The 63,964-nt window shown below is 34.8% G+C and overlaps 4 protein-coding genes across 6 annotated transcripts; 2 read left to right on the forward strand and 2 right to left on the reverse strand.

The window, feature by feature from the left end:
* Positions 1-11,104: 11,104 nt before the first annotated feature.
* Positions 11,105-31,018, forward strand: LOC123545141 (uncharacterized). Its single transcript, XM_045331453.2, has 5 exons — positions 11,105-11,342; positions 13,178-13,298; positions 19,635-19,732; positions 20,062-20,581; positions 30,234-31,018. The coding sequence occupies exons 1-5, from the start codon at positions 11,217-11,219 to the stop codon at positions 30,587-30,589; spliced, it is 1,221 nt and encodes a 406-aa protein (XP_045187388.2). The 5' UTR covers positions 11,105-11,216; the 3' UTR covers positions 30,590-31,018.
* LOC123529836 (uncharacterized) lies at positions 26,023-29,908 on the reverse strand. The gene is made up of 2 exons (XM_053538261.1): positions 29,468-29,908; positions 26,023-28,756 (listed from the first exon to the last, which is right to left on the reverse strand). The coding sequence occupies exon 2, from the start codon at positions 28,701-28,703 to the stop codon at positions 27,660-27,662; it is 1,044 nt and encodes a 347-aa protein (XP_053394236.1). The 5' UTR covers positions 28,704-28,756; positions 29,468-29,908; the 3' UTR covers positions 26,023-27,659.
* Positions 31,019-35,326: 4,308 nt separating the features above from the next.
* LOC123545140 (uncharacterized) lies at positions 35,327-56,825 on the reverse strand. Of its 3 annotated transcripts, none has more exons than XM_045331449.2 (4): positions 56,447-56,825; positions 43,409-43,565; positions 37,058-37,254; positions 35,327-36,394 (listed from the first exon to the last, which is right to left on the reverse strand). In XM_045331449.2, the coding sequence occupies exons 3-4, from the start codon at positions 37,197-37,199 to the stop codon at positions 35,688-35,690; spliced, it is 849 nt and encodes a 282-aa protein (XP_045187384.2). In that variant the 5' UTR covers positions 37,200-37,254; positions 43,409-43,565; positions 56,447-56,825; the 3' UTR covers positions 35,327-35,687. The 3 variants fall into 3 exon arrangements, with proteins under 3 accessions (XP_045187384.2, XP_045187385.2, XP_045187386.2); XM_045331450.2 differs by lacking the exon at positions 56,447-56,825 and adding an exon at positions 44,241-44,505; XM_045331451.2 differs by lacking the exons at positions 43,409-43,565; positions 56,447-56,825 and adding an exon at positions 42,300-42,454.
* Positions 38,025-40,159, forward strand: LOC123524734 (acetylcholine receptor subunit alpha-type unc-38-like). The gene has a single exon (XM_045303181.2). The coding sequence runs from the start codon at positions 38,360-38,362 to the stop codon at positions 39,644-39,646; it is 1,287 nt and encodes a 428-aa protein (XP_045159116.2). The 5' UTR covers positions 38,025-38,359; the 3' UTR covers positions 39,647-40,159.
* Positions 56,826-63,964: the final 7,139 nt, after the last annotated feature.

Below are 63,964 nucleotides of genomic sequence, written 5' to 3' on the forward strand. Positions count from 1 at the left end.
TTTTTAACTTAGCATGCCAGTGGTCAAGTCCACAATTACCTTTAGATAACTACAGAAAGAGTGGGCCTTTGAATGCCAAAAGTTTTCATATGGTTGCATGTGGTCAATTAATTTATGTTGACATTGAAAGTGAATGCTTTTTTTTATGAATAGCGGCCTGTATCCATCACTAGATAAACCCTATTTTTTAGGTGAGAGTCATAGTAGCCTTGAGACTGAAAGCAGTGTCTATAACCAGTATTCTAATATGCTTGTATCTGTTAAAACACGCCTACGCTAGAATGACGTCACGTTAACGTGCGGTGACGTCAAAGTTTTTGTTGCGACTATTTATACACTCGGGCGGTAAAACGTCATACAGATAATTTCACTCGGGCTGCACCCTTGTGAAATTATTATGCCCGATGTATAACTGCCCATTGTGCATAAATAGTGTTAAAGTACTCTTTTGCTATAAATTATTTCTTAAATAAGATATAGTCAAGGTTTATAGCATGATATTCTATCGTCAGTAGATGACCTGCTTTATTCTAGGGTCATTAGTTTCACAGTGTATTTATGACTTAAATTTATATACTAAGACACCTCTTCCATGCCATCGTGGAAGTCTGTTTATGCAAAAACCAGTAATTAATTGTATATGCCCAATGTAAACATTCACAAAGTTATTGTGGCTTCAGACTTTTGTTGATGTATTTGTATGAATTATTTGCTATGAATTTATATTGTAGATATAAAAATACAGGACAGTAGGTCTGGTTTGTGTATAACTGGCATGCAAATTTGCTTTTTTTTCATTGTTGTTTTTTTTATGTGTCCACTGTTCTCATTTCTGTGATATTTTCTGACTGTCTAATTCAAAGATGTTTTCTTCCATACCTATATGATGATCTTATAATAGCTTTGAATTATCTTTGCATTTATTTTGGTGTCAATATTTATTAGACTAAATAATCCCATGGAAAATCAAAATTGAATCATTTGAAAAAGTGATATAAAGTTCATTAATTATGTCTCCCACCACACAGTGGTGTGGGAGACATATTGATTTACTCCAGTCTGTGTGTCTGTCACAAAGCTTGTCCGCTCTCTAAGTCGAACATTTCTCATCCGATTTTCACCAAACTTGAACAAAATGTGTTTGACCATAAGACCTCGGCCAAGTTCGATAACTAGCCAAATCCGCCCAGGCACTTTTGATTTATGGCCCTTGAATTACTGATTGGATCCACTCATCCAGACCATCTAATTGGATCCACTCGTCTTAAACATCTAGAGCAACTAACATTTTTCAGAGGGGCAGTTGTGGGAGACATGGGCTTTTCTCAAAAGCATCTCTAGTTTAGACTTGTTTGTGAAATATGTACTACTAAGTTCTATTTTAAGCCACCTTGTGACAACAGCTATAAAATGTTTGTAATTTATATAAGTTTGTATATATTCACCTTGGCAATTTATGTTTCCCTTTTCAGCTCACCTGAGCACACAATACATGTGGTGAGCTTTTAGGATGGTTGGAAGTCTGTCATTTACATTTTAGCTCTACTATTCGAAGAGTAGGTAGAGCTTCTGGACTCACCTGTGTGTCGGCTTCCATGTTGGCATCCCAATTTGGTTAAGTTTTTGTATGTAAGCTGGTATTTCAGTAACCACATGTTGGATGGTTTAAAACTTCATACACTTATTCACTGTGATAAGTTGAGTTTCATTGCACAGGTTCCATAATTCTATTTTGCTTTATAACAAAGCAAAGTTTTCTTATGTAAGCTGGTATCTCCCTACCTACTAATGGGAATGGATTGAAACATTACACACTTGTCCACTTTGATGACCCCTGACATGCATTTTACAAGTTCCCTAACTCTGATTTACAGTTTTACAAAATAGTGTCCCTTTTTCAGGTTATAGCCATTCATTTGACAATATCGACAAGGCTGTTGAATAGATGAATGTTGCTGTCCTTGAGAGCTTCTGTTAAAAAACGTGGCCCACAGAGGGCATAGTCACTTTTTTCTATATAGCAGTTGCTGCATGCATAACTGAATGTTTTAAAATCTTCTAGTCAGACTTTGCTGCCTATTTTTAAAAATAGAATTTACTTGACCCTGTATCAGCATTGTTCAAGCCATGTGTGAAACTCAGGCGAGTAATCTAGGGCTTGTATAGCCCCTTGTTTATTTAATTAAACGATTTAATTATTGTACCATGGCATCATTATTTGTAAATAATGGATTTAGAGTTGTCACCATAAAAATACAAATATATGTAAGGTGAAATGACAAAAGTGCCATGACTTAGGCTAGGAACTGCTGCTATGCCAGATAGTTCATAATTATGTTTTTTATTCCTTATCAATGTTTTGCATTTTATATCATCTGCATATAGTTCATCGACATTCATTTAACAAACATTCCAGTATTCATACAGTTGGTTAACGGTTTGTTGTTTGTAGAATCATGAATGTAATTGCTTTATATATAAATTAGTTCTGTTCAAACCAGTGTTCACTTACCATGGGATTTTATACATGTACAGGATTTTTTCTAGAATTTTTGACTATAGTGCCACCTTTAAAAAAGTGGAGAATGTTAAGTTTTTATGTCTTCTCTAGTATTGTGTTCAGATAACACAAATGTATAAGTCTGAAATATTTATTGCTATGGATACATCAGCTCAGTTTCATGTGTCTGATGTCTGATAGACCTGATCCTGAGGGTCAGTTAGACATGATCCTGAGGGTCAGTTTGACATGATCCTGAGGGTCAGTTAGACATGACATGATCCTGTGGGGGTTAGTTAGACATGATCCTGGGGGGTCAGTTGATCCTCGGGGTATGTTTGACATGATCCTGGGGGTCAGTTTGACATGATCCTGGGGGTCAGTTAGACATGATCCTGGAGGTCAGTTAGACATGATCCTGGGGGTCAGTTTGAAGAATAGATCTGTATAAACATATCAATTTGTAGTTAAAAGAAAAAGGTTTGGAATGAATAGAATGTAAAACAGTACATGTGGCATATGTGTAGAGGTTCTTTCACCCTTTTAACAAAATGATTCTTTGCATGTCTAATTTGTTGCTTTGGAATGGAGAAAATGAATATAGGTATGATTTTATAGATTGTATTTTTGTTGGAAAAAAATTTAGAAGACATGTCTTTTTAGACTTCTTTAAAATTGTTGTAAAAGTTTTGTTTCTAGACCATAATAATATTTTTAAATTAAGAACCTTTCAATGACAAGAAAATGAAAAGGAAGTCCAAAAGCTCATTATACATGTAGTTATATTCTTACTTGCCTAGCAACTGAAAACTTACATAGTGAATATTTCAAATCATATATATTTTAAATCATTTGCTTTTCATAAACAAAATGAAAATGCATCGTTATAATCTATTTATAGACTACACAGCCTTGTGGTCTCACATATTGTATGTATTTGATGCCTAGCATTTCTTTTAAGTTCTATATTAATTAATTGCTCCGAAAGTAATTAATGTGTCTATCATTGATAACAAATTTTAAAAACTGATTGTACCAAATAATATATTCTATATTTGCAATCCCAGCATGTAATGTTATAAATGACTTTGCTTACTGTCAGATTAATAGATAGCAAAGAATCCCGATGATTTTGGAATGTGGGCTGTTAAATAACAGGGTGTTTATCCTAAAATAATTCTAACATCAGTGTACCCCTAGACTGTCATTTTTGTATTCATGTGCATATTTGCCGAAAATGATTGCAATATTTCTTTTTTAAGATAATAGCAGTAACTCTCTTGTTTCTGAACGAAATGTATAAGTATGAGCACTAATTTTCATACATCATTTTCTATCCAATGATTTTTTTTGTTTGAAATTTTAAGTTTTCAATTTTTTATGCAAAGAACAAAATATTAACGAAAAAAAAAAAATAATGAAAAATTGCTTCAGAAACATGTTTACTTGGAATTTAAAGAATTGAATTCATTTTTTCTGGTGTTCATGCATGTGTAAACCTGAAGTGTTTACAATAATATTGTGGTTTGTGTTAAAAGTGTGTGTTTACATTCAGGGCTTTATGTTAAATATGTGCTCTAAAGGCAGGGTTTATGTTTTGGGGCTTTATGTTAAATTTGTATCTTAAAGTTAGGGTTTACAGATGAATGAACACCAGAAAAAAAAACATTTTATTGTAGAATGAATATTTAATCTAGTCATAGGTAGAGCTGGAAATGATGATAATATATTGAATAAATAACAAATATAAGTGTACAGTATGTAGTATTATGAGATAATGATTACTTGTATGTGCAAGATATAAGCATAGTTTGTGCCAAAATGCAAAAAACATTTCTGTCTAAATAAATTAATTTTTATTTGCAAATTTCTCCGAGTCATAATATACAAAAAAAAGTACATTAATAATAGAGAATGCAGGAGCCAAGGAATTCTGTCCTACGTTTGAAAGAAAATTATTACACAATTGTAATATCTTTTTGTTTATGAAAATATGTTTGCTGGAAATCTTTCCATCACACAGGACTTGTGAATAGGTCGTTGTCTGCATACACAAGTATGTATTGTAGGTGTGTATTTAACATCCATTTTCAGATATGTATAATATTATAATGATATTACGAATGTAAGATTGATTAAAATGGTTTGAGAATAAAATTACACAAAATGAATATGTTTTTATCCTCTTTTACGTTATATATATGTGTAAACAATATGTTGGCGTAAAATTTAGCTCATGAGCCTTCTTGGCTAAGTGGTTAAGGTAGCTGACTCCAAATCACTTGCCCCTCTCCAATCTGGGTTCGAGCCTCACTTGGGGCATTAAATTCTTCATGTGAGGAAGCCATCCAGCTGGCTTATGGAAGGTCGGTGGTTTTACCCAGGTGCCCCTCCATGATGAAATAATGGACGGAGGGGCACCCCAGGGGTCTTCCTCCACCATCAAAGCTGGAGTTTTAGTCCCCAATATAACCTATAATTGTATTGTTGCGATGTTAAACCCAACAAAACAAAAAAAAAACAAAATTAGCTCAGCAGCCATCGGGTATTCTGGCATCATTTTGAAAAATAAACGTAACATTTGAAAGATCATTTCACAAAATGCTATTTATGGGAGAAACACTTTTAAGTAAATTAACATTTAGTATATTTTGTGGGAACTGCTATTATTTACTTTCAAAGTTACCGTATACCTTACTATAAACCGTAACAGTAAAGCCATTATGACTCAATCGCCATTGCAGTGGCTGTTCATGGAATCCATAATTCACGGTGCTGCCTCATGCTCCATACCATATTGACTGTTGGTAACCAGAATATTAAGATTGAAGTCATATGGCCATTGAAAGGGTACAGAATCCTTTTCAGAGCTATTCTGAAATTTTGATGGCATTGTTGATGAAAATGCAATACAACGTACTGATGCTTATAACTAAGTGGGAAAAAATGAAAAATTGAAATAACAGAATAGAGACGAAGAGAAGGTATACAATAACGGGTCAAAGAATGGCTGGTATGTACCTTGTTTCATAATGGCCCTTGGGTCCTTCAAAACCAGGGCACATATCAATCTGGGTCATTAAGGCAAGAAGGCACAACCAAGCTGATTAATTATTAATCTCTTGGTAAAGTTCATATATTTCAGAAACTTCTACCTGCATGACCGGGCATTTTGTGGCAACAGATGGATTGCTTATTTATGGTCCAAATTATGGAAAGTCAATTTGAAAGTCAAACTTGATACTCAAGGGGGGTATTCGATCTACTCCTTACCACCGAAACAAAATGGCGGGCAAAACTGAAAATGTGAGTTTTTCTTACTTTTTATCTTTTTTAAGGATTTCTAGACCGTTACACATGGCTATCAACCTGCTCCACTATTTTTTCTATCTGTCGTTACCTTTCACTTGGAAACAGTGCTGTAATTTGTCTGGAATGCTGGTCATGGGATTTGAATCGATGGAAAATCCTCCGTTAAACACGGGATAAGGAATAGTGCGATTAGCAAAAATGGTCTTTTTTCCTAATTATTCAAACAGATGTGAGCTTTTTTTTTATTAGAAGTAAAATTTCAGTATATATTTCCTTCATGGTTAGTCTGGAGCCGATTAAAAGTTGTAATTTAAAATTACACAGTTTTTTGTCTGATGGTAAGGAACAGTGTACGAAAATAAGAGGATAAGGCGCAGTTCACTTCTTCAAGCGATTTTTTTCTTCGCTCTTTTCAGAGACAATCAAGTAAAATTCTGTTAAAATAATATTTTGGTGATCATTTATAACTATCTCTTGCTCAATGTAGTAAGATTTAAAAGGTATCCACCTGTCTATCAGACACGTGATGTACTGAAAGCCAAAGGTTTAGCAGCAAGTATTTAATATAGTATCCCTTGCTCACATTTAACTATCTGTAAATTTCTTTTTGGTATAGGAGGGTTTGCACTATGTGCTTTTACATTTGTGTTTTGACAAGTGGTGCTTATGCTTCTAACGTTTCTGGAGTTCCCACTATGTATTAAAGCATACTTGTTAATTTTAGGGGTGAAAGCAGTATCATAAAATATGTTTATCAACACATCTAGTTCCATGGTATATAATAATTCAAACATTTTAAAAGCTTTTTTGGAGAAGTAATACAGGTAAAAATCTGAAGAAAAAAAATTTTGAGGTATATAAGTGAGGGGCTCTATTTCCAAAATAAAATTTACCTACTAGAGATTAAACACAAAAAAAATCAACCATGAAAATGAACATTTCTCTGAAGAAAGTTATGATACATTAAAAACATCACCACCTTTTCCTTGAGGGTTTCCAAAATACATACGTGACTACACCAGTGTTTAAAAAACAAACTGTTTTCGGGAAGAGTTGCGCGGTTGACTGTGTCGTATGTTTAGCAGAATAGCTGAAAATATACCAGCATTTTAGCTACATACTGATTATACAAACTGCATTTATTTTTCCGGCTTCGCATATCAAACTAACAATATAAAACCCATCCTTTACGAATGAATTGAAGCATTAGGATTGGTGTAAATGAATTACAGATCAAATGGAACTTGAATTACCTTGTCAAATCAACTTTAGAGATAAATAATGGCACCCGTTCAAAATTAAACATAATGCGAAAATACTTTTCTATGATCTATCTATTCATATCCTGTATATTCCGAACATGATATTCAAATTATTTTATTACTACATTAGGAATGCCACAAAAAATGATATGTTTTTTTTTTATTTGAAATTATACATACGTTACTATTGGTTACGTATGTATCACACGTACACACTGTATCTTTACTTTTATATACATTAATATATAAATTATGTAATGATTTCATTTGAAAATAATAAGCATAATCTATATTTAAAAAATATTGGATATAAAACTTTATTACGGTGTGATATTCTCTTATCATATCTATAGCATACAATTCTCAAAACTGAATTTGTTTACAATATGTACGTGATAAAAGGTTATCAAAATTAAAAGTTGGCGGCCTAAAAAGCTTGTAAACATGAGACCCTGCGTCACTGTTGACGTATGCTGATGCAGGAGTTAGTTTTAAATATTTCAGTAACGTATGTATCGATCACGTATGTACCATTTCCTTCTTTGATGCTCATAAAGAATATTCATAGATAGATATTTGTTACCTAAAGGGTAATCAGCTATCAGATATGACAATGAACTTCGTTTTTAAGAGCATTCCAAAAAAAAAATTGAATTAAATTGTGAGATTTATACAGTACGGTGACGGATGTATCAATCTGTTATATACGCTTTTGGGTAAGGTTTTCCACGCTGATCTGGTATAAAATGTAACCCGAATTAACAGAATGAATGAGCAAGCATAATAGTTATATAATTTACGAACAGACATGTGTGAATGTTTATTCTACCCAGAAATGACAGAAACATTATCATATTCTTTGGCATAACGTATGTATCATTATGGTTGAGACATCATTTTAAATGATGACTGATACCAAAGGAGTCCGGAAAAATTTGTATCTATGTTTGATTATAAAATAACTTCCTATGTTACTTTATAAAAATATTAGATTCCGTTGACTACTGATGAATTTTAACTACAAGAACGTTCATTAAACATAAAAATGAGCTGGCGACAGTAACGTATGTATTGTTTACGGTAGTTTGAAGCTTCATAAATTACTAACAGACAAAGGTAACAGTCAAAGATTCGGTATAAAAATCAAATAAGCTTAGTGCTATATGACATGGAGACGAATTACTCATCTATTGATTTGTGAATAAGATAGTAAACAGTAACATACACATGAGCCTCACTAGTGATTTTGGGTGAATAATTCCTTATGCATTTTTAAATGAAGACTGAATCCGAGTCCCCATAATTATAGCCATGTTTATGAAAATGTTTACATTTTTCACTTTTTTCATGCAGGCTGATAACGAGACATCCTACTTGGAAGTATTTCAAGTGAGATTGGATTACCGTATGTTTTAGCATACAGAATAGAGCATTATCCTGTTTCGAATGCCTGCCTGGTTTATATATTTCAAAAGCACGACAACCAAATACTTATGCGGAAATATCATTCATTTTACACATGGAAATGCACAGCAACTGAAAATTGCTACTAGTATTATACTACACGAATTACAGTAAGATGATCAGTGTTTCACTTTAAATATGCAAATGAGGTTGTGAAATATAAAAACCAACGGTTCTTGGCCGTCATGAATAATCATAAAAGTCTACCAAGAGACCTAACCGATTTGTAATTTCCAGAAGAATCGTTCGTTGTCGTTTATATTTCGTGAAAAGCTTCTGAAGTGGAAAACAAACTTTTGTAGTATATCTTCTGAAGAAGAAATTGGTTGCTTTATGTATTTAAGCAATGGAAAAATCGGTTACATTTGCTCCCTACCTATTTAGCATTTGAATGGACAAATATAAATTCCTATAAAATGTTTGATTGGCCAAATATCTAGGTCAAAAGTGATATAAGACACCACGTAGAACAGAGAACAACAGCTTTGTTTAATCGACAATCACTGAAAAAATTAAATGTGTGCTTACCTACTGACAAATCTTGTTCATTCGGGGATTATGTTACTGTTCTACTCCTCAGTCCGACCCCTTTCAATTACTGCATGGTAGAGAAATGTCAACTGGTTATCTCAGAAACGATGAAAGAAAACTGTAAAATCGTTTTAAAAAATTGCACTGCACTTTATCCTCTAATTTTTACACACTGTTCCTTACCATCGGACAAAAATTGTGTTTTTTTGAAAATACGAACTGTGATCTGCACAAAACGAACAGTATTAGGTAAGTATGTGAAAATATTCCTTCCAATCAGAAAAATAGCTTACAACCTGCAGTATATTAGGTAAAAAAGACCATTTTTGCATGTCGCACTATTCCTTATCCCGTGTTTAACGGAGGATTTTTCATCGATTCGAATCTCATGACTAGCATTCTAGACAAATTAAGTACTGTTTCCAAAGTGAAAGGTACTGGTTGATAGAGAAAACAGTGGAGCAGGTTGATAGACATGTGTTATTGTCTAGATATCCTTGAAAAAGAAAAAAAGTAAGAAAAACTCACATTTTCAGTTTGGCCGCCATTTTGTTTCGGTGGTAAGGAGTAGATCGAATACCCCCCTTGATACTGCTTCATATTTTGTGGAGGGGTCCAACAATTTGCGAGTGGTTATAATGTCGCTGACATAGAATCAATTGCCACGCACCACTGTAGATTCAAAGCCTCACATGGGTATTAAATTATTTCATGCGGGGAAGCCATCTAGCATGCTTCTAGAAATTGGTGATTCTGCCCAGGCCTGAAATACCAATGGAGTCTCCCTTCACTATATATATCTATAGTATGACATACATCTTTTGCCAGTGGTAACACTGAAATTAGATGGAGTCTGTTGAGGCATTAATGGCTAGGAAGTGCTGTTAACTGATCATTCATCATCATTCATCATTCATCATTTACAGTAATGGCAAATGTTCCAATATTGATACATTATGGACATGCATTGGGGTTATAATAGAGAAAGTAGAAGACTGGTGTAAACATTAATGTACGTTTTAATTATGTTTGTTTGACTTGTAGCAGCTTTTAAAAGCCGTGAAATACAGATATTGGTATATATTGTAGTTATTATATAGGTATATATGGCCACGTCCAACAGCCTCCGTTTGGGCTTGCTGTTGGGTTAAGCCTTTACAATTGCTTTAGCAACGTGGTTATAGTGTGTCTGCCTATTAATCATGAGGTCCGGGTTCGATCCTCGGTAGAAACTGGGGTATTTTACTACAATATGTTGGGGTTTTTTTGCAAAATAAAGGCTGGTCTAGCCCAATCTAGCATTTATAAGATTAAATTTGCTCATCAGGCCATATATCAAACCAGGCCAGACTATAGAGATCAGAACATGCCTTTTAAAACAATCTTTAGCATTTGTGCCATTTTATTGAATTAGTCTCTAGATTACAACTTTGAAGTAACGTAATTCTGTGTTAAAGTACATGTACTTAACAGTCAGTTCATTCTCAAAGTAAGCAAGTCTCAACGTAAGCGTTGACCGGTGGCATAATTACGTGCGAGCAGGGCGCTTTTGCGGTAGTTTTCACTAGTCAAGGTAATGTTTTCCTTCGCAGTTTGTTCATTATTAAAGCTGTGTTATTGGGAATTGGCCGAGGATGACCTACAATGATAAATGAGCCTAAGCTGCCTTACTCATCTATCTCTGGATACTGCCAACCCCTCTCGCAAGTGTTAGAGGCAGGAAATAAGTGCACGTCGGATTGTTAATAAATAGGTGAGAGAGAGATAAAACCTGACAGTGAAAACATGTCAGGATAAGTAAGACTGGAATAATGTTCTAGTCATGATTAAAATGTTAGTGAGAAAAAAGTCAAAAGATTATCGGGATGACTTATTTTATGATCTGATATTTTATAGTTGTAGTAAAGCGACAGTCAAAAGTTACCCGAAACGTCCTATATTTGAACAAGAAAATAAAATTGGGCCTTTCCAGGGCCTCTGTATGTTGACGACAACGACTGGTTAGTAAGAACGTATTTTACCAAACCATTGTTCGGCATTCCTCGGACTGTCAAAGATGTTGCGAAAACACAAAATACTTCCGTGTTGACGAAGAAAGAAAGAAAAAAAACAGATACGGTTTAACAATTTTATGTTACAGACCAGTAATGTGCAATGTCTTTAACGGTTATGAGCTTCTCCTCTTCAAGCGCTTTAATCAGCACCCAGAAGAATGGCAAGAATGGAGGGAGAAGCTGAAAGAAAGGGAGGAACATGGGGTTGATAGTTTCGGGGTAAACAATTACTGTTAGCTATTGTTTACGTTGCCAGCACGCAGTAATATAATGTAGTGATTTTAAGTTTATAGGCCACTTCCAAATGTTCAGCCTTGCTGTTGGTTTAAACACATCGTTAAAGGTTCTGCAAAGTCCGGTATTCGGTTCCATGGATTTGATGTAGTCTCACTCTCAGTTTTTCGACTGCAAGGCAGACCAATTTTACAGATTGACATTTACTGATGTCTGCGTCTCAAGTAGTTAGGATCAAAACTGTTGTGGAAATGAACATGATTAAACTTTATTATTTATAGTTTTACGTATGTAATTTAAAAACGCCATAATTAAAGTAATAATCAGGTCGGAGACTTTCCCTGGATTGAGAGACTGTCTCTAGATCTAAACATTGTCTCTCGTTTGAAAGACAAAATGTCTTTCGATTTAAAGACTGTATTTAGCTTAAGTGTTGAAAAAACATGAAATCATTATTAAAACAATCATTTCATTACAGTCGCATTATTTATTCATTGAAACAACTTGTTATTTCAAGTAAACTTTACAAGAAACACATTGTCATAGAAGTTTGCTTAAGCATTACAATGCTTAAACAAAATTCCCAAAATAATTTTGATTTTGAAAATTTGATAAAAGAAAGATAATTTTCTATATTTGAAATAAATTTGCGCATTCTAAAAAGAGAGTTTTAATTACTCTTTCAATGATTTTCATTGCTTAAGCTAATTTGAGTCTTTCGATTGAAAGACATTTTGTCTTTCGAATGAGAGACAATGTTTAGATCGAGAGAATGTCTCTCAATCCAGGGGATGTCTCTGACCTGATAATAGTTAAAAAAATTGCATGTTAATTTAAATCTACCATACCACCTTCCATATACATATTGAAAATTTGAATTGTATAAATGTATAACCAATGAAATGTGCAGAACGTATAACAGGGTTTAAAAATAAACCGATCTATACACAATTTTACATGACTGAGGTAGAAATTTAATGGTGTAAGTGAAAAACACACTGACATACATGGAGTTTCAAAGTGTTTGCCTACAAAACAGAGGTTTTCTCATTAGTAAGGACATTATTGTATTTGGAATGAGCTTTCCAGACATGTAATTTTTAGTGTGAAAAATTTGGTTTAAATATGTATTTGAAGCCTTCAAAGTTAGCAACGCGATTTGTGTCACTGGTTATATACACATAAAAGGAAAACATTCCGCATTGTTTTGAATCTTAAGTAAGTTGTACGTGGAGAAGACGTATTGACCAGCATACAATTAGTTGGTCTAGGATTTGATTCAGACTTAAAATAGTTGTTCCACATCATTTGACACAAGGGTCATAACTCTGGCACCTATGTTTGATGAATTATCTCCCATTTTACTTAAAATATAGGGTTAAAGTTTTGATACACATTCACTGTATCTCTGATCTGAAATTAGGCGCTGCCTAGATCTGACGGGAAAATCTAGTCATGTGCGATTATATTGAATCTTTCTGCATAGATTTTTTTTCTGATATTTTCAGTAAGCCTGAGGGTTTTGCTCTTGTCATGAAAACTATGAAAAATGCATATCTTTTAATATGTCTATCTGAATGAACATAATCATTTCTTCAAATACTATTGAAATGCTCTAAAGTACTGAAAATAAGGTCTCTAGATTTCATTGTTTATATGAAATAAAGGAGGAACTGAATTGGTATAGTGTAACCTATATACAGCTAACAGGATTAAATGTTCTGGTCAAGAAACATTAGTTTCAATGTCTCGAAAATTTGCTGCTGATTAGTGATTACCAGCCTGGATATTTAATGACATAACTTATTTGTTACTTGCAGGATATTCCGAGGGAGTTATGGTACCTGTCTGTAGCCTTGCATCAGCGTCCACGCTACCTGTTGCAACTAGTCAGAGATGAGATTGAAAAGGAAAAGAAACACTATCTCAGGAGAACTGGAGGTTTTTATGAGTTTTTCTTTTTTTAGCTGTTTACTGTTTACTTCACTATAGTGTCCAAGTTAGTAACTAAGTAAGCTCCTTATGAAGAACAAAATACTTGCAACTTATTGAATTATTTAAATCCACGGCCAGTGTTCTCCATGATGGTCCACTGGATACATGTTCTTCATAAGTCAGTTATCCTGTATGGTACTGTACCCCTGATTCATGTGGGGAAGTTGTCAGTAACTTGAGGAGGACTGGCTAATACATGAGCCGCGCCATGAGAAAACCAACATAGTGGCTTTGCGACCAGCATGGATCCAGACCAATCTGCGCAGTCTGGTCAGGATCCATGCTGTTCGCTTTCAAAGCCTATTGCAATTAGAGAAACCATTAGCGAACAGCATGGATCCTAACCAGACTGCGCGGATGCGCAGGCTGGTCTGGATCCATGCTGGTCGCAAAGCCACTATAGCAACCCCAGATAATCCAATAATCTTGTAGTCAATCAAGTAAAACCAGGTAAAATCGATAGGGTCATTAGATTTAACATATTATATTTCTTATTATTTCCCAAAATACCATAATAAAACTTACATATAATTATTCAGAAATGAATTATCTTTCAAATGGTATAATTCTTAATAAAATCTGAAAAAAATAAAGATGATCGATAATTAGTTAAAAATCAATTATTGGTAATTATCGATCAATCTTCACACCTCGGCGCGGGTCAATAGACAAGGACAATGGTTTATGACAGTGTGTGTTTTCACATCCAATTGCGACAGGCTAATAATTCATGAATATTCATGAAGTGATATTATCCAATCACAGAAAAGAAAGGGCTACGTAATGGCGTTTTGTTTGAGAAAAATCGGCCGGAAGCTATTTGTTCAAAAAATCGTCAAAGTTCACCTATTCTTACAGAAAAACTACAAGGTTTGTATTATCATAACGAATATCAAAATAAAGTGCATTTTCTCAGCTTTAAAATGATGCTAAATATATTGAAATCAGTTTAGATTTGACCCGTCGCAATTACGTTAGAAGTTCAGTAGTAGTCTGTTCCAAAAATGGCGGGCGCGGTAAACAACGCGCCGCCATCTTGAAATCGCAATCGGCGAAACTACCTGAATTAAATCGCCGATATATAGTTAAATATTAGCATGAACGTAATGAAATAATAAAAATTGAATGAAAAACAGATAAATAATCAAATAAACTAAAAAATTATGCCGTTATAACAAACAATTTGATCGGAAAAAAGCTGAGAATGCACGACTTTTTTTTCGAAGAATTCCCGACATTAAATTTTTCACGAACGTCTTGAAGTTATACTTCTTTCTGCTAACATCACTTTTAATTTCTCGTCAAAAATTAAAGAAGACATAAATTTGATATTAAAGAATCTGATTATCGAAAAAAATATGTTGAAAAAGCAATAAATCTCGCCGAATTTAATGAAATTTGAAGGTGTCCGAAAACGAACCCGTCTAATTATTCAATGAAATTTCGTGTCCGCTTTTCGGATACTGACTAAAGAACTTGTTTTATTTTACATTTGTTAAATAATACACGGTTAATTGTACCTTGATAGTGATGAAATTAATTGTATGCAAGCTTTATAATTCTTTTTTTATACATTTTCAGGTTGTGCAATATATATATTGACATCCTAATGATGACTTAAACATCAACTTGAAATGGCAGGACAGTACCCTGGCCCATTTTGTGAGGAAGCTGGACTTCTGTCAGCAAATCTTATCCACAATGTGATAGAACCAAAACCTGAAGGAACCCTCAAACATGGCCATATTATTGAGCTGAAGAAATTTGCTGATGCATCAAAACTCCCTCTAACCAATCTCATTACCTGGCTAAATCAAATTGACAAAAAGACATGTGAAATTAAACAAGCCACGCTGTCTGTCCGCATCAAACGTGTTATTGAAACAAACAAAAAGTTGCTACACAAAAAGAAAGTAGCTGGATTCAAGACTTCGAACGAGTACCAGAATTCTCCGTTCATTCCTTTGACTGTCTCGCTGTCAGGAAACACGACAACCAAAGTTAACAATAATGAGACTTGTGTTGAAAAAAGTAAAACAGAAAGTGAAATGTCTGATCCAAAGAAAGTTACTTCAAAACAAGATGATTATTCAGAATTAGAGAATGTGTAAGCAAAGAACCCTTAGTTGAGGAATTAAAAACAAAGAACATGTTACAGTACCAAATCAGTAAACAGCAAAAAATGCTTAGTAAAATGAAATCACTTGTAAGTTCTGAACGCGAACAGCTTGGGCAGTTGAAGTCGACAAAAGGACATTTTTCTGTCCGAAACGTAACAAAACGAGATGCCCTTGCTGCTAAGAATAGAAAACTACTCCGAGAAGCACAGGCTACTATTGCAAAACAGAAGAAACTGATAGAAGACATTGAAGCACGAAACTTAAAACTTTCTCAAGAGGATGAAAGACTGAAACATGAGTTATTGAACAGTTGTTGTAATGAAAGTAACAGTTATGAACAATCAGACACTCACTCCTTTGAACACCAGATGAAAAAGAAAATGCTTGAGAATGAAATGTATGTGGAAAATTTGTTGACTGAAAATGAAAGCTTGAGAAAAAAGGTCAGTCGGCAGTTGTCCGATAAAAATAATGCCAAAAGGTCTGTAAGGTATTTTAAAAAAAATGTCAATACACTTCGCAGTGAAATAAAAACAAGAAATCAAATTAAAACCCTGACACAGACTGTCGCAGAGAAACAGAAAGAAATTGATCAGCTGCAGATTGAAAATGAGTTTTTAAAAGATGATAAGAAACAAAAGTATGAAACAAAGAACTCTGATGGGTCTTTCAATGATAGTATAAGACTGTGTGTAATTGAATTAGCTGGACTTGAAGTAGCAGTTGAGAAAGTCTCCCAAGTAATTCAAGTTATTTCCAGGCACATGTTTTCTCGTGAAATAAGTAAAGCAGACCTCCCAACTAGCTCAACTGTCCAAACAATTGTTGATGAAGGTCACTTTTTAGCAAAGACTTATATTTCAACAGTTATTGATGCTGCTGAAAGTTTCGGTTTAAACAGAGATGGAACTTCGCGCAAAAAGCAGAAGATAGTTGACACGTCGGTAACCTTAGACACAGGTGATGTGATGAGTTTGGGCTTCACTCGTGTTGCACATGAAAGTGCTAAAACAATAAACAGTGTAACTAAGAACAGCATAGATGAACTTGCCAAGTTGAATAGTACATTTTGTTCAGACAAAAATGATACAGCAAATACTAATGAAGAGTACATTAGAAACACCCTGCATAAACTCGCCTTCAGCATGTCCGACAGAGCAAGCAATGAAAAACTAGCGGATAAACTTCTCGATGAGTGGAGAGATGAAGTTCTGGAAACTTGTGAAAATAAAGACAAAACAACTGTCAAACACTTCCACTGCATGGCACATGTATTGTTGGGATTCCACAAGTATGCATGCACCGACGTTAAATCAGTTGAAACAAGTTTAGCTAAAGAAAGTGGTCCACTTGGACGTGACAGCCTTCCTGCGTTTAAATATTGGCGTTCGTCGGGCACAGTTGTTGAACGTGTGGTACGCACAACTGCAGAAACATTTGGTCCTGCTGGTGACCATCTGGGATTAAAAGACAGATGGGATGCGGATTGCAGTCAAAAGGGTGTCAAGTCTGTCCTGGGTAATTATCGTGACAACCGTTTCAACGGCATATTTCAAACTTCGGCTGAGGTGCTAGTCCATGCAGATCAAATGCTTGATGTGCTTAGCACAGTGAAAAATCCAAACCGGAAGCTTCAAGCGGTTAAAGCAGACCTTCAGTGTGAAAAAGTAAGAACTCTCCTTCAATGTTTTGGTCTGTTTTATGTTAAGCTGACAGGACCATACTGGAACCTTGTTACTTCTGGTGCAGTGCCTTACCTTCTCTTGTACAGTCATATCCAAGCTATCGCCGCATACTTGAAATCCTGTTCTGAAGATCCAGCCACACTCCTCAACCCAGAAGGACACTGGGAAGCAAATGATGCTCATGGTATAGCAGACATTCCCTACAAGCAGCGTTTCATAGAAACTGTTTTTGAAGTAAATGACCAGACCAAAGAACTGCTTTATCAAATGATTAAAACTGTAAGTACAGCAATGCTGAAGTGTATAGAGAAGCAGTTAATTGACTTTCTACCAGGAGGGCAGTTCAGTGAAAAACCCTGTCAGGAGGACCTCAGAAGAACCAGTTATGCCCACTCGACAAACCTCGGATGTGAACACCATTTTGGTGACCTTGACAGCAGTCAGAAGCGTCGTCCTAATGCATCCATGCATCACCATTCGACTGTACAGCTCTTGAAAAGAAACAGAAAACCCATGATCGGATGGCTTGCAGAAATGTCCGAGTCTGAAAGGCAGGTTGTTTTAAAAAAAGCACGGCAAGGCGGACGAAATCTGAGAAAAATTCACATGCAAGCAGAAAAAGAAGTGATAGATGAAATAAGTAACGACATGATCAATGAAAAAAACAAAAAAACAAGCAAAAAAAGGAAGCGAAATGTAGAAACTGAATGTGAACAAAATTTTGTTGATGATGCGGATGAGATAACCAAAGACTTACTTCCAATCCATGAACCATACAATGAAAATGAATACGTAATCGTAGCATACCAAGACCAGTGGTATCCTGGGTGTGTTCAAAATTGGCAGAACAGCAAATTGTAGTAAATTTTATGTGTCCAACACGGAAGGCAGGGCATTTTATTTGGCCCGCGAGAAAAGATGTACAGACAGTATGTAATGAGTTTGTCATTAAAAGAAATTTTGTCCCGGAATGTCTGAACTCTGGGCGCCTGTGGAAAATTGTTGACTTCGAGGAGTAGAGGATTTATACAAAAAATATTGTAAGGTGTATTTTTAATGTCAAGCCAAGTATCAGCAATGAAACAAATGATTGTAACATGTCACTGTGATATATTTATTTAATAATGTGTGTTTATATAAAATATCATGTTGTGATTTATATCTTAATTTCATCAAGACAAATTATGTTAGGAGATAGTCATATAATGACGCAACAAATTTTTAAACGCAAAATGCATTTAACAAATCCAAAATGTGTTAATGAAAACATTTCAGCAACATTTGTTAACTTATTGCACTGTCACTGTGATATATCTAACTTATTGAATTTGTTTTATGTTATCATTCATTTCATGTAAAAATGTTGATTTCTCATTGATTTTATGTATGTTGTAAATGTACGAATAAAATTTAAAATAAACACCCGTCATTTTGATGTGAAAATGTCAGATTTACCCCTTAGGCATGAGTCAGAGATATAAAATAACAGCAGAACTGAATTCAGCATGAAATTTTACATTACAGTGCAAATTTTTATAAAGATATCTCTATGAATAAAAAAGTTATGTTAATTTAACTGAAAAATCTTGAATTTTCGGTTCCGTCGATTGACCGCGAAAATGCAGAAAGTCTTTGAAAAAGATGACCAAATTCTGTCGAAAAATCAAAACTTAAATTTGGCATAACTTTTGTTTCAGTTGAGATATCTTCAAAATTTAAACTGTTCTGTGTTTCTTTTAAAAGGCTCTTTCAAATAAGTTTAAAATAAAGGTAAAAAAGTAATTTTGAAAATTTAGCTGTGGTTGCTAGCCACTATGTTGGTTTTCTCATGGCACAGCTTACATGTTTATGGAATCCAGGAACACCAGTTATGTTACAAATGTAACTGACCAATGTTTTAAATCAGCCTAGGTAATACGTTGTGTAGGTACTTTAAATATCTTTATTACATAATGAGACTTTGGATCAGTAAAAACAAATGGTAAGCACTGTGCCAGCTTTTGGATGTAATTCTAGCATTAATGAGAACTTCTGTTAAAAGTAAAACAATGTCATTATTCTATTATGAGTTTTGTTCAGTTACAGCCAATTGTTGCAAGTCCATTTTTTCAAGTTACTTTTAATCAAAATTCATTTTATATGCATATTGATGAATAAAAATGACATCGGTGTTGACATGTTACGTAAGTTACATTATATCTAATTTAATTTTTGGTGTCAGAATTGCCTGTATATCACATCATGTTGACACTTACTTTAAGCTAAAAAAAAGACTTAGAAACTTTGAATAAATATCTGTAGTTATCATTAACCATGTCATATTATAATATGTCATGTTTTGTAAAGATGAGCTAACATTGCCTATCTCAGTGCTTTCTTTTCTCATTAATTTTGATTATTTTCTGATATTGCTTACAATATTATTTCACCAGCAAAGGAGGTTTTACTTGTATTTGTATGTTTTGATATTGTTTCAGAAACACTGTTGACCACCTACATCAACATGAATCACTTCACTGAGTTTCATCTGGATAGTATCTTCAAGTACGGAGAAGACAATAAATTACCTAAAGAGGTAATCAACATAAAAAAATTGAATGTTTTAATCTAATAGTACTGCATAAAAGTAATTTTATACTGGAAATTTTTTATGACATATAAAATAAGACTTCACATTCCTGTATTTTATGCTGGTATTTATGACAATATTATGATAGGAGCAATATATATATATATATATATTTATCATATGAAAGCATTAACTTCAGAGACAGATTTTATGCGGTGTTGGCCAGTTTTCAGCTGTAGAGCTTCATGTATAAAAACTGATTTTTTTTGTCTGATCAATGAACATTAACTTTGTATATTTAGATTTTAAATTTACATGATTTTTTTTGTTTGCAGATTTTCAAATGTGCCAATATTCGCTACCTTTCACTGAAGTTCAACTGTCTTTATGATATACCTCCTGATATAGGCCATCTCCAGAAGTTAAAATATCTTGCCCTGACAAATAATCGCCTACATGTGCAATCTATTCCCCACACATTGACATTCTGTACTAGTCTACGCACTCTACTGTTGGACAATAACTTACTCGATGCACTACCAGGATTTCTCCTTCAGATGCCAAATATTGAGACAGTCCATCGCCATGGCAACCATAATTATTTTAAATCCACTTTCATGTGGTATCATACAGATGTGTACTGCAGGATCATGCCATTGACTGGAAATACACAATTTTCGCTGAAGAAGCCTTTAAAACTGTCGTTTTGGGCTGCAAAAACTCTGATAGGATCCAAAAAGAACTTCTTCACTGATAAGAATGTTGCCCCAGTGTTAAAGGACTATATCTGTGATGTGTATGAACAGTTCAACATTTGCCAGAACTGTACCACAGCCTGTCTCAGTAACAAACCAGGTATACATTTTGTTTAACTTTTTTTGGTGTTTGTTTTGTACAAAGTATGTACAGTAGTTTATTATAATTGACCTTTTAAGACAGGTGACTGCTGGATGAAAGTGTGCACTCGGTAATTTCAGACTTATATTCTGTTTTGGATCAAGACCAAATACATACACAATATGATCACATTTTGATAACCAACCAGTTCAGACCAATATTCTTAGTGTAATTGCCCTTGACTATAAAAAATAATCAAGATAGGCAGAATTTGTTTTTAAAACCTTTGTGGCTATCTCTGTTTCTTCTAGGTCCACATGTATAACAAGTCTGTTTAGATCAGTATTCAAAGAGTAGCTTCCCTTAATTTAGTCATGTACTCTCAAAATTACAGTCCAGCTCAATAACTTGAGATGTTTGCTATGACAAGCAGATCTAAGACTTGTGATACTTTTTGGCGGTCCAGTCTTGAAATGACCTGATTGTAAAAAGGTTATTGAATCTTCAAATATACCACCCCAAACTTGGGGAGAAATGTTCATTTCCACCAACATTTGCATATTATTATATACTATACATGTACTATATATGACCCTGAAAAATGATAACATGAATGAAAATTAATACTGGATGTTGATAAAAAGCAAGAACAATGTTGTTTTTCTCAGTTATTTCACAAGTGCTGCTATGGTGTACTCCCTGTGCACAGATTTTTTAGCTCGACTATTCATAGAATAGTAGAGCTATTGGACTCGCCCATGCGTCGGCGTCCGTGTCCGCGTCCCGATTTGGTTAAGTTTTTGTATGTAAGCTGGTATCTCAGCAACCACTTGTTGGAATGGATTGAAACTTCACACACTTATTCACTGTGATAAACTGACCTACATTGCACAGGTTCCATAACTCTATTTTGCTTTGTTTCAAAATTATGCCCCTTTTTCGACTTAGAAATTTTTGGTTAAGGTTTTGTATGTAAGCTGGTATCTCAGTAACCACTTGTGGGAATGGATTGAAACTTCACACACTTATTTACTGTAATAAACTGACTTACATTGCACAGGTTCCATAACTCTATTTTGCTTTTTTACAAAATTATGCCCCTTTTTCGACTTAGAACTTTTTGGTTAAGGTTTTGTATGTAAGCTGGTATCTCAGTACTCTCTAATTGGAATGGATTGAAACTTCACACACTTATTCACTATCATGATCTGGCATGCACAAAGCAGGTCCCATAACTTTATTTTGCTTTTTAGCTCGACTATTCGAAGAATAGTCTAGCTATTCTACTCACCCTGGCGTCGGCGTCGGCGTCACACCTTGGTTAAGTTTTTGCATGCAAGTACATACAGCCATCAATTAAAGGCATATAGCTTTGAAACTTATTTTTTCTTTTTCTAGGTCAATTACCAACCTCTCTGGGTCAAGTCCCATAACTCTGACATGTATTTTGAGCAAATTATGCCCCCTTTTGGACTTAGAAAATTTTGGTTAAAGTTTTACATGCAAGTTACTATCTCCAAAACTAATGCAGATATGGATTTGAAACTTCACATGTGTCTTCGGGGTTATAAAACTAGTTGATAGCAGCAAGTCCCATAACTCTGACCTTCATTTTGGCCAAATTATGCCCCCTTTTGGACTTAGAAAATTCTGGTTAAAGTTTTGCGTGCAAGTACATACAGCTATTTCTAAAAGGCATATAGATTTGAAACTTATTTTTTTTCTTTTTCTAGATCAATTACCAACCTCACTGGGTTAAGACCCATAACTCTGACATGTATTTTGAGCAAATTATGCCCCCTTTTAGACTTAGAAAATTTTGGTTAAAGTTTTACATGCAAGTTACTATCTCCAAAACTAATGCAGATATTGATTTGAAACTTCACATGTGTCTTCGGGGTTATAAATCTAGTTGATAGCAGCAAGTCCCATAACTCTGACCTTCATTTTGGCCAAATTATGCCCCCTTTTGGACTTAGAAAATTCTGGTTAAATTTTTGCGTGCAAGTACATACAGCTATTTCTAAAAGGCATATAGATTTGAAACTTATTTTTTCTTTTTCTAGATCAATTACCAACCTCACTGGGTCAAGTCCCATAACTCTGACATGTTTTTTGAGCAAATTATGCCGTCTTTTAGACTTAAAAAATTTTGGTTAAAGTTTTACATGCAAGTTATTATCTCCAAAACTAATGCAGATATTGATTTGAAACTTCACATGTGTCTTCGGGGTTATAAAACTAGTTGATAGCAGCAAGTCCCATAACTCTGACCTTCATTTTGGCCAAATTATGTCCCCTTTTGGACTTAGCAAATTCTGGTTAAAGTTTTGTGTGCAAGTACATACAGCTATTACTAAAAGGCATATAGATTTGAAACTTATTTTTTCTTTTTCTAGATCAATTACTAACCTCACTGGATCGAGTCCCATAACTCTGGCATGTATTTTGGGCAAATTATGCCCCCTTTAGGACTTTGAAAATTCTGGTTAAAGTTTTACATGCAAGTTTCTATCTCCAAAACTGATGCAGATATTGAATTGAAACTTCACATGTGCCTTCGGGGTTATAAAACTAGTTGATAGCAGCAAGTCCCATAACTGATATGCATTTTGGTCAAATTATTCCGCCTTTTGAACTTAAAACTCTTTGATATTTAACCTTTTTGGGTAATATTTTCCTGCTTCTGGGACAATATTTCTAATAGTCGAGCTTGGCTGTCTTACGGACAGCTCTTGTTTTCAAAATTATGCCCCTTTTTCGATTTAGAAACTTTTGGTTAAGGTTTTGTATGTAAGCTGGTATCTCAGTAACCACTTGTGGGAATGGATTGAAACTTCACACACTTATTTACTGTGATAAACTGACTTACATTGCACAGGTTCCATAACTCTATTTTGCTTTTTTACAAAATTATGCCCCTTTTTCGATTTAGAACTTTTTGGTTAAGGTTTTGTATGTAAGCTGGTATCTCAGTACTCTCTAATTGGAATGGATTGAAACTTCACACACTTATTTACTATCATGATCTGACATGCACAAAGCAGGTCCCATAACTTTATTTTGCTTTTTTTTCAAAATTATGCCCCTTTTTCGACTTAGAAACTTTTGGTTAAGGTTTTGTATGTAAGCTGGTATCTCAGTAACCACTTGTGGGAATGGATTGAAACTTCACACACTTATTTACTGTGATAAACTGACTTACATTGTACAGGTTCCATAACTCTATTTTGCTTTTTTACAAAATTATGCCCCTTTTTCGACTTAGAATTTTTTGGTTAAGGTTTTGTATGTAAGCTGGTATCTCAGTACTCTCTAATTGGAATGGATTGAAACTTCACACACTTATTTACTGTCATGATCTGACATGCACAAAGCAGGTCCCATAACTTTATTTTGCTTTTTTACAAAATTATGCCCCTTTTTCAACATAAAAATTTTTGGTTAAGTTTTTGTATGTTAGCTGGTATCTCAGTATCCACTAATGGGAAAGGATTGAAATTTCACACGCTTGTTAACTGTCATGATATGACATGCAATGCAAAGGGTCAATAACTCAACTTCGCATTTTACAAAATTATGCCCCTTTTTCAACTTAGGAGTTTTTGGTTAAATTCCTATATGTAAGCTGGTATATCAGTACCCACTAATGGGAATGGATTGAAACTTCACACACTTGTCCACTGTCATGAGCTGATAAGCACTATGTAGGTTCCATAACCCTATTTTGCTTTTTTACTAAATTATGTCCCTTTTTCGACTTCCTTATTCATTCAGTCGACAAGGCTGTTGAATAGTCGAGCGTTGCTGTCCTCCGACAGCTCTTGTTTTGTAATACTGGACATAAGATAATTCAAACTGATAACCTAAAGTAAACAGCAATGTAAGAACTCTTACTGGTATTTTGGGAATTGTGAAAACTTCAGCACATGGACTGGTTGTATGATTGATCTTCAACTTCAACAATTTAATATCTAACTTTCCCATAGAAGCCAGTTGTGAAAATTGACCAGTAGTTTCATATTTGTCTTATAAAAAGTCAAGGACACAATCCTGTCTTTTATAGGTGAATTTACTTTGGATATGATAATGATTTGAAAAAAATGCTTTAATAAAATTCTTCATTGTAGAAATTTTTTTATTTCTTTAATTGGGATTAAATAGCAACCACAGCTAAATTTTCAAAATTACTTTTTTACCTTTATTTTAAACTTATTTGAAAGAGCCTTTTAAAAGAAACACAGAACAGTTTAAATTTTGAAGATATCTCAACTGAAACAAAAGTTATGCCAAATTTAAGTTTTGATTTTTCGACAGAATTTGGTCATCTTTTTCAAAGACTTTCTGCATTTTCGCGGTCAATCGACGGAACCGAAAATTCAAGATTTTTCAGTTAAATTAACATAACTTTTTTATTCATAGAGATATCTTTATAAAAATTTGCACTGTAATGTAAAATTTCATGCTGAATTCAGTTCTGCTGTTATTTTATATCTCTGACTCATGCCTAAGGGGTAAATCTGACATTTTCACATCAAAATGACGGGTGTTTATTTTAAATTTTATTCGTACATTTACAACATACATAAAATCAATGAGAAATCAACATTTTTACATGAAATGAATGATAACATAAAACAAATTCAATAAGTTAGATATATCACAGTGACAGTGCAATAAGTTAACAAATGTTGCTGAAATGTTTTCATTAACACATTTTGGATTTGTTAAATGCATTTTGCGTTTAAAAATTTGTTGCGTCATTATATGACTATCTCCTAACATAATTTGTCTTGATGAAATTAAGATATAAATCACAACATGATATTTTATATAAACACACATTATTAAATAAATATATCACAGTGACATGTTACAATCATTTGTTTCATTGCTGATACTTGGCTTGACATTAAAAATACACCTTACAATATTTTTTGTATAAATCCTCTACTTCCTCGAAGTCAACAATTTTCCACAGGCGCCCAGAGTTCAGACATTCCGGGACAAAATTTCTTTTAATGACAAACTCATTACATACTGTCTGTACATCTTTTCTCGCGGGCCAAATAAAATGCCCTGCCTTCCGTGTTGGACACATAAAATTTACTACAATTTGCTGTTCTGCCAATTTTTGAACACACCCAGGATACCACTGGTCTTGGTATGCTACGATTACGTATTCATTTTCATTGTATGGTTCATGGATTGGAAGTAAGTCTTTGGTTATCTCATCCGCATCATCAACAAAATTTTGTTCACATTCAGTTTCTACATTTCGCTTCCTTTTTTTGCTTGTTTTTTGTTTTTTTCATTGATCATGTCGTTACTTATTTCATCTATCACTTCTTTTTCTGCTTGCATGTGAATTTTTCTCAGATTTCGTCCGCCTTGCCGTGCTTTTTTTAAAACAACCTGCCTTTCAGACTCGGACATTTCTGCAAGCCATCCGATCATGGTTTTCTGTTTCTTTTCAAGAGCTGTACAGTCGAATGGTGATGCATGGATGCATTAGGACGACGCTTCTGACTGCTGTCAAGGTCACCAAAATGGTGTTCACATCCGAGGTTTGTCGAGTGGGCATAACTGGTTCTTCTGAGGTCCTCCTGACAGGGTTTTTCACTGAACTGCCCTCCTGGTAGAAAGTCAATTAACTGCTTCTCTATACACTTCAGCATTGCTGTACTTACAGTTTTAATCATTTGATAAAGCAGTTCTTTGGTCTGGTCATTTACTTCAAAAACAGTTTCTATGAAACGCTGCTTGTAGGGAATGTCTGCTATACCATGAGCATCATTTGCTTCCCAGTGTCCTTCTGGGTTGAGGAGTGTGGCTGGATCTTCAGAACAGGATTTCAAGTATGCGGCGATAGCTTGGATATGACTGTACAAGAGAAGGTAAGGCACTGCACCAGAAGTAACAAGGTTCCAGTATGGTCCTGTCAGCTTAACATAAAACAGACCAAAACATTGAAGGAGAGTTCTTACTTTTTCACACTGAAGGTCTGCTTTAACCGCTTGAAGCTTCCGGTTTGGATTTTTCACTGTGCTAAGCACATCAAGCATTTGATCTGCATGGACTAGCACCTCAGCCGAAGTTTGAAATATGCCGTTGAAACGGTTGTCACGATAATTACCCAGGACAGACTTGACACCCTTTTGACTGCAATCCGCATCCCATCTGTCTTTTAATCCCAGATGGTCACCAGCAGGACCAAATGTTTCTGCAGTTGTGCGTACCACACGTTCAACAACTGTGCCCGACGAACGCCAATATTTAAACGCAGGAAGGCTGTCACGTCCAAGTGGACCACTTTCTTTAGCTAAACTTGTTTCAACTGATTTAACGTCGGTGCATGCATACTTGTGGAATCCCAACAATACATGTGCCATGCAGTGGAAGTGTTTGACAGTTGTTTTGTCTTTATTTTCACAAGTTTCCAGAACTTCATCTCTCCACTCATCGAGAAGTTTATCCGCTAGTTTTTCATTGCTTGCTCTGTCGGACATGCTGAAGGCGAGTTTATGCAGGGTGTTTCTAATGTACTCTTCATTAGTATTTGCTGTATCATTTTTGTCTGAACAAAATGTACTATTCAACTTGGCAAGTTCATCTATGCTGTTCTTAGTTACACTGTTTATTGTTTTAGCACTTTCATGTGCAACACGAGTGAAGCCCAAACTCATCACATCACCTGTGTCTAAGGTTACCGACGTGTCAACTATCTTCTGCTTTTTGCGCGAAGTTCCATCTCTGTTTAAACCGAAACTTTCAGCAGCATCAATAACTGTTGAAATATAAGTCTTTGCTAAAAAGTGACCTTCATCAACAATTGTTTGGACAGTTGAGCTAGTTGGGAGGTCTGCTTTACTTATTTCACGAGAAAACATGTGCCTGGAAATAACTTGAATTACTTGGGAGACTTTCTCAACTGCTACTTCAAGTCCAGCTAATTCAATTACACACAGTCTTATACTATCATTGAAAGACCCATCAGAGTTCTTTGTTTCATACTTTTGTTTCTTATCATCTTTTAAAAACTCATTTTCAATCTGCAGCTGATCAATTTCTTTCTGTTTCTCTGCGACAGTCTGTGTCAGGGTTTTAATTTGATTTCTTGTTTTATTTCACTGCGAAGTGTATTGACATTTTTTTTAAAATACCTTACAGACCTTTTGGCATTATTTTTATCGGACAACTGCCGACTGACCTTTTTTCTCAAGCTTTCATTTTCAGTCAACAAATTTTCCACATACATTTCATTCTCAAGCATTTTCTTTTTCATCTGGTGTTCAAAGGAGTGAGTGTCTGATTGTTCATAACTGTTACTTTCATTACAACAACTGTTCAATAACTCATGTTTCAGTCTTTCATCCTCTTGAGAAAGTTTTAAGTTTCGTGCTTCAATGTCTTCTATCAGTTTCTTCTGTTTTGCAATAGTAGCCTGTGCTTCTCGGAGTAGTTTTCTATTCTTAGCAGCAAGGGCATCTCGTTTTGTTACGTTTCGGACAGAAAAATGTCCTTTTGTCGACTTCAACTGCCCAAGCTGTTCGCGTTCAGAACTTACAAGTGATTTCATTTTACTAAGCATTTTTTGCTGTTTACTGATTTGGTACTGTAACATGTTCTTTGTTTTTAATTCCTCAACTAAGGGTTCTTTGCTTACACATTTCTCTAATTCTGAATAATCATCTTGTTTTGAAGTAACTTTCTTTGGATCAGACATTTCACTTTCTGTTTTACTTTTTTCAACACAAGTCTCATTATTGTTAACTTTGGTTGTCGTGTTTCCTGACAGCGAGACAGTCAAAGGAATGAACGGAGAATTCTGGTACTCGTTCGAAGTCTTGAATCCAGCTACTTTCTTTTTGTGTAGCAACTTTTTGTTTGTTTCAATAACACGTTTGATGCGGACAGACAGCGTGGCTTGTTTAATTTCACATGTCTTTTTGTCAATTTGATTTAGCCAGGTAATGAGATTGGTTAGAGGGAGTTTTGATGCATCAGCAAATTTCTTCAGCTCAATAATATGGCCATGTTTGAGGGTTCCTTCAGGTTTTGGTTCTATCACATTGTGGATAAGATTTGCTGACAGAAGTCCAGCTTCCTCACAAAATGGGCCAGGGTACTGTCCTGCCATTTCAAGTTGATGTTTAAGTCATCATTAGGATGTCAATATATATATTGCACAACCTGAAAATGTATAAAAAAAGAATTATAAAGCTTGCATACAATTAATTTCATCACTATCAAGGTACAATTAACCGTGTATTATTTAACAAATGTAAAATAAAACAAGTTCTTTAGTCAGTATCCGAAAAGCGGACACGAAATTTCATTGAATAATTAGACGGGTTCGTTTTCGGACACCTTCAAATTTCATTAAATTCGGCGAGATTTATTGCTTTTTCAACATATTTTTTTCGATAATCAGATTCTTTAATATCAAATTTATGTCTTCTTTAATATTTTGACGAGAAATTAAAAGTGATGTTAGCAGAAAGAAGTATAACTTCAAGACGTTCGTGAAAAATTTAATGTCGGGAATTCTTCGAAAAAAAAGTCGTGCATTCTCAGCTTTTTTCCGATCAAATTGTTTGTTATAACGGCATAATTTTTTAGTTTATTTGATTATTTATCTGTTTTTCATTCAATTTTTATTATTTCATTACGTTCATGCTAATATTTAACTATATATCGGCGATTTAATTCAGGTAGTTTCGCCGATTGCGATTTCAAGATGGCGGCGCGTTGTTTACCGCGCCCGCCATTTTGGAACAGACTACTACTGAACTTCTAACGTAATTGCGACGGGTCAAATCTAAACTGATTTCAATATATTTAGCATCATTTTAAAGCTGAGAAAATGCACTTTATTTTGATATTCGTTATGATAATACAAACCTTGTAGTTTTTCTGTAAGAATAGGTGAACTTTGACGATTTTTTGAACAAATAGCTTCCGGCCGATTTTTCTCAAACAAACGCCATTACGTAGCCCTTTCTTTTCTGTGATTGGATAATATCACTTCATGAATATTCATGAATTATTAGCCTGTCGCAATTGGATGTGAAAACACACACTGTCATAAACCATTGTCCTTGTCTATTGACCCGCGCCGAGGTGTGAAGATTGATCGATAATTACCAATAATTGATTTTTAACTAATTATCGATCATCTTTATTTTTTTCAGATTTTATTAAGAATTATACCATTTGAAAGATAATTCATTTCTGAATAATTATATGTAAGTTTTATTATGGTATTTTGGGAAATAATAAGAAATATAATATGTTAAATCTAATGACCCTATCGATTTTACCTGGTTTTACTTGATTGACTACAAGATTATTGGATTATCTGGGGTTGCTAGATTAAATTCGAAGCACATCAGTTGACCTCACATTTTCAGATGAAAACAATTTTAGGTTGTTATTTGTCCTAGTTTGAAGTACAAGTACATATAATAAAAAATCTTGTGACACTAAGATCATAAGGTAGAATATAATGTTGTTCATTTTGTCGGTAAATTATTTACTAAATATAGACCAATGTTAGGATATACTTGCATTTTAGGCAGTTTTACATATCTCAGAATGTAAACTTTATAGCATGTCATAGATATGTTTATATGTTCTATTCACAACAGTATCTTTTTCAAAATTTTAGGATTCAAGGTGATAACTTTCAAGAATCCATATTTAGGAAACACCTGTGTGCCCTTTCAGCACTGGGTGTGTTCCTTGGAATGTGCCAAAGCCCTCGAAGTTCCTGCCCGACATGAACAGATTGCCAAAGCAAGAGAACTTGATTCTAAGTATGAATACTATGTGAAAGAATGTCAGCAAGCCTTTTACAAGTGTAAAAGCAAACATAAGATGTTGTCTTGTCTGTCAACGGGAGACGTTGACAATATTTCAGACTGTGATAGTTTTGTGTCGGAGGTAACAAGTTACCAGACGACAGAGTCTAGCTTTGATCTGGAGCCTACACAGGCACAACCAAAGAATTGTGCTGTCATGTGATATATCTATCTTTATTGACAGATAAGCATTTTGCAGCATAATATAAAACAGGGTTGATCTTGCTATAGTGTTGAATAAAATGAATAGCAAAACATGATTGATTTTATACAATTTAGTAAATTGTATTTTTACATAACAACAGGATCTGATACACTTAATTTGCCAATAGCTCTGTTTGTACATTGATGATATTATGCTACTTTATACTGAAATGGAAATAATTTACTTTGACTGTTTGATGAAATTATTTGACACAAGTTATTCCACTTTACAGTATACTAACTTGCATTTATTTGTTCTCATGACATCTGAGGCCAGTAGCATAGTTGACAATGGACTGTGATATACTCTAGATAATTGCTTTTTCAGAGATTATCTTTTCAGTGAAAATTGGGATGTGCTAAGTAATAAATACATTTTGTAATATAATACTTGATTTCTGATCTTTTTAGCTCATCTGATTTTTTGAAAAAAAAAATGATGAGTTATTTCATCACTTGATCGGCGTTGCCATTGCCTTGTTAAGTTTTATGTGTAGGTCAACTTTTCTTCTAAACTACCAAAGCTATTGCTTTAAAACTTGCAACACTTGTTCATCATCAAAAGCTGACTCTGTACAGCAAGAAACGTATCTCTATCCTGCTTTTTGCAAGAATTATGGCCCCTTTTGGACTTAGAAAATATCAGATTTCTTGGTTAAGTTTTATGTTTAGGTCGACTTTTCTCCTAAACTATCAAAGCTATTGCTTTGAAACTTGCAACACTTGTTCACCATCAGAAGCTGACTCTGTACAACAAGAAACATAACTCCATCCTGCTTTTTGCAAGAATTATGGCCCCTTTTGGACTAAGAAAATCAGATTTCTTGGTTAAGTTTTGTGTTTGTCAGCTTTTCTCCTAAACTGTCAAAGCTATTGCTTTAAAACTTGCAACACTTGTTCACTATCAAAAGCTGACTCTGTACAGCAAGAAACATAACTCCGTCCTGCTTTTTGCAAGAATTATGGCCCCTTTTGGACTTAGAAAATATCAGATTTTTTTTGGTTAAATTTTATGTCTAGGTCATCTTTTCTCCTTAACGGTCAAAGCTATTGCTTTAAAACTTGGAGCAGTTATTCGCCATTAAAAGTTGACTATGTACAACAAGTACCATAACTCTACATTGCTTTTTGCAAGAATTATGGCCCTTTTTGGACTTAGAAAATCATGGTAGGACAATATACAGAGCCAAAAATTTCAGATGAGCGTCAGAACCTGTTTATACCCCGAAGGGATGTATTATGTTATACCCCCGGTGTCCATCTGTCCTTCAACAATTTCGTGTCCGCTCTGTAACTCTTGAACCCCTTGAAGGATTTCGAAGGAACTTGACACAAATGTTCACCACATCGGGACGACCTGCAGAGTGCATGTTTTGGATGGCTCGCTTCAAGGTCAAGGTAACACTTTAGGGTCAATAGTCGTATTTATGAGTGTGTTTCGTGTCCGCTAACTGTTTGAAAGATTGTAAAGAAATGTGGCACAAATGTTCACCACATCGAGACATCGTGCAGAGCGCATGTTCCGGATGTCTCGCTCAAGGTCAATGTCACACTTACGGGTCAAAGGTCATCGCTCTGTAACTTGAACCCCTCGAAGGATTTCGAAGATTCTTTACATAATGTTCACCACATCGAGATGATGTGCAGAGGGCATGTTCTGGATGGCTAGCTACAAGGTCAAGGTCACACCTTCGGGCATATATTGCTCCGCATTGCGGTGTTCTTGTTTGCTTTGGGTTAAGCACCATGTTTTAACAGTATTTAAGTCCTGAAATGACACGTCAGGTCTTTCATCAAATTAGCATGGGAAACAAACGCATTACCAAGGGAACATGATCACGGCCTGCCCTGTCTACTGAGCTAAGCGGTCATCTAATTTCGCCATTGGGCCAACTTTGTGCATAAAATTACAGATAAATTTTTGCGAGACATTAAAATGAGATTATATTGTTGCAAACATGCATTTTATATAGGTTATATTTTTACTGAATTTTAAATACACAATAACGTTAAGCACAGCATGTTGTGATTTTTTTTATCTGACATTACCGTGCATTTCAATAGACAAAGATTTTGTGGACACGATCATGTCCACCCCAGTCACAGTGAGAGTTAAGAACAAGGGAAAGGGATATCACGAAGAACACGTTGATAGTAATATAACATAAACGTCCACACCCATGAGATGACTTTGATAATAGGAGTTATACTGATGATATTGTTACTTGTATGAGAGCTGAATTCGTAGCAATGCGAAATAAAGTTGTTAATGAAAGACTTAAAACTCTAAGAACGTGTATCAAAACTGCTGTTTAAAAGGTAGTTGGAGCAGACATTGAAACGGCACATAATGAATTTAACAACAATATGGACTAGCCCCAAAGGTAAAAAAAAAAACACTAACAGAGAAAGTACAGGTATGCTGGAGAAAGAGGTGTCGTAAGCTTAGATACAAAAACAGTTTGAAAGTGGAATAAGTGGCTTGTGCAGCAACATCCAAGCAAAAACTATGCCTAATGAAAATATTTGTATCCGAAACTTGAAACTAGACGGCAGAGAAAAACAGGACAGTAAAAACGGCATTCAGTGTTGTAGGAGATCGGTTAAAAAAGCTAAAACATGAAAGTGAATTTCAGTTTTGCGAAAGGAAACAAATTCGGATAAGCCATGGGTACCGATTGCACTTAAATTTGCCCATTAAGGTATTAGGCCCATAATAGAGTACCTCCTTTTTGAAGAGTATTCAATTCCTACAATAAACCTACTTTGACAGCAATTTTCAGGGGGGCGTAGGTTCAAGCCCCACTGGGACCAATTTTTTTCCCCCTGTTTTCCTTTTTTTCTAGTAAGTTTTTACTTCTTTCAAGACTTGGTTTTGATTTATTGTACAAAAATGGGGAAAAATCATTTCATATGCGATTTCTTGCTGTTAAAAGTGAATTTACCTCTAAAACAGAAGGGGTAGAGTTAGACATCTTTAAAAATACTGAGTTACATGCGGTAAAAGTTCTCTATTTTGCCTTCATTCTTTAGATTACATATTGTGGAAGAAATGTAGGTAGGTTTTACTTCTGCCCCAAGTTTATTATTGAATGAAGTGAGCAAAATTCAAAACAGACCCGCAGGATTCGACCATAATTTTTCAATATTGGAGTTGTAATTCTGTCAGATTAAATCCGTTTACTCGAGGCACCCTAGAAAAAATGATATTGACAGTTTTTATTTTAAGTTTTATGATTGTTTACCAATTGTTTGATGTTTCTTTCATAAAAAATAATGGAATAATAAATTCCCTGAAAACGTTTTGGATAAAGGCCAACACTTTGAAATTTGTCTCTACTTGAGCTTTAGGAAATACCATAAATTACACAAAATTTACCAAGCAAATGCCATTTTTTAAACATTACTATTAGGGGCCTAATACCTTAATTACTATACGGAAAAAGATGGATTTACGATTTTTATGATTGATTAAATTTTCAGCGTAGTTTAACAGTATTATAAAGTAGCTTATGAGACTTGTGTGAGGAATATGTTCACCACAATCTGATTTATGGAGATGTAATTTACAAACAAAAGGTGTTTCCGCACAAACATGTTCAACCATTATTTTAAAACTTTAAAACGCTTTATGATATAAGAAAAAGGTCAATAACTCTGCTGAAAATCACTGAACCGGAACATGCCGATATTTATAACTAAACTGGGCACTGATAACTCCTATAAGGTTTGGTGGAAATCTGCCCAATGGTGTGAGAGAAGTGCTTAAATATCATAAAATTTGACAAAATCATGGGCCGTAACCCCCCTGCAAATCACTGAATTGGAAAATACCGATAATATACATAACAGGATTAGTACTGATCACTCCTGTAAGTTTTGGTGGAAATCCAACCTATTATCTAAAAGGAATGGCTAAAACGTCATAAAGGGTTGATGAATCAAGGGCAAAACTCAGCCAAAACATCGGACCTGGTTCTGCCGAAGGTATACACAACTAGGCTTGGCAATGATCGCTTATGTGAAGTTTTGTGTTGTTACTGCTTGTAATATCGGAGTAGTTGCCAAGACAAGATAAAATACAACAAATCAAGAGTCATAACTCCACTGAAATGGAACGATCACTCTTGTAAGGTTTGGTGAAAGTCTGCCCAAGGATATAAGAGAAGTGGCCAACACATCATAAAATTAGAATCAAGGGCCAGTCATCAAACTGCAGAAGTTGATCACTCTTGTGAAGTTTGGTGTAATGTTATGTTCATGTTATTCTCCCTTACGCTTCATTTTATCATTATTTTATACATTAACATTGTGGAATTTAAAATTTCATCTTTAAAGAGATGATTAATATTCTTTGGTTATACCAAATACAGTTTGCATTCTGTGAGGAATAGGAATTAATACTGATTGGATTTAATTTGACCACAAAAAATTATTCAAGAACTCATTACTGTTTGAGATATATTATTTTGAATCCAACACGTTACCAAAGACTATCATGTATATATTTGGCATTCACCAAGTATTTGCCCGTTTTTTGTTTTTTTTTTTTGTTTTTTTTTTGTTTTGTCAAGCGCGCCAATATGAAATTTGACGTTATGATAATTGTGACGTATACAAACAATGGTCACATCTTTCTATCTTCTTTGTTTAATAGGTAAACAACTCGGGTCTATATAATAATAAAAGTAATTGGTAGTGTCTACATGTCTATTGGTGCATTTTGGAGACAACTGTAAAATAAATACATGACGTAAGTGTACTACAAGAAGATAAAATGCATTCTTAAACATTAAAAATCTGACAAAAAATCTGCTATTACTTCTCTGGTATTAACATGTGGTTGCAACAATATCTGAAACTTTAGTATGAATTCCTGCTGTCAAATAGAATGTAGCTATTGAAGAGAATTTACTGCGTTTACTACTACCAACACCACAGATCCACAAACATCCGGATTTGAGTGCACACATTCTTTATTCTTATCAAAATTCCATTTTTATCCATTTCTGTATCATATTTTTCATTATGAGAACTTATACAACAGTCAGCGATTTTCAGACGATTCCATATTCAGTAGAAGCTACAGAATAGACTCTCCTTAAATCGACGGGGATATTCCACTTATTGTATAACCTCGTCATCGACAGATACGTAACAAAATTATTTGCTGATACAAACTCATTTGCCGTCTCGTTTTCAATCGGCTGCGAAAAAATTACGGGCTCATTGTTGGGAACACAGCTTGCCAGTTTACAAAACAATGCATGCGCAATGCAACTGTCGTCTGCATATAGCGGGTACATTCTATGCCCGATATCGGCTGGTCTAAGAACACCGTATCCGCAGACGCGCCCGTTTCTTAGAGCAACATACGTATTTGCCTTAGACCACGTTGCCCAGTTGCATATAAAAACTGCCCGCGGTACTGTATGTAATTCTGAGTCATACGCCACGAAGTCGGATATATCAACATCTGATAAAGGCACTATTTCGAAATCACCTCTTGGTGGCTCTTTGATAAACTCCGGATTTACAGGTCCAGCGTTGTAATGTATTGTATATGATTTTATGGTCCATCCAAACTGAGCATAAAATGTGATCCTGTTACTCAGTGACGTGCCACCAACATTTCGGTCTTTCATGACGTCCATGACATTGCGAAACAGCTTTTTACCAATGCCGAATTTTCTGTATTCCCCCTTCACTATATTCATCCCAGAAGATGCAATCGTGTCGCTGTGGGCAAGGATACCGTTGTGACCTACAAAACAGAACATGTATATTAAGTTTTCAGAAAAGCTAAATGGACATTAAAAGTGACGCTAAATCTGTTCTTTCTGCTATCTGCACCGAATATTTGTACCAGATTAAATACTCAGTATCATCAAATATTAATGGGTAAATGCAGTGTGTAAGGCGATAGTAATTACAGACTAACATTCAATGACTTATGAGTTTTATGAAGGTCATTGAAAGTAATGGTCTTCATAACATTATAATTGGCCAACACTTTATTTGTAACGTTTAAAGACCCGATTAAAAGACACGTTTATATGTCAATATGTTCCAATGAAATATTAAAATTCAGTGGGTTCGCTATAGACTTGTAAGATAATGCACGAGTATACACATGGTTAATTATTGTGTGTTGATAACGCCAAAATGTTGTCCGAGTGTTTTTTCCATATCTACATATTTCATAACTTATATTTTTATATTCGAAAGTGTTTCTTTTTCTATTGTGTCTATACTTTTTGTACAGCAACTAGGCAAAAATGTATAAAAAATATTACCCTTCCTCAAGAAGCATGTTTTATCTACAAATTACTATAACGACCAGTTCATGGACTAATTCTAACAAGGTTATGAATTCAAAAAGAAGACATTTTCCATTTACGGTCCTTAGCAAGCGGTGGTTTCTCACCAATGACTTTTCCATCCTCTGTTACCACGACAACAAGACCACTGGGGTCCGTGTTGAACACGCACTCTAGGTAGGCCTTTTCCATGTTCCATTGGTTTTCTGTCGTCAACTCGTACAGCCCCTGTATATCACAACGTCGCATGGGCCGGATCTCGTGCTTTGGTGATTCAACAGTACTGCACAATCTAATTATTGGTCTACAAAGAAAAAAAGCACAAACTAGTGACAACTTAAGTATGATTTTTTTTTACAGAGATGCATACTATCAATGTTCTGAGGCAGAATCGTTTTGTTGTTCTAAGTCGTACTCCTATGATTACACATCATGTTCTGTGCTGATTAATTAAGGACGTGGCATGGAACAAACAACACATACAAGACATGTGACTAGATCACTATGACTTGCATCAGAAGAAATTTTTTTTATAGTTGCAAGATGAATAAATATCAAAAAGTTATGGTAATATAAAGAAAAGTCTTAAACAGGTATTATAGATAGTGCAAGAAGGAAATATGTGCTATATGGTGAGAAAAATGTACATTTAGTCCGGGACTGTATAAGGGAAATAATTAACTACTTTTAAATACTTATATCAGAGGAACGATATGGGATATGCACCCCCGCCCCCCCCCCCTCCCCCAACCCATGTGTTTGGCCCAGATTTTTCTGATTGTTATCGGAAATAGTAGTAGATTAAGGAAAAGAAGCCAATTTGAGAGAGCATCTGGTTTTTTGTTGTTGTTTGTTTTGTTTTGGTTGTCCGAAAATTTTCACGAAAAATCTGGGTAATTTTAGCTGGCCGGCCCTGCCATTGTCCCCCCTCCCAACTTTGAGTTCGCTGCTACGCCGTTGTATGTATAACAGATTAAAACTCCTAAAGTAGTAAGATATTATGGTCATATTTCTTTCTTATTCACTTACTTCATTCATTAACAATTCATATGGATCCCTGCTATTTACAATTTGTCTGTTGGCAGGCACGCACTGTACTGTTAAAATCACAATGTCTTTCAAATCATATGGAACATGAGACCACCTATTCTCGTACAATATAATATTCTATATTTGTGAGTATATAAAGATATCATTATACTTAAAAATGTTTTGAAAAGAAATATTGTAATGGTTTAATTACCTCGTTGGGTATTGATTTCTCTTTTTAACAGCGGAAATTGGGGCACCTACTAATCAATATGTTTTTGTGTGAATATTTTGTAGGATGTTTTAAAATCTAACACTACATTTGCGTATCTCATCTTATTTATATTGATTTAACTATTATTTAAGCATGTGAAGCTACAATGCTACTCAAAAGAGGAAAAATGTTCATAATTTTTTCTGCACTTTTGGGTTTTGTAATTGGGTCGATCAGCGCAACTACAATTAATGATACAGAAACTCTACATACGGACTTATTTCAAAATTATAACAAAAATGTGCGTCCAATAAACAATCAGAGTGCAGCTATGACTGTTACAATAGCCCTTTATATCAAATCCATACAGGAATTTGATGAAGTGAATGAAAAGTTTTCATTTGTGGCGGCTCTCCAGTTAGTTTGGACAGACGAAAAATTGATGTGGAACCCCAGTCAGTATGGTGGACTTGAGCTGATAACGGTATCCTACAACGACGTCTGGGTCCCGGAACTGACTTTATCAAGCCCGTCTGCAAGGGGTACAACAATCGGCAAATCTTCCGACAGAATTCGTATACATGACTTTGGCGAAATTGAATGGATGCCAGCAAATCTCATTGAGAGCACGTGCAGCGTTAACGCAAAAAAGTTCCCGTTCGACACTCAGAGCTGTTCAACTAGTTTTACGTCTTTGGGTTATAAAAGCAACGAAGTTACTCTTAAAGCAGGACTGTCAACGATTGCCTTTAACGTTTATTCTCCCAATGCATTGTGGGACGTGACTGGATCGGAAGCTAAGACGGAAATATTAGGTACTGGTAAAGAGTCTGAAATTACGTTCACTATGCATTTGAAAAGAAAACCAGCTTTTGCTGTAATAAACGTCATATTGCCAATTTTGGTTCTCAGCTTGTTAAATGTGCTGGTTTTTGTTCTAGTGCCGGAATCAGGAGAGCGTATAGGGTACTGTATCACAACTCTGCTAGCCATCGCCGTGTATATGACCATTGTGAGTGACTTGTTGCCGCAGACAGCTGAGCCAGTACCTCTTATTTCATATAAATTGATGATTGACATGATCATAAGCGCACTGATTGTTTTAGTCACCATTGTGAATATGCGTCTGCACTCCAAAGATGATGCTGACATTGTTCCGGGGTGGCTGAATTCGGTTTACATAGCTTTAAGCTGTACACGGAGAAAGATACATCCAAATGAAGACGCTGAAGAAATTCCAAGAAGAAACAATATATTGATCGAAAAGGAACATTTAGCTAAAGAGAAAACAAAACGTGACTTTGATCAGGCAAGTAAATCAGAGAACAAAGAAACGGACAATCCGGTCACGTGGAAGAAAATAAGCTACATGGTTGATTGGCTCGCTCTTATAACGTTCACATTTGCTTCTCTGCTGAACATGATAGTGTTCATCGGAATAGCAAAGTCGTGAAGCAGTGCCAAACAGTGTACATAATTATTTTTTTTCGGAAAAGACGTTGGTGTGAAATTGTACAAGGACAGGAAATATGCTGGTCATTTTTTTTCCCTGGTAGATCTTAAAGTATTCTGATATGTTTTAAAGGAATCTCGCACTACCTTACCATATCTGTTTTGCATCAGACATGATCGCCTCGGCATTATAACAATAAAACCGCATCATTTGTTAAGTTTTACATTTTCTTTTGAAAGACGAGAATGGTACATGGATAAAGGATAAATGATAGGTTTAATTTGATTATCATGTCCTTGTTCCTTATCTTGAGAATATAATACTCAGTTTCATCTATTATGGACTTCATATGCAATGCATGGTGATGGATATTCCTTAAAATGTGAGTCAATTGAAAATATGTTCTGAAGTATATGCTATTACTAGTATCTGGATAATGTCAGCTTTTTTTTCTTACTTCATTCGCACTCACCTGTAACTATTTTGAAATAAAGGCTGTCTGTATTTTCCTAACAGTTTTTTGTTTCAATTTATCGTTTTAATATTGGTTTTACGTCAATGTTTGCTCAGAAACATCTTGCTGCGAGGTTTCAACGCGTGACATTTAATAAGTATGGTGACCACTTCCTTGAAAAAAGTCTTGACCGTTCATACATCAAGTAGATTCTCTTTTGGAAACTGCCTAGTGATAGTCAAGGTAATGCTTTATCATAAAAAAATTCTCATTAAAATATCGAAACCTTTAAATAAGAGGATATAGGTAAAAGTAGAGGAATGAAATGGTTACGGTAGATAAGATAATGTGAATGTATGTATATGAGCATACCAAAATTTATAAATGTTTTTACAGAGAACCCTCAAGCCTGTTTTATGCAGCAGTCAAGAAATCAGTTGGTAGTACTGTTAATGGCCAAAGGCAAGAATATTGCCGACTTACTGTAAATAAAACTTGAAACTTGGTAAAAAATATATCTGTATTCCATATGCTCGTGACAAAAGTTTTAACAGAGGGTAATTAACAATAATGAAGAAGAAAAAAAAACACTTCTTTACAAGATAACACTAGGTAAATTATAGTAATTACATATATCAAAGAATGTCTTATTCATTTCTAAACTTGTTGCCTTTTCTCTATACAAAATAATTACTTGAAAATGTATGAAATTAGTATATACACGTAAATTTGAATTATTCAAACCAAAAAAACAGACACTTCAACGGCATATATTGGAGTATACCCTTTTGTTACGTTTTGTAAAGGTGTGAAATGCATTTATAAAAGTCAGTGTATATTCTTGCCTACGGTAGGTTGCGGTAATTATCTTTGACAGTTCTGTACCGAAATTTAATCTAGTTATGATAGCCTTTACCTTTTTCAGGTGAACCAAACAGCTCTGGCTATTTTTGATGTATTTGAGGCCCACACAAGTGAAGCATTACTGGATAAGCTTAACCAAAATAACATCAGGATTGTCTTCATCCCCCATCCCGCCCCATCATCTTGTACGGACCAACTCCAACCACTAGACGCTTTCCCAAATTATCATTTTAAAGATGAACTTAAAATTGTTTCCAAGCATATTATTTCTGACTTGTAAAAAGTACATGCAAAGACAGAGTATAAATTTCTCCCATTTATTACCGGTGTTCTGGTATATTTGTTATGCTGGGTTGGAGGGGAAATATTAGCGAAATTTGTCAGTTTGCGAAATTCGCCAATATTTCCACCTAGCTAACTTTACTACTTCTACAATATTGTAGCACTACCTTAAGGCTCATGGTAGGTTGACATTACGCCAAAGTTACTAATTAAACTAAACATGTATTAACAATCAATAAAACTTGATGCCCTTGAAGTATTATTCCATTAACCATTGCTACACTTGTGATGCAGGCAATGCGCAAATATGTGATGATAATAAGAATATATGCGACAACTCCACTCCACCGAGTAAGTTACCCTAAAAACGGCTATCCGAGAGTCGAATATTCTTCTTCGAGTATTCAAAATTACAGGTAGCGATACATCTTCTATCTTGCATACTATATTCTACGAGTAATTGAGGAAATAAAATCAAATATTTACGGATCAAATGCGAGTACTCAGACCTCATGCATGCTAATACCAGTGAGTCTCATGTTGTGAAAAATTGTTAAAAAAGCAAGCTGTCATATGAAAAACGTGCATTTCCTCGAAGTTTCCCATGTCCAGTGTTCTTTGTGATGCGACAACAGAATATGTCGCCGTTTTTGTCGTTTCAGAGATTTATTACTTTAAAAGTTTGCCACATTGAATCAAACGAGTCATTTGAAAGGGAAAAAAATAATTGTTTTAAGTGTGTTGAGACTGAAACTAAACCTAAACTATAATTGTGAAGTTACGATCTGGCTATTAAATCATTGAGCCATTTAAAGCTTGTCAGCTCTCTGTATTTTTTATCCAGACGGTAACTAGTTTACACAACTTCAATTTGTTAAATGAATGTATGAGCTTGTATTTTCTTAACATATTAGCATTCACTCATGATTATATTACAGTAGCAGTCACCTGATAACTAAGACAAGTGCAGTATGTAGGGATCACATATCTAGTTCTGCAACGATAAACGGATATATTTTATTACTACTTTATTAAAACCAAAACAAGATTTACCTTACAAATGGGATTCGCACGCTCCTAGATACCTGTAGTCTACAAATAGTTCCAGAGGTGCGCAATACTGTTGACAAGCTCATCTTTGCAAAGAGAATATGGTGAGAAATGACTGTAGGAAGGATCTTACAGGTTCTGTTAAACACCGTGAGAAGCGGTCATTTGTATAAGATAACTAATACAACTATCGTACAGATAAAGTATTATCTCTTGACCAACGCGTGAATATGATATTAATTACTATCAGTCAGTATTCTTATAACTTCATAAACGTAATCCGTTTTTCTCGAATTAATAAAAAGATCAATGGATCAGGTAAGAGAAAAATGTTAATTGATTAAGAAAGCTGAGAAATGTACGTAAAATTATAACGGGAGGCTTCCGATATACGAAGAAAACAACTAGATCTACATATGACTGTTTCCTGTTTCCTGATACTTATAATATTTAAAAAAGTAAAGTCGAAAGTTTTTTTCCGTCTATCAAATATTGGTTACTATTATTCAGCCTAAGTAGAAAATTTGATAAAAAGAAAAAAAATGTTGACTTTTGAGACATTTCCAGTCTTGTAAGTATTATTCAACACATAAAGACACTTTGTTCTAAATAAACTTTCAATGGTTGCAACACAAGCCAGGGCACATTTAAAATGTCCGGGCGCGTAGCGCAGCTACGTAGTGAAAATCTTGGAAGCTTACATTATATATAGGAGAAGGTTGTACACAAGTCATATTTAAAATCGTTTTGCCGGGTCTTGTCTGTTTATGCCTGCCGGTGAGTAACATAATTCTCTTTTATTGTTCATAAGGCCGTTATCTAAAATTTAAACAAGTGTCATTTTCAGCACAGTGTTTTCATGTCAACAAAAAGTACAACATTTCCTTATAAGACGTTATCTATAGATATTGACATACTAAGAGCACATTATTGGAGCTACTTTCTGTTTTAACATTCGGAACCCGATAATAACTTTTAGTGGTTTGAAACATAAAACTATATGCAAACAGATGGCGAAAGTGTTGTGGGGGAGAAGATTTTAAAAATCAAAACCTGTATCGGGTATATTCCCACTGAGACTTAAAATGGCAAATAACTACAGAACGCTGTACCTATACGTATGTAGGAGCCGCCTAGTTGAATAGCATTTACAACAACACGTGAACAGTAGTGCCCTGCTGTGTGTTATTTCATGGGTGTTCAAGTTCCTTCTGCGTTCCTACATTCAGAACATATATGCGCTGGCCCTCTGCTGCCGAAGTCATCGTACTGAAATATATTAAACATACGTACAATTTATTACATTTTCAGTAAGTGGTTGTACAATCTTGGGTGTGTTTGGAAAGGTGCACATTTACAATAGCTGTTTTCTAGCTGTTCCGACTTATATATTAACAGAATCTATTTCATTGTTTGCAGTGCTTTCATTCTTTTAGAAATTGATACTTGGTTAAATTTTATTTATGAGTTTGCTCGTCTGTGAATTATATATATATATATATATATATATATTCCGACAGGCAAAGTCAGAAAACTGTGGGATATATATATATTGAAAATTGGTGGAAATTGTTGATCTGCTTTTGGTGAACATCGCGAGTGTTTGCCGAGAAGAGCGACTCATTGGACGATAAAGTAAAAAAATGACCTGCCGTATCAGCAGACTTGCCGTCTTAGCATATTCTACATTTTCCACAGTTATCCATTAATTCAGCCACATTATTTCCATCTAAGGTCTCCAACAGAACTGTAAATAAGTCCCTGTGGATCGGTAAGACGCAGAGCGCCCTATGTGTCCACAATGACCCGACTTTCTGTCAAAAGGGACAACTGCTTGTCTATTCATAAAACCTTTTACTTATATAAATGTGTGTAGTATTTACTTTGAATTTCTATAGCCTGTGCTATATTTGGTCATATTTGATCAAGAAATAAAGAACTTACATTGCTTCGAAGTTTTGAATCGGATAAGTTGTTGTCAATGTAGCTTGCCGTGTTACTAAAAAAAAGGATGTTAAAGTCAGGTGGTATGGGCACACTGGTAAATATGACGAAAAGTTATACTTGAAACAAAGCAGCATTCTATATTAAGAAAACCCACTGTGCTATTTTAGGCCTTATATTTCACAGGGAAAAAAAAACAAGTATAAAATCTAATTGAAAGCGAACCAGCCATTGCACTAAACATGAAGCTTTGACCAATTGATGTTTTAATATTTTCTTCCTCATTATTCCTATTACATATTACAGATGCATAATAATCGAAAAAATATAAGGGCTGAAATTTATTGTTGATAGAATAGAAAGGGATACGTGTATTTTACATTTTTATTTCATATACGACAGACCTACATACACTGCAATAAAAGTGACCCAAAACGAATGCAATTAAATTTCAAACTTTACTTCAGCTATTGATTTAATTTATAGGGTTCAAAGTGGTTACAGCTAGACCACAAAGGTATGTGCACTCGAGTTGAAAGAAAAAAGCCCTTTAGTGTAAAAAACTAGACCTTAAATCAGGGCTTCTACCTATGATATAAAAATGTTAACTGTTTTTGTTTTCTGAATTCGAGTCACACAGTAAATGATAAAATAAATCTATGTTATAAAAAGAAAAATATTTCTGGACTATTTCAACTAGTAAATGATATCTATGACTTCTTAGATTTTGAAACGATGCGAACGATTATGGCGCACCGACAAAAATGTTTACATGTATTACCCTTTCTGATCGTATCATTATATTGTGGAGCTACATTTGCACTGAATTGTCAGATCGTTCAACGTAATAGTTTGTTGTGTCACCATTATATACCAAAAGATTTACCAGGATCGATCGATAATGTTGAAATTGTTGACATAGTACCAAACACAAAGGATTATATCATCAATGCTAGTTTCCAGGGAAACGGATGGTCAAAAGTGAAACGTCTGCGCATAGCGACGGTGGAACAAAGCGGATCTTATATCCCGTGGTTGCACCTTTACAACAACACATTCAGCAATATGCATTCCCTTAAGTACCTTCGTTTATATGCTCCAGCGCTTACAATGATTACAGCGGGTGCATTCAAAGGCTTAGGAAACTTATATGAATTTGATTTGTCAGGATGCGAAAGAACGTCGATGTTTTATCTATTATCGGTTTTAGAAGACGTGGAATCAATGCCGAATTTGAAAGTATTAAAAATTGACAACATGAATGCTTATCGGAAACCGCCGACAATATTTACATCCTTCGGTAAAGAATTCTTTCAAGCCCTTTCACGGAGAAACATAACGGAAGTGCACGTAAGAAATACAACTATAGCCTCTCTAGATTTAAAAGCAGGACTTAAGATTTGTGACACTGTTCGAGTTTGCGATTTATCATTTTCGAGTATTTCAAATTTCAATAGATCATCGACAGTGTGCAATTCTCTGGAAACTCTTCTTCTAACACAATTTAAAACGTCAACTAGTTTGCCTCGCCTTCATTTTAGAAACATTAGATTAAAAATCCAAATGTATCGGAATTTGTATTACTTCAGAAATATCAAAACACTGAATATGGACAATTATTTCACAGAAATTTCTACTATTTTCAATTCTACTATTAATTTTATCAGCAAAACCTTTCAGCTTAAGGAGATTTCGATTCAAAATAACTTGTTACAATATCTTGATGGTGTAATAAAAACAGATGGACTGTTAAATTTAGAAAAACTTGAAGTACAAGGAAATATTATCCAATATCTTAATGGAGAGTCATTCAGAAGTACACCCTCATTAAAAGTGTTAAATATGTCCAATAACCAGTTCAGCATCGTGCAACAGTTTAATACATCACACTTCGAGAAAATGTCGTGTCATCTAAGTGAATTGCAATTTCTTGACCTCTCAAATAATGGCCTAACTTATATTCCAAGAAACTCGTTTAGTTGCAATGTTCACCTGAAAGAATTATACATCAGGGGCAACAATATTGAACAAATTGCGCTGAATTCAAGTTTTTCTCTGTCACTTGTAGATTTAAGAAATAACTCGATCAGGCAATTAAATAAAATGAGTCGTGACTGGTTCGATGAAAATTTTCATGACAGCCAGTCTCAATTTAATGTGAAAGTTGATGGAAACCCGTTTCAGTGTGTATGCAAATATCAAAGATTTTTACAATGGTTCGTACAAACACCATTAATCAAGAATTCTTCCGAGAGAATTGTCTGTTTTAATCACGTGAAAGATCGAATTTCACTTCCGTTGATAGAAGACTTAAATGAAACCTGTGAACGTCCAATAATACTTAGAAACATTGCAATTGCTTCGTCAGTAGGATCTTTTATTTTAGTCTCAGTAACAACAACTGTTCTCGTTGCATTCTGGCGTCGCAGAAAGCGCATTGAGCGACAACGCACACTAGAAGAAATTATCGCTCAGATTCAGGATGGAACATATCGTTTTCAGTTTCCAGTATTCCTGTCCTACAGCAATGAAAATGCAGATTTTGTCATGGCATATATCTATCCGGTCCTTGTTGATCAAATTAGACAGGTGTGTGATACACCAAGGGATTTGGTATGTTTCGGCGACCGCCATTTTACACCAGGACGCAGTATATATGAAAAATCTCAAGATGTCTTGAACATAGTGCAGTTGTAATCAATGTTGTTTCAAATGAATTTTGTCAGAGCGCGTATTGTAAAAATGAACTGGAGCAAGCTTACGGAATGGACAAGCCAATTTTATTGTTGTTTATAGAAGAGGTAGACCAAAACGAAATGACACCGCTAATGAGAGAATTGTTCAGAAAGTATACACGAATCAACATGCGTTTAACAAACGGTGAAATTAAAATTGTACCAAGCTGGGAGAACATCTGTAAATCGGTTCTTGATTTATTGCCTCGGTAATCAAAATGAGCAAGTTTGTGTCCTTGTTATTTTTAACTTAGAATTATACCTGGGAACAAGACCTGGCAGTAGCTTAAATTTTGATGACTTGACGTGAATATTATTCTTATATGCCGATGACATTGTGTTGTTCTCAGATACGGTAGAGGGATTACAGCAAAGTCTAGAAGATTCACACGTGTACTGTGACCGTTCGGGCCTTTCTGTTAATATAGACAAAACGAAAATTTTGGTCTACAGGAAACATGGTCTTGTGAGAGAGAATGCAAAGTGGACATACAATGGTTCACAGCTGGAAGAAGTCAATAATTTTGATTATCTGGGAGTAGTATATGACTCCCACGGCAAGTTCAACTTTAATATATAAATTCTGGTTGGCAAAGCGCTGATGGCTATGAACTGCTTATTAATAAATACGAAAGGCTTTGATTTTACACCAATAATAATGTATAATTTATTTGATTCATTTGTATCATCAATATTAAGTTATTCAGCTGAGGTGTGTGGATATACTAGAAATAAGGATATTGAAAGAGTTCATTTAAAATTCTGCAAGGGGGCTATTAAATGTCAAGGCAACATCGTGTAATGCAGCCATATATGGAGAACTAGGTCGCTACCCATTGTATGTAAACAGATTTGTAAAAATTATCAAATACTGGTTTAAAACTTTTTACGCGGACAATTGTGTTATAAGTAAAGAGTATTCCTTGTTATTTAACGATTTGAGTAATAACAAATTTAACTGTTGTACAAATGTTAAGAAGTTGTTATATGAAAACGGATTTGGTTTTGTATGGGAAATGTTTTCAGCTGTAAATCCGAATCAGTTCATATCACTGTTTAAGCAAAGACTTACTGTTAGTTTCAAACAAAATTGGAGAAGTAAATTACGAGACAATCATGTGTTGTATGTATACAATCTCTTAAAGTGTGACTTTAAATACGCTGACTACCTCAGTATTATAAGTAAAAAACTGTATAGAGCTATAATTACTAAATTTAGAATTTCCGCACACTTTTTGAGAATTGAGACAGGCCGATATGGTCAGAATAGAATAGAAAAAGGGGAAAGAACTTGTGAAGTGTGTCAATCAAGAGACATTGAAGATGAATTTCATATGATCTGTTTATGCAAAGGCTACCGAATACTGAGGAAACGATATAATGATAAATAATTATACAAAAGACCAAATACATTGTATATTAAAACTAACTCAGTTGCTGTCAAGTTCGAATTGAAAAACTCTAAATAAATTAGCATGTTTCATAAACTGTGCCTTGAAAATAAGACGAAATGTATTAGGATGATGCTGACAATTATATATATAAATGAATAATATGTCAATAGTTAACATCTAGCTAGAAATCTTACTGTGTACATTTACCCTTTATACGAATTTCGTCTTTACTTCGTAATGCAAATTATGTATGTCTGTAACCTTCGTTTAATCTATATAGATGTTAGTAATGAGCACGTCAAATATGATAGCTATAGGACATATTACAGATTAAGACTTTAGATTAAGACATTATATGTTTGTTGCCAAACATATTTGAGCTATTCCGTCTTTACGATTGTATGGATTGTGTACATGCTTTTCTCTACAGAATTCTAGTATATATCAACATTTTACTTATACCTTCTTTACCTTATTACATATGCTTTAGGCATTATTTAATATGGACTATGTATTGTTGACCTTGTATTTGACTTGATGATGTTTTATGGACGAGGAGCATAATGCATAAGTCTAATATAAAATTTCTGCTCTGTACTGTTCTGCCATTATGTATGAAACACTTCCTTTTTATAAACCTTGGATATCTTATCATGTCGTTGCATTAATTTCGCTACCACGTGGCAAAATATATAGAACGGTATAGGTTTGTTGACATGTATAATAGCCCCGCAAATGGCTGTGTCTAGGATGTAAAAGAATGTAAAGTAATAACTCTAATCAAACTGGTTTTTGAAACGTATAAATTGATTTTTACTTAAAAAACTGATTTCAATCTTTCGTTTATTTGTTCGTTATAGGTTTTAAACTACACTACTTTAAATACGCAACACTTTTTGACTTTCTGCCAATTTATCTTAAAAATTATTTATTTAAATACCTTTGGCTTATAATTTCTTTATCTGATCTTTAATGTTGAAATGATTTATGCGTGAAAATGGAATTCTATTTTAAGAGCTTATATCACAATTTCCGGTCTATGATGTATTTGATTACGATTTATGAGATCAATGCTTTCTGTCTGTCCATAAAATCAGTTTTTCCTTGAACAGATGTAGACATTAGTAAGGTTGTTCGGCATTAAAGGCAGTGATTTAAGAACACTGAACAGAAAATGTAACAGCCATAACAAGATTGTTAGATTCATAAAATGCGGATTCTGGGAAAAGTGTAAATCAACTTAGCCTGGCTAAAATGTCATTGTTAACGTCGAAAATAGAAATAAGCAGTTACGTCTGAACCATGTATTTAAAATTGTTAATAATAAATACCCTTCATATATGAAAGAAAATTGTGTACCTGTCAGAACTATTTATTCTTATTCTTATTCTACAAGAAAAGAAAATCTATCTACCTACCTACCTAAACGAAACAACGAGATAATTTCGTAAGACAATTCAAAACATTTTATAACGATTTAACTATGTTATACCCCCATCACACCAAGCTCGTTTTCAGTACGTTCTAAAAATGTAACCGAATGGGCTCAAACTGTGTGGTAACGGAACAGACGTAGTAGCGACGTTCTACAGTCTGTCTAAGAACTTTATGGACTGGCTCGGACGGGGTTGAACGGGAATGGTGCTCCAGAACTTTGAGCCTACTCAAAAATTTCTGCCGATCATTCCGTCCTGCAGTTAGACGGACTGACAACGTACTTAAAACGAGATGGACGTACTAAAAACTGAACCGCCGTACTTCGATCGTACTAGAGACGTGGTATGACGTATTGCGATCGGGGGTCAATTTAAGTAGGTGTGCACACCGACCGGATCCGTTTCTAGCTCGTTTAACCCGTTCACAGAAAGACTTAACTCGACCGCATTACATCCTTAGTGCGTCGTTATTCCGTCTGAATACGATCAAAATAAAATACTAAGTTTGCAATACGTTTCAAAACAGTTCTAAGAGTTTACAATACGTTCTCAGTACGCTCCGCACATTTTTAGTACCTTTAGTACGTTTATTCACAGTTCATACAACGTCGATCCCGTCTGCAGTAAATTACACAAGTAAGGGTATAAATACATGCCGTTGTCGTACAGGTTCAAGATTTGGGCACAAGGTTGAGCCAAGTTTATGCCTTTTGGTTTCGGACTCTGTCCTCCTTCTTCCTCGGACTTGGAGACAGAGTCATCAGAAGGTGCAGGGAATATATTACGACACTCATCCTCTCGACTTTCACGTTCAGAGACTGACTCAGGAGACTGTATCGGCATTGGTCTTTTGCTGCTTTAACACTTTACACCCTGTCTGTCTGGCTTCACTTTTCTTTGGTGTCATATTGATACTTGCCTATTGTTGTAGTTTTTGTGTGTCTTGACAGGTTGAAGAGACAAACGAGAATGAGAACTGGGCGAAACGTGGTGGCTTTTAATAGCCATCGGGCCAGAACGTGATTCAAATTTACGTTCTGAACGTACTAGGGAGAGATAAGGACGTAACCAGAACGAGTTAAACTGTCTGTGAACGAGTTGGTCGAGTTAACAACTACTTAGAACGTATTTCGGCGTACTCAAAACGAAGTAGGACTAGTTACATACTTCTTTAATCTGACTACAGACGGACTTGGACTGCCTACAAACGGTGTTCACATGAGGTGAGCGGGCATTTTTTTCCGAAATGAACTTACTATAAACGTACTTCAGACGGGATAAAGACGCAGTGGACGTATCGAGAACTGTTTAAGAACTAACTATGATCGCGTTATGGATATTTTCCTGCCAAATTTCAAACGTTCTAGCCAGATCGCAGCCCGTTTTACAATATTTTAGGACGGGCTGGAACGTTTTGAGAACTAGTTTGGTGTGATGGGGGCTTTAGGCTCCTTGTCAAAACCCTTAAGGAAAGGTCTTTGGTTGATACCTGAGACACAATGCAAATATGCAGACGAAAGTTCTTATCCTGACAAATGTTGTTTATTTTGTGACTTTCTTTTTTGCAACTTGTGTTCGGTATTCTGTTAATTTATTATTACCCTAATATTCAGTGTTGGCCATTAACAGAATGGCATTGAAGCCGTCGAAAAACCAGTTACCATACATACGTTACCATGGAAACACGAGCCCCACTATACATACACATTTTAAGCTTATATTTAAAAGCTAACGCGCATAACAGTACATTTATCAACTACGCAGACGTCTTTAGATAAAGTAAGGGTAGATCTAGATTTCCCGGAAGCACAGAGCACTTACCCTAAACCCTAACCCTTGAAACCGAAATACAAAGAAAAGTGTAAAATATCCGTATTTTTCTTCTTTTTTTTCAATATAAATACTTGTGGATGGTCATGTCTTTCAAACCAGGATAAAAATTGTACCTGAAGGGACAGAGAAAAACGAACTTGAGATTGTAGCAGCTGAAACATCAAATTACACGAAATACAATAAATTGTAACGGTTCAATTAATTTTGAATTTACCCTTGTAACAAGGTATAGTACCTCCTTTAGACAATTTGAATAAGTAGGATTTATTTAGAGCTTTGTAAGTGGTGCGTTTATTTAGGTAGATCTAATGTAACAACAATTAGTTTAACTTACTCTCAGATTCCAGGACAAACTTTGTTCTCCGCAATTTACTGTGTTATTATTATTGTTGTTATTATTATCATTATTCAGTATCCCCCATCAATGTGAAACTGGCATGTACACATTCTATAACCCGATGTCCTCCAGCAAAATTATGCCTCTAACAAAGAGTTCAAAAATAAATAACACTGAGAAGTGGTCTGTAATTTTTCATTCCAACTTCCTTGTAGACTTTTGCGAATTATGACGAAGAAGAGTGTGACCGATTTTTAAAGGGCCATCTCAACAGAATTTGATTACATAATGTGCGGTAGAACTTTCAAACTTTTAATAGTGATATCTACTAAACTTATTGAACAACCGGCACGTGTATCGCATCATGACGTCATAATGTCGTGACGTCAGAATGTCTTTGTAAAAAAAAAAAAAAAAAAGCTGTAAATAATTCTGTTACGTTTCCTGATTTCTTTTACATTTAATAATGATAGAATGTGTATATTTATGATCCCGTTAATATTTCTATACATCTATATCTTTACTGAAGTATATTTTGCAAGAAATTTTCTATTATTTATAATTCATATTCTTTCGCATTCAAGCGAACTAGTTCCGTACTGTCAGTGAAAAATAAAAATGATATTTTCACTGTTCGAAACTTAATTATTTGATATCAACTTTCAACAGAACATGATTTGTTTAATGTTGTCTATCACGCCAACGAATCAAAATTCAAGATGCCGTTTACGACGGAGGAAGAGTTGCTGTAAAAACGCCGATTCTGACTGTTTGTTGCCTTTTTAAGACCTTGAAAGTCGTTGAATTATTTGTTGCATACATTTTTTAACCTTCGTTTAATAAAGGTATTTCTAATGCCGGGCTCATCTGTAGCATTATAGATCTAGTGAAAATCACAGCTAAAGACAATAAAAAGTATGAGAAAGGTCGCGCATAACGGGTAAATATTGGTCACTTGTTTCTTTTCATGTATTATCTTAGTTACTAGTACTATAGATATGCATGATTATCATAGGCGAAGTAAAGGAGCAGGGTGAAAGGGGGTGGGGCGAGGACAGCATGTGCATTGCCTCCCAAATCCATCTTTAGATATCTCTTTTTGGTTCGTACTAAAAGCTGGTATCCATTCCGGTAACTCGTAACTCTATACTAAATGTTCAGCATTTTTGCTATCAAAATATTCAAACTTATAAATTTAATCATTTCTAAAAGATCCAACTCAGGAATAACAGGGAAAAAACTGAAGTAAATAAATACTTCAAATTCAAAAGCCTGTGGAATTCAAGATTTGGTGTTTCAAGAATTCAAAAAGAATCACGGGAGACCTCCTCACGCCATTCTTCATAAGCCATTTTATAGTTAATAAAATCTGTAAAAAGATCCTTTGCAAGCAAAGAATGCAACCAAGAAGAATAATAGCAGACTCGGTTTGATTGAGTCTGCCCATGAGAGGTGATGAAATGTTTAACACCTCTCACGCTCCCTAGCGCCGGTTTAAGCAAAACTCTATTTAAGTTTAAGTTTAGACCCGGCTCCTTTTTACAGAAAACAATATAACACCCAACAAAGAGCACGGCCGTTGCCGCGGAAAATGTGCCTAGACAAACGTTGGTAAATGTGTCTAAAGAAACGCGAAATGGTTCAGCTTTAAATAACTCTGGAGTGTAAGATACCACGCAACACAAAATACAGTGTATATGACTGAAACAATAAACTGTAAAGATTTGGCGTTTGAAATGTCCAATGTCCACTCTGACGCTGCCCATCCGACCTTCTAGCTTTGAAAACGTTTCTACGTCCCCATGAGAGAGACATGTTAATATTTTCACCAGCAGAACAGGGCTTCAAAGCAGCCCTTCCACTGTAGAATTATATAGCCCCACACCCCACCCAGTGAATCACGGTGTCTCAAAGGCCCTACACCGAAACAGAATCAAAAGTTTGTTTTGTTTTGTTTCATCTTTAAACTGCATGCAAAAAAAAATGTTGCTCCGGCGAAGACTGGTGGTCGAAAACAGGTCAGTACCCGGGTAAAACATCAGGGTTCAAACTTCAGGTGCTATATCTATTGCTTTTCTTGAAACAGGGGAATCTTTTTAGCGGAACACTATTTCTTTTCTAAAGCGGAAATCCACGTTCGGGTTGAATTGTTATTATTGGATAGCAGACAACATGTGAATGTCAAGTACGGCGCTGGGCGAGTTGCGAGCACGTGGCATTTTTCGTCAATTAAGTAGGCAGCTATTACAGGACGAAGATACTGTAGGTAAATAAATGTGAAAAAAATACTGTTTGCCTTAAAGGATTGTTTTTTATGACTGATTCTAATGTTCAAAGTTCATTTTGAAATACAGGATTTACTTTACTATTTAAATAAGTGTAGAGAGGAAATGCTGCACGTAAGGATACTTTACCTTCCCGCCAATACATTTTTGTAGTCCGGTACTAGTCATGACAGTACAGTAATACATGTCGATGGTGAGGTAGCAAGAAATTAATATTCAGTACCAAAACTATCATGTTCTTTGCTTATAACTCACAACTTCACCGCATAAAGTACTATGCTGTTCTCTAAAAGAAACAGAAAACTCCACATTTGTTCCCTGACAACTTCTTCAAAAGGCGTATCATCCTCCTTACTGCAAGAAACTGACACATTGAGCTAGCTTTTATAGCGACGTGGTAGAGTGTTCGCCGTAAGTGTCCCGGATTCGATTCCCGGTCAGGGCTTAAATATTTTCAGTCTGTTACACCTGCATGTTGTGATTTACAGCAGTATCGAGGATCCGAACCCGTTTTCTAACACAAAGAATAACCAGAAATTGCAATTTTAAAGTCTTTCTTGTTATGCCGTCATAATGCATTAACTGCTTAAACTGATTTCACAGGTTAATAATCAAGACTGAAAAGCAAGCGGCAATGCAATATGTACTATTTCATTCTAAGCAAACGCCACAGCTTTCAGTAACAGCACTACTGCAGATGTTTTTACTGCGTTACGCTGGTGTACAGTTATTATATGCAACCAGTGTCAAACTTTATGTGACTGTCACATTCTAACCATTGGCTTTAATATTTACTTTTGTTATTGCAATTGACATTTCATATGTGCACAATATTTTACTCTTGTAACTGCTGGCAATGATTAATTGCTGCAACTGCTTACTGCCAACTTCTACCGCTCACTAATTTTATCAGGGGTATTTTCAAATTTCATAGAATTTTAGGTCATGACAGTTTTTCAGCTGGTACATGTATCGGTAAAATTATAAAAGGTTTTGTCAAAAGTGGTCATGACCGAACTATTTTTAACAAACTGCTTGTTTGGTGTTCAGCACATTTACAGATAATAACTACAATATTGGGATCTGGAATGGCTCCTTCCGATTTATATTTTATGTTTTTAAACTGGCAGTCTTGTGAACAATCTCAAGGTTTACTTTTCTTGTAATCCAGTATCTTAACCCCAATATTTTATGAAAAATATGTTTTTCTGCAATAGAAACTACTTCTAAATATTTCTGTCCTTTATAATATTTAATATCTTATCAGCAATTACCTTGTGTAGATGTGTAATATAGTAAATGGAACAATATATGAATCCTAGACTTGTGTCATTTAAAAAAAAAACGTTTGCGTTACGTATACTTCTATAGAAGTAGGTTTACGCACACTTGTAACATTTGTATATTAACACAGGTATCAAAATTATACATCTTTTGTTTGTATAAAGCTACTAGTTTTAATCTTTTATTATATTCCTTCCAAAACCGCTTATTTTGCCGAAGGTTCGAATCTAAACTTAAGTTAAGAGGTCTTCATTTTCTCGAGATACAGTTTATCAAAATCTTCATTTTCTGCGACAGTAAATTATTCTTCCAGTCTTCGATATCTTACGCAACAATAAGACAAACTAAAGTTAGTTATTGCGCCATAGATAAAGTTTATAAACGGTAATCTTCCAATCCCAATCTGAAACTCGGTCTGAATATGAAATAAATATGTAAACAAGCGGAAAATGAACAAAATGTCAATGCATTTTCTACATTTCTGTACTCAGAAACTTATCCCTGCGTTACCACAGTAGGATCTACAACAATATGATATCCATTGTTTTATCCACTGTATCATTTTTGTATGCTGCCATTTGTTTAGAATCAGCAAATTGAGATAAGATGAATATGAAATATGTAGTGCATTTTAGAGGTACGCGATCGCAGTAATATACGACATATGTTTCCTGCATTACAGCATATCTGTTCTGTCGGCCAAAATGAAAACATTTGCATTTACATATTGAAGAACGTACATTTTAACAACCTTCATTTACTACTTAGTGCAATGAATGTATGCGTGCATGGAAATGAACATTGTAATAGTTAGTATTTAATTTTAAGTTATTCATGAATAGGGCGGTATTCGTTCTTATCAAACATCATAATACATATGAACATTGAGTAATTGATCTTACCTTTTTCTATAGATATCGAACTTTGAAGGATCAACAAACATTTTCTTTGCGAGTTCCGGACTTTACATCTTTCCCTCCTTCATACTTTTAAACTGACATTTTTCATTTATTGTCTCAATAAGTTCAGCATCAACTGCCGCAGGTACTCCGAGAAATTTTGCAATACGGGCATTCTCTTCCTCGCCATTCTAGAAATTATAACTGAATGTATTACGAAATTATATTCTTCCCGTCCAGAAGTTGCATTGTCATTTAACAAAATAGAAAAATTATCATATATTAATGAGTTCAAATGAAAAATAGATAAACGCATGTTCTGCATAGAAATTTTACACACAAAAAAGATATCTGCAGTTTTATTTTAAAATGCTAAAAATATCACCATCTTAAGGTCTTCATAGTAAACAAGATGTATCCTGTGTGGTTCTGCGTTAAGTGCTTTCTCAAATTCTAACACGTAATCAAACCAACTGTTGTACATGACTGCAAAAAGCACAATCATTAACATCATGAAAATATTCATTTTTTTTAAGTATGTTGAGCTCGGAGAATAAGAATAAAACATATTCGATAAGAATCATTCGTCAGATACTATTCGAGAAACGGAGAGAATCAAATTGGATTAAGACTGATCTAGAATGAATCATTTTGTTAGTTGCTTCAAATGTAGATTTTTATGTTTGTTTGTTTTGTTTGTTTTGGGTTTACTACTGTTTGCAGATCAAATTGCCCTTTTGCCTTTTCTTAAGTCGATAGACTTGTACCTTTACGTCACAAAATCAGCGGTGCTGAAGCTATTTTTGAATCTCGTCTATACAGGTAACTCCGCCTTTACGATACGAGCAAAAAATACTGAATGAATTCGTTTACATTGGCTGCATCACCGAGAAATAATTATTTAAATACTCGTAAATACTGTTGGAACGGGTGTTTAACCAGATTGTAACAGATGTACCAAATCTAATCTTCATTTAGAATTTAAATGAATCTTGCCACAATGCACACTACATTTAGGTAGCGTGGATGTGAAAAAAGGATACCCTGTTATACATTACAGGCCTTTTTTTCTGCCTAAATTTCAGTACCTTTTGCTGCAGAATTTTCTTTTAAATAATGTATCTCGTGTTAACTTCTTACTAATATTATAAAACGTGCCTGACTCGAGTTGTTGGATTCGCTCTTCATTGATTGAAGGGCATAAGTTCGAATCCCGGAACCGACCAGGCCTCTTTTGTTGAAAAAAAAAATGCTTGTGGAATATATGAGTCTTAGTCTAACTAATTTGACGCGATCCTAGGAAACAGTTACGAGTTATTTTCGTCACTCGAAAGAAATTGTCATCGCTAGATTTGACTTCAAATGCTGATTTTGTCAATATGAGATAAATTCAAATAAAACTTACATATACCAAAAGGAAGTCCAAATAGGCCTATTGCACTCAATAGTTTAATATCGTTTATTTTTTGACTGGTCGATATCCTCTTTACGTAGACAACGTAAAATATTAAAATGTAAAATCGGTCTTCCCGAGGTCTCATTATTTAGACTTATCAAAAGGGGGATTCAATTCCTCATTAATTTATGTAACAGTTATCAAAATTCACCTTAACACGATTAACGTTACACATAATGTGCAAGCTAACTTGAAATGAACTTGAAATTTGTCATAAATAATTTTTGGTCCTTTTAGAGTGACTGTCACAAATATAAAAAAAAAACTAAATATCGAATTATTTTGACTTATGTGAGTCTATAACTGGTTATTTCCATGAACTAAAACAAGGCTTATCAACTGCTAGTATGTAATAACTGAAATAGTGTTTTTAGAACGACTTCAGATAAATAGTAGATAAATTCACATAGGGCCTACACGTAAACCCCACCAAAATAAAAAAAAAACTAGATCTATAATGGAGTGAGATATGCGATAGTTAAGCTACGGAAAACTCTGCAAAAGGTTGAATATCAAATAAATCAGTTTTTATGGATATGGCAATAAGATATACAAGTGTTACGTAGTTTGAAGGTTCAATTTCTATAAAACCTTGTAGCCTATACCTTGAGTGGTTGGAAATTTTGTCGATAATAATTGTCATAACAAACAAAAAACGCTGTTTTCATTTGAACGTAGTTGAAATATTCTATTCTACTTTTAAAACATATCCAATGATTATCACCTTATTGCACTTTACAATGTATGCAAGTACGGCGATACTTCAAAGACAGAGTCAGAGCGCGCGCTTTGTGTGACGTCATGATAAAGAAAAAAGTTTCACGACAAAGTGAATTGATAATTTATTGTGGATGAAGCGGGGTTAACCTGTCAGGAGTATTCCAAAAATAGCTTCAGCTTCACAGTTTTTGTGAGGTAAACATGAAACTCTATCGTTTTGAAAAACGTTGAAGGGGCAATTTGATCCGCAAACAGTAGTACTTAACGCCGTTTTTCACAGTATTTCAGTCATGTAACGGCGGGCAGTTAACCTAAACAGTGTTCCTGGATTCTGTACCAGTATAAACCTGTTCTCCGCATGTAACTGCCAACTTACCCACAAGAATCAGAGGTGGAGGACTAATGAGTTCAGACACAATGTGGTTTATCAAATAGTCACTGAGAACACACGCCCCGCCCGAGGATCGAACTCGCGACCCCGCGATCCGTAGACAAACGCGCTTACCTACTGAGCTAAGCGGGCGGGTAAAATTTCATAGAACATATCCATTTAGGAACAGAATGTAATGGAACGGAATACAACAGAATAGAACCTAACAGACTATGCTAGGCAAGTGTAACTTAGAAGAAATACAAACCAAACATGGACATTTCGTTATGTTGCCATGTTGTGCACGCGTTTTATGCAGCTAACCGACGCGATATAACATGCTAAATTATTTCCAATTCTTTGTTTCGTTATGTCGCATTGTAACATTCGTTTTGTCGCATTGGTGCACGCGCTAAATCGACAAACAAAACAAAAATTTGTAATGCTCTGATGACACAACTACGCTAAAAAAAGTCCCGCGGAGTTACTTTATCAGCTACAACAAAAATCCCTTGGCTCGCGTTCAAGATCTAAGCATAAATCAGGGCCTGCATTTAAATTGTCCTGATAAGAGTATTCGACAAGGATATAAAAAAGTTAACTGTTTTTATATTGTCTTATTTTCAGTCACGCGGTAAATGATGAAATAAATCTATAAGAAGGAAAACTACTTCGGACTATTTCAGCTAGTAAATGATCTCTGTGACTTCTTAATTTTGTAAATATGCGACAGATTGTGGCGCAACGACAAACATACTTTCATATATATCTCTTTCTGATAGTATCATTAAATTGTGAATCTATATTTGCACTGAACTGTCAGTACGTTAAACGCAATGGTTTGCTGTGTCACAATTATATACCAAAAGATTTACCAGGATCAGCTGATAATGTTGAAATTGTTGACATAGTACCAAACACAACGGATTTTATCACCAATACTAGTTTCCAGGGAAACGGATGGTCAAAAGTGAAACGTCTGGGAATAGCGACGGTGGAACAAAGCGGGTCTTATGTCCCATGGTTGAATCTTCACAACAATAATACATTCAGCAATATGCATTCCCTGAAGTACCTTCGTTTACATGCTCCAGGGCTTACAGAAATTGAAGAGGGTGCATTCAAAGGCCTAGGTAACTTATATGAAATTGATTTGTCAGGATGCGAAAGAACGTCAATGTTTTATCTATTAAGGGTTTTAAAACACATGGAATCAATGCCGAATTTGAAAGTATTAAAGATTGACAACATGAATGCTTATCGGAAAGGGCCGACAAGGTTTACATCCTTCGGTAAAGAATTCTTTCAAGCCCTTTCATGGAGAAACATAACGGGAGTGCACGTAAGAAATACAACAATAACCGCTCTAGATTTAAAAGCAGGATATAAGATTTGTGACACCCTTCGAGTTTACGATTTTTCATTTTCGAGTATTTCAATTTTTAACAGGTCATCGACAGTGTGCAATTCGCTGGAAACTCTTCTCCTAACACAGTTTAAAATGCCAACTAGTATGCCTCGCCTTCATTTTAAAAACATTAAATTAAACACCACCCTATATCACAAATTTTATTATTTCAGGAATATCAAAACACTGAATATTGACAATTGGTTCTCAGAAATTTCTACTATTTTCAATTCTACTATCACTGTTATCAGCAAAACCTTTCAGCTTAAGGAGATTTCGATTCAAAATAACTTGTTACAATATCTTGATGTTGTACTAAAAACAGATGCACTGTTAAATTTAGAAAAACTTGAAGTACAAGGAAATATTATCCAATATTTAAATGGAGAGTCATTCAGAAGTACACCCTCATTAAAAGTGTTAAATATGTCCAATAACTAGTTCAGCATCATGCAACAGTTTAATACATCACACTTCGAGAAAATGTTGTGTCATCTAAGTGAATTGCAAATTCTTGACCTCTCCAATAATGGCCTAACTTATATTCAAAGAAATTCGTTTAGTTGTAATGTTCACCTGAAAGAATTATACATCAGGAGCAATAATATTGAACAAATCGTGCTGAATTCAAGTTTTTCTCTGTCACTTGTAGATTTAAGAAATAACGCGATCAGCCAATTAAATGAAAAGAGCCGCGACTGGTTCGATGACAATTTTGATTTTCATGCCAACCAATCTAACTTTAATGTGAAAATTGAAGGAAACCCATTTCAGTGTGTATGTAAGTATCAAAGATTTTTACGATGGTTCGTACAATCACCACTAATCAAGAATTCCTCCGAGAGAATTGTCTGTTTTAATCACGGAAAAGATAAAATTTCACCTCCGCTGATAGAAGACTTAAATGAAACATGTGAACGTCCAGTAATACTTAGAAACATTGCAATTGCTTCGTCAGTAGGATCTTTTATTTTAATCTCAGTAACAACAACTGTTCTAATTGCATTCTGGCGTCGCAGAAAGCGCATTAAGCGACAACGCACACTAGAAGAAATCATCGCTCAGATTCAGGATGGAACATATCGTTTTCAGTTTCCAGTATTCCTGTCCTACAGCAATGAAAATGCCGATTTTGTCATGGCATATATCTATCCAGTTCTTGTTGATCTACTACGACAGGTGTGTGATACACCAAGGGATTTGGTATGTTTCGGCGACCGCCATTTTACACCAGGATGCAGCATTTATGAAGAAATGTCAAGATGTCTTGAAAATAGTGCAGTTGTAATCAATGTTGTCTCAAGTAAATTTTGTCAGAGCCCGTATTGTAAAAATGAACTGGAGCAAGCTTACGGAATGGAAAAGCCAATTCTATTGTTGTTTATAGAAGAGGTCGACGAAAACAAAATGACACCGCTAATGAGAGAATTGTTCAGAAAGTATACACGAATCAACATGCGTTTAACAAACGGTGAAATTAGAATTGTACCAAGCTGGGAGACGATATGTAGTTCTGTTCTTGATTTGTTGCCTCGGTAATCAAAAAGTGCATTTTTTAGCTCACCTGTCACGAAGTGACAAGGTGAGCTTTTATGATCGCGCGGCGTCCGTCGTCCGTGCGTCCGTCCGTCCGTGCGTCCGTCGTAAACTTTTGTTTGTGACCACTCTAGAGGTCATTTTTTTCATGGGATCTTTATGAAAGTTGGTCAGAATGTTCATCTTGGTGATATCTAGGTCAAGTTCGAAACTGGGTCATGTGCGGTCAAAAACTAGGTCAGTAGATCTAAAAATAGAAAAACCTTGTGACCTCTCTAGAAGCCATATTTTTCATGAGATCTTCATGAAAATTGGTCAGAATGTTCATCTTGATGATACCTAGGTCAGATTTGAAACTGGGTTACGTGCGATTAATAACTAGGTCAGTAGATCTAAAAATAGAAAAACCTTGTGACCTCTTTAGAGGCCATATTTTTCAAGAGATCTTCATGAAAATTGGTCAGAATGTTGATCTTGATGATATCTAGGTCAAGTTTAAAACTGTGTTACGTGCGGTCAAAAACTAGGTCAGTAGGTCTAAAAATAGAAAAACCTTGTGATGTCTCTAGAGGCCATATTTCTCAATGGATCTTCATGAAAATTGGTGAGAATGTTCAGCTTGATTATATCTAGGTCAAGTTCGTAACTGGGTCATGTGTGGTCAAAAACTAGGTCAGTAGGTCGAAAAATAGAAAAACCTTGTGACCTCTCTAGAGGCCATATTTTTCACGAGATCTTCATGAAAATTGGTGAGAATGTTCACCTTGATGATATCTAGGTCAAGTTTAAAGGTGGGTCATGTGCTTTCAAAAACTAGGTCATTAGGTCAAATAATAGAAAAACCTTGTGACCTCTCTAAAGGTCATATTTTTCAATGGATCTTCATGAAAATTTGTCAGAATTTTTTATCTTGATGATATCTAGGTCACATGTGCTCAAAAACTAGGTCACTATGTCAAATAATAGAAATAACTCATCATACTCAGTTCAACACTGGGTCATGTGGGGATAGGTGAGCGATTCAGGACCATCATGGTCCTCTTGTTTTTTGTACGAAACACTTCCTTTTTACATAAATCATAGTACTCTTATCATGTCGTTGCATTTATTTTGCTGTTTTATTGATTCAGCTATAATTGATTATCGCATGACATAAAATAAAGAACGTTTGTTGTCATTTAATAATCCCGCAAAGTTCTCTATCAAGGAAGTTAAGAAATGGAATGTAATAACTCTTATCAACCTCGTTTTGTGAAATGAATAAATTGCTTTATACTTAAAAACGATTGATTTTGATCTTTCGTTTATTTGTTTGATATAGGTTTTACACCGTGTTTTAAACTACGCTTAAAACTACTTCAGATGCACAATAATATTTTTTCACTTTCTACCAAAAATTATGTAGACTATTTACTTAAACGACCTATGGCTTATATCCATTACCCTATTTTAAATTTTGAAATGTTTTATGCGTGAAAGAGCTTATAGCACGATGTTCGGTCTTTGATGTATTTGATGAATAATGATAAAATTGTTCTTATTTCTATTGACTGTCTTTTCTTAAAATCAGTTTTCTCTTTAATAAATATATAGACACGAGTAATGTCGTTTGGCATTAAAGCAGTGGTTTAAAGACACTGAACAGAAATTTCGAAATATCATGCTCCAGATACATCCTCTGAAGTTCAGAGCGAAACAACGAGTTATTTTCGTAAGATATTTCAAAATATTTTATACTAACTTAACTATTTAGGCTCGTGGTCAAAAGCTGACATCAACGCAACCTTAAGGAGAGGTGTTTGGCTCTGAGACTCAATGTTAATAAGCAGATTAGACGAAAGTTCTTTTCTTAATAAATGTTGTTTATTTTGTGACTTTCTCTGCTTGTGGAGCACACAGGCTGAGCTGCATAAAATGCAACGCTTTATAACAATTTGAATTAAATCTGAAGCTTAAAGTAAGATTTCTTTAGAGCTCTGTAAAGCTACAGTCTTACATACGGATATGTCCGTGTGTTAAGGTACGGTGCGG

This window comes from Mercenaria mercenaria, chromosome 1 (genome assembly GCF_021730395.1).
Source record: "Mercenaria mercenaria strain notata chromosome 1, MADL_Memer_1, whole genome shotgun sequence".
Taxonomy (NCBI): domain Eukaryota; kingdom Metazoa; phylum Mollusca; class Bivalvia; order Venerida; family Veneridae; genus Mercenaria; species Mercenaria mercenaria.

Coding starts and splice junctions, on each gene's coding strand:
- LOC123545141 (XM_045331453.2), top strand. CDS start 11,217: ATGTGCAATGTCTTTAACGGTTATGAGCTTCTCCTCTTCAAGCGCTTT. Junction 11,343..13,177: donor ATGGGGTTGATAGTTTCGGG/GTAAACAATTAC, acceptor TGTTACTTGCAG/GATATTCCGAGGGAGTTATG. Junction 20,582..30,233: donor CTGTCTCAGTAACAAACCAG/GTATACATTTTG, acceptor TCAAAATTTTAG/GATTCAAGGTGATAACTTTC.
- LOC123529836 (XM_053538261.1), bottom strand. CDS start 28,703: ATGGCAGGACAGTACCCTGGCCCATTTTGTGAGGAAGCTGGACTTCTG.
- LOC123524734 (XM_045303181.2), top strand. CDS start 38,360: ATGCTACTCAAAAGAGGAAAAATGTTCATAATTTTTTCTGCACTTTTG.
- LOC123545140 (XM_045331451.2), bottom strand. CDS start 42,382: ATGAGCTTGTCAACAGTATTGCGCACCTCTGGAACTATTTGTAGACTA. Junction 37,255..42,299: donor GTGCGAATCCCATTTGTAAG/GTAAATCTTGTT, acceptor TTTTCTTTGTAG/ACCAATAATTAGATTGTGCA. Junction 36,395..37,057: donor AGAGGATGGAAAAGTCATTG/GTGAGAAACCAC, acceptor TCTGTTTTGTAG/GTCACAACGGTATCCTTGCC.